General features: G+C 44.1%; 3 protein-coding genes across 5 annotated transcripts; 2 read left to right on the top strand and 1 right to left on the bottom strand.

Moving 5' to 3' along the window:
• Window positions 1–53: 53 nt before the first annotated feature.
• On the top strand, window positions 54–236 carry HRK (harakiri, BCL2 interacting protein; the record flags this gene model as incomplete). Its single annotated transcript, XM_074921555.1, has 1 exon — window positions 54–236. A coding segment is annotated over exon 1 (183 nt), but the record flags the coding sequence as incomplete, so codon positions are not given.
• Window positions 237–16,724: 16,488 nt separating this feature from the next.
• Window positions 16,725–49,244, bottom strand: RNFT2 (ring finger protein, transmembrane 2). Its single transcript, XM_074921596.1, has 11 exons — window positions 49,204–49,244; window positions 48,499–48,686; window positions 45,559–46,042; window positions 42,333–42,811; window positions 41,144–41,220; window positions 39,475–39,575; window positions 36,714–36,867; window positions 24,661–24,810; window positions 19,905–19,970; window positions 18,759–18,860; window positions 16,725–17,080 (listed from the first exon to the last, which is right to left on the bottom strand). The coding sequence occupies exons 3-11, from the start codon at window positions 45,639–45,641 to the stop codon at window positions 16,946–16,948; spliced, it is 1,347 nt and encodes a 448-aa protein (XP_074777697.1). The 5' UTR covers window positions 45,642–46,042; window positions 48,499–48,686; window positions 49,204–49,244; the 3' UTR covers window positions 16,725–16,945.
• Window positions 49,245–49,262: 18 nt separating this feature from the next.
• On the top strand, window positions 49,263–55,685 carry SPRING1 (SREBF pathway regulator in golgi 1). 3 transcript variants are annotated; one of them, XM_074921597.1, is made up of 5 exons: window positions 49,298–49,605; window positions 50,205–50,361; window positions 51,619–51,770; window positions 52,265–52,378; window positions 53,355–55,685. In XM_074921597.1, exons 1-5 carry the CDS (start codon window positions 49,495–49,497, stop codon window positions 53,436–53,438), a joined length of 618 nt encoding a protein of 205 aa, XP_074777698.1. In that variant the 5' UTR covers window positions 49,298–49,494; the 3' UTR covers window positions 53,439–55,685. The 3 variants fall into 3 exon arrangements, with proteins under 3 accessions (XP_074777700.1, XP_074777699.1, XP_074777698.1); XM_074921598.1 differs by lacking the exons at window positions 50,205–50,361; window positions 51,619–51,770 and having other exon boundaries at window positions 49,284–49,605; XM_074921599.1 differs by lacking the exons at window positions 50,205–50,361; window positions 51,619–51,770; window positions 52,265–52,378 and having other exon boundaries at window positions 49,263–49,605.
• The last annotated feature ends 15,289 nt before the right edge of the window (window positions 55,686–70,974 follow it).

The raw sequence follows: 70,974 nt of genomic DNA, 5'->3' as shown, positions 1-70,974 counted from the left end.
TCCCGCCCTCCCGCACACGCCGCGGCACTCGGGCGGCGAGCGGCGGCGCAGCCATGTGCCCCTGCGCGCTGCACGGCGGCCCCCCCGCGCCCTGCCCCTGCAGCCCCGGCCGCGCCGCCCGGCCCTCGGCCGCCGCCCGCCTGGTCGCCGCCCGCCTGCGCCGCCTGGGCGATGAGCTGGAGCAGCGGGCGGCGCGGCGCAAGGCGCGGGGCCGCGGCCCCTCGGCCGGCCGGCGCCTGGCCGCCGTGGTGTGCCTGCTGTGCGCCCTCACGCCCGCGGCCGCGCTGGCCTGGCTGATCCGCAGGAGGAGCCTCTAGGCGAGAGGGGCGCTGGCCGGAGCGGGGAGCAGGCGGGACGCGCAACAGGTCGGCACCGCGCCGGGAGGGGGGACGGACGGGGACGGGGACGGCGGGGCGGTCGGCGGGGCTCGGCTCGGCACGGGGCGGGACGGGACGGCCCGGTGCGCTGGGGCCCGGCCCGGGGCCGGCGGGGGGGCCCGGCCCGGCGGAGCGCGCTGTCCGCGGTACCCGGCGCCTCGCCCGGCGGCGGCGGCTGATCGCGGCCGCGCACGGAGCCTCGGGCTGCCGGTACCGGCGCCGCCAGATCCCACCGTCCTGTCCTGTCCTGTCCTGTCCTGTCCTGTCCTCTCCTGTCCTGTCCTCTCCTCTCCTCTCCTCTCCTCTAACTTCCCCTTTCCCAGGACTCCCCAAACGCCCCCTTTCTCGTTCCCCAAACTTCGACGGCTTCCAGCCCTGTGCCTCCCCTCCGCCCGGGCCATCCGTGCTCTCATGGGACAGTTGCAGCTCCGTGCCCGCACTGGGTGAGCCCGTGGCCCCCGTGGGCCAGCGGCAGCAGCACAGGGTGGCTTGGGGGGATCAGAGTAGGTCCCGCGTCGCCCCGACTGCCGGCCCCGTGCCTGCCAAGCCTCCAGCCCTCTTGTGAGGGGAGGAACTTCCCCTGTGTCCTGCCATCCCCCGGTGGGCTTTAGACCCACGGGTGCTGCAGGGCACCCATCACCAGGGTCCCTGGGTGGTGGGGTGTCCTCACATAACCACCCAGCGGGCCAGCCTAGGACTTTGGCTGAATGTGCCTGGCTCTGTGTTTTGGATAATGACTTGCCCAGTGCTGGAGGCTTTCCCCAGGGGGAATCCCAAGCCACCAGCCAGGGAAAAGCGTCCAAGCCCAGTTACTGCTGGTTCCTAGAGCCCCCACTGTGCTCCAGGAGCACCAAGCAAACCAGCAGCAGGGAGATGGGACACCTGGTCCTGTAACCCTTGTTGTCATCCTGGTGACGCTGCCTGGACTGGTGGGGACAGCTCTGCACCCTCAGCCCTGGGAGCTTGCAGGGATTCTGAGCATACGTGGGGTCACCTCAGGGATTTTGGGTGGTCTGAAGTGCTCTTTGGGACATGGATTTCTCCGCACAGGCATGAGGAGCAAGGGCTCCTAATTTTTGTGCTTTAAATTATGTTTCTGAATGTCACCCAATGTCTGTCAGTGTTCAGGAAAGACCTTAAGTGCACGTCTAACTTTCAGTGTGCACTCATATCCCACCAGATCAGATAGGGTTTAGACAAGAGCTTAAAATTAGTTGAAAAATGCCACCAATACTGGGCTGACCTTGTACAATTTCAGCTTAGCAGAGCTGTTTGCAACTTTTGGGCCAGACCTTGGCTGTCAGGAATCAGGTCTTACGTTGCAAAATGTCTTGCATGCTTTTCAGGTGCATGATACACCATTAAATACATATGTATAGTGTGGAGAAAAAGTATGGTTATTAAGAGTGTTTAAAAATATGGTTTTCCAGCAGATACGTGTGTTTGCAGCATGCGTGTGTGTGTATGCACTGGTGATGGGGGTGGGCATTGTTGTCATCTGTCTGTCTGAGCCACAGCTGCTCCGTCTGTCAAGAGGTTCAGCTGGTTACCTTTGGAAGGCTTTCTTTGAAAACAGAACTGTTTTTTTGTTGAATCAGAGCCTCAATTTCTGTAAAATCATCAGCTCAGAGGCATAAGGCTCTGGGATGGTGTCTGCAGAGCTGTGCCCAGCAAAGCCCTTGGAGAGGTGGTGTCAGTGGTGTGGGGCAGCAGTTTGAGATGTGGTGCTGTGGTCAGGAGCAGAGCTTAGAGATCTTCTTTCCCTCCCCATCAGTTTGTGGCAAGTTTGATTCTAGTGTCTGGAAGCAAACCCAAACCCACCCGTCTGACTTGCTTGCCCCTCTGAGCTCAAAAGAAGTAAAAATCCAAGGGGCAACTGTGGTGATCTCCCTTGTCTAGTGTCTCAAGTGTCCTTTTCTTTCTAACAAGCCCGGGGATTTCCTTCCTGCCCAGTCTGGGTCTTCATCCTGTGTAGAGAAGAAGGTGGCAGGTGAGAAGGGCTGGCAGAGAGAGCCCGTTTGCTGGCCCCGTGGATCCTTGCGCACACTCAGCCCAGATTTCCTGGTGATCCCACCAGGCCAAAGCTTGTTTTTTAGCTTTTGTGAAGGTTTGCGTAGCTTTGGTTAGGCAGATATTTATTTTTTTTTCCCAGTCTCTTCTACTGTTGACTCTGTGGAGCCCTCACTTCCGTCTGGCTTTCTGCACTTCAGGCCCAACAATAACCAGTTGCTTATAAATTGCTTTGATAAGGACACTATAGAAAAGCAGAGCATCATCCTCAACAGAACCGAGGTGAGCTCCTTCAGCACGCACAGTCCTTCCTCGCAGCTTCAAAGGCTGCTGCAGACATGATGTGCTGAGCTGCCTCCAAATGCTCTGGGGCTTCGTGGACACAAATACAAATGTAAGTCTCTGAAAAGAAGATCCTTGTGGCTGATGGGAAGCAGTTTCAGGGATAAAGAGGCCAGATGTGGGAGAAGAACAAGCTGGTAACAGTCCCTTGGTTGCCCCTACGCACAGCGGACTCACCTGTCCAACTCCTGGCAAGCTCCTAAGGCACAACTGACCAAGCTGCAGGTGAAAATACAGTGCTACCCCAGAATAATTAAATCTAGCATGTACACTCAGTTTCTGAGTTATATTTGCCATTAAGAATCTTTTCTATTCATCCTGAAGAGTAATTTGCTCGCACCAGTGGAGGTATCTGATTGATTATCTGCAGTGTCTCAGAGCACAACTGACAGTGCAGTAAACTGGGTTAGACTCAGAGATGTGGTAAGACAGCAGTGTTTTATCAACTCAGCAGAGTATTTCTGAACAAACTATTTTTCTGCCATCCTCAGAGACACTCTGCAGTGATAATAACATTGTTCTGCAACAAGATGGGAAGTCCAGGCCTGAGCGCCTGTGATTTTGGGATTTCATGGAACGGCTCTTAAGAGGAGAGTAACTTGTACACTTAATAAATGCGCTGCAAAGTCAGCACTGTCTTGTGATCTGGTGGTTGCAGAAGGAATAGAGAAGTTAGAGGGAAAGGCCAGTTTCAGCTTGGCTTACTACTTGAGTTCCCCTCCTGCTTTTTCAAGCGGTGATAGCATTCGGCATTGGCTGCCATGAGTGTACGTATTGTTTCTGAGGAGAAGTTTGGTAGTTGTTCCCTCGGGTCCTTGTGGCTTTACACAACGGTGCAGCTCAGGGAATAATCCTGTGTACCGGGGAACTTCTGTTCTCAGGGCCCCTGGTGATGCCAGTGAGAGCAGGACTGCTGCATGGGACCAACTGGTATCTGTGGACCATGCTTGGGATTTGGGGACAAATGCTTTGCAAATGGCAGTTTTATAATATATAATCTGACATCACCTTGAAATATCCAGCCAGGGCATGAAGTATAGTTGTCATGTGCCAGTTTGGCATACAATGTCACTTGTATTTCGCTCTATTAGTTCAGAAGTGGCAGTGTATTAAAATCAAACCCTACTTGTCCCTGCCAGCTTCACCAGCCTGGTTCTGTGCCCACTGTGTTGCCAGTAATTCCCCCCACTGTTTGCTGCGAGGTTCATGCAGAGCCACTCTGTCCAAAGTCTCAGTGCAGTTAATTATCTGTATTAAAATTGGGTTGATAAGATTTCTGGAGATGTCACACTGAGCTGAGCAGGAGTGCAAAGTAAATTAAGGACCAGAGGCAGTACAGCTAGTGCAGGACTCAGCCGACTGGCTCAGCAGTGAGCTGCAGTTCTGCACGAGGACAAACATCAGCGTGTTGCACCCTGTAAGCATCCCTGACACAAAGAGGCAGGCGCTGTTGTTTATCCTCCTGGATAAATAAGGAAGAAGGAGCATCCTACTCAAAGATGCCAAAGGTCCCCGCCACCCTTGCCCCAACTTCACAGTTAAATTGCACAAGGAAAACCTTCAGCAACAACTTGCATGATTAACAAGCAGAGTTTTCAAAAATAAACAGCAGTCCAGAAATGCCTCTTTCTGCAGGTGGACTACAGCCAAGCAGGCCACTTCTTCCTGAAAAGATTGGAGTCCCAGCATATTTCTTTACCCTGTCTGGGTTCCTTGATCTTCCAGTGCTAAGATCTCCTGGATGCACCATTCTTCCGAGTTCTTCCCTAATAGTTCTACTTTTCTTTCATCTTACCTCTTGAACCCCCTCCTAATTGTTTTTTGGTCTTCCAAGTTGCCCTTCCGTCTCCTGCAGAGATGCTAATGAAGTGTGAGTGTACATGGATGCAGGCTGTTTGGGAATTTGACAGGGCTCTCGCCCAGCCCTTGTTTTCTCATTAACCTGCTGCTGCGTGAGGAAGAAAGCGAGAGCGCCTCGTTTTGTCCCTGTCTCGAGCTTTCCCTTAGCAATCCGAGCCCTTGATTTTTTTTTTTTTTGTGTAAATATATCAATAACTGTTATTTTGTTTATTAGGAGTGGAACATGTGCCAACTGAATTGCATGTGCAATCCATTTAAGTCAAGAAGTTACATGCTGACACGTTAGCCGTGAGCACAACTCCTTTTGCCAACTGCTTTAGGGGACGTGAGCTCAGATTCTCCTATGGCTTTATGCAGGTGGTACCCAAGCACGGCTTTGCATCCTGTCTCTGAATAAAGATTAGTCAAAGAAATGCTGAGGTGAGACTAGAAACCTCCTACCTGAGTCATTTCCTAGCATCCTACTCAGCATCCCAGAAAAGAGCAGCTTGCTTTTTTTTTTTTTTTTGGTAAACAGCAGCTTAGCAAGCTGTGTGATAAAACTGTAGGATTTGAGGCTGGAGAGTTCAAAGTAATTGAGAAGTCAAGATGCCCGTATCTATTAAAAGCAATGGGATGTGTCAAGGCTGGCTGAGATGGTTTTGCAAATATCAGCCAACACGATTTGTCGTCTCACAACCTTATTGCTTAATAAGTGCAATGAATAAGGCAACATTCTGAGCAAAATCTGCATCTCTCTAAATGACCAGGAAGAGAGGGATACATCACCAAAAGGAATGTTGGTTCCCATGAAAAATTTCAAAGCAAATGATTTTTTTTCTTTATCACTTCAATTCATGTTTTCAACAGACACCACATTTTTCATATAGGAACTCAGCTATAATTTCTTATTTTTATAAGTACACGAAAAATTTTGATAATAGTGGACAATTCCCCCTCAAGGTTTCAATGTTAGAAGAATGACACATAAAATAAACAATATTTCAGCAGCTCTACAGAGGGGATATGCACTCTTTCCAACTTACTGTCCACCCCAGTATTACAAACAGGATGTTTGTAACAGCCTTTTTCAGACATGAAATACTAAATTTTGATCTATCTGCTGAGTGCGTATTGTGGGAAATTTGGAGTAACTCCACTGAAGTCAATTGGGTTGCCCTGGATTTACAGTGCTGTAAATGAGATCAGAATTTGGCTCAAAGTATATTCCATTAATGAGTCAGATACTGGCAATGCAGCCAATACGCACCCAGAAATGGCTTTAACACAGCCTAGGATATTCAAAATTGTTTTATTGAAAGATGGGCTGAAGGCCAGGATTCTGGGGTTCTCTTTTATTCTTTCCATGAAATTCACCTTTATGCAGAAGGCCAGCACGAGGCTGATGCAGAACCTAAGAGCCATTTAAGCTCTTAGAAGAGGGCTTGGGAGACGCATAAACATTGTGCTGAGCTCTTTGCCTGCCCCAGAGCAGATTTATCACTCGGAGTTCAAGGCGATCTAGGATTTATCAACTTTTACAGGTTTTTAAAGATTTTCTATACGTTAAGTGACACAGAGAGACAGTTTGTAAAATATAATGACACTGAGGATGATCTGTTGCAGGCCGCAGCTGGCACAGTAGGACAAGAGTTCATAGCTGGCATTTGGAAGTGTTACTACAGGAGAAATAATAAATAAGGATTAAATGTTTTTGCTCTGGAGGAAATCCTTTCATCAGCTCCTGAAGTCTTTATTCTTGGGTAACTTGAGTAAATACCTCAGCTCTTCGAGCCTAAGCAGCCGCGTCCCAGGCTCTTCCTCCGTGTGGCCAGCCCTGCTTCTCAGTACCCCACGCTCAGCTCAGGCTGTGCCCTGCTTTCCCACCCCGGGGATGCTGGTGCAGGTAATTTTGAAGACCTCTCTCTAAAGACATCTTGTCTGAGAAGTGCAGCAGATGCCCAGAGTCTCCTCCTTGTGAGGTTTCCCACATCTAGAGAAGTCCGTGGCGCTGTGTGTCTGCTGGGCGCGGGGCTGGGCCTGAGCGGGCGGCTGTGGGAGCGCGGGCGGCTGTGGGAGCGCGGGCTGTGGCGCCGGGAGGGGTGTCCGGGAGCGCGGGGCTGCAGGAAGGGCTGTCCCCGTGCGTGAGGCCGGGAGGCCCAGCGGGCACGCGTTTCGGCCTCTGGGCTACTTACTGACAGCTGGTTACTGACAGTCAGTGCTCTGGTGGCTGGTTTTGTGTAGCCAGTATTATCGTGTTCAGGTAGCGAACGCCTTTCTATTTACCTTCTGCCCAAAAAGCGAAGTAGCTCTGCAAAAAAACATTTTCAATACCTCCAGTACTTCCAGAGAGCGGGTGAGCATGTGGAAGTCTGCGTGCATGCAGCTACAGAAGCCACAGAAACTGTGTGGCTAGCTGCTAGCCTTGATCACAGTGAGACAAATGAAACTGTGCTTTGAGTCTAGACGATTCATTCTGGCTTAAGTCCTTCAAGCTATTTTCACTGTTGCTTCAGATTCCTCCAAACTAGAAAGCAAAACTGTAAACTGAGGGAGGGAGAGTTTGTAATTGCCACATCCTGTGCGCAGCGGCAGCCTGGGCAGCTGAAGGTAGCCGGGTTAAAGCAGATATGGTTAAATCTTTTGAGGCTCAGAGACGTTCTAGGTTACTTAGAGTCCGTCGTAGCACCAGAGTTTCCTCACTTTCCTCACAGTGGAGGTTTCAGTTCATCTCAGAGGCGGTGCCGCTGAGTTGTGATAACCTTCACGCTGGCCTAACCAGGGCAGTGCTACAGAAAGAAGGGAAACGATTCTGGGTTTACACCAGAGTAATGCCGACCAGAATCTGCCCCAAAGCTGTTTGCCAACCCTAATTACACTCTGACTTCATAGCTGATGCGGTTGCATAGTCAGCTACTCCCCCCTCCTTTCTCCCACCCGGGTGAAATCACCTCATCCAGAAGGCCAGCAGAGATTTCTCCACTGAGGTTTTTATAAGATCACTCATTGTCACAGTCTCTGCAAACTAGACAACGCAGTCTGAAAGATGGGATCTATCCCAGCAAATGCTGGTATCAACAAACCTAGGTATAAATGTGGGAAATGGGAATTTCATAGTAGATGCCCCTTGGGCACCTCTCCTGCTAATTTGCACTTAGATAGGTGCCTTTCTCTGAGCACTTTATTAATTAAGGCTTGCAGCCCACCTCTGAGGCAAATAAGTTATTACTGCCCTCATTTTACAGCAGCGACTGAAAGAAGTGGTTTGCCCAGGGCCACAAATCTAATCAGTGGCAGAACTAGGAATGAGCGAGTTCTTCCAGTCTCCCGTGATACTCAATGCACCCCATTGCCTACCTGGAACAAAATTAATGGCTTCCCTAAAAGTTAGCATTTTTGTTAACGTGATGTAAATGAAGATGGAGCACCCAAAAGAACGAGCCCCGCAAAACGAGAGCTCACCAGAAATCCTGTAGCAGCACAGGGATAAAGGCATAATCTCTTGTGTTGAACCACAAAACCATCCTCCCCATAAATTATATACCCCTTCTTGTCAGTAAATTTAGCAGGAGGGTTCAAGCATAAATTTAAAAGAAGCTTTTATTGTAACCAATGCATCAATATAATTAAAACCAAACACAATTCTTTTGCTTTCTTAGGCTGGAGAAAACCCTGTGCCCTTGGAGAAAATTGTTTCCCCTTTTCCTCCAGGGAATCCAGAGCCTGAGCAGCAGCTGTGAAGAGTGGAGATAAAGAAAGAAGTGGAAGATGTTGGAAGTGCTTTGGGCAACGTGAAGAAGGATTTGCACGGAAGGAGCTGTTCAAGGGCCCAGCAGCGAAACAGAGACACTTACATGCTTATATATAGAAGAATGTAAACCCTCCTGTATGCATACGTTAAAACGTGCATGCCTTGTTGAGAACGTAAGCAACATTCCTTGTAGATGATGGTGGTCTGAGCATTCATGCTCCTGCAGTCTGAGTCAAAAGATTAGTGAAGTCCTTGCTGTAACGCGAGCATTTTCTCCACTGCACCTTGTTTATGGCAACAGAAACGTTCCTTTCAATGCAGCAGGATGAAAAATAATCCGTACATCCAGAGTTAAGTAATATCTCGAGAGACCAAACTTGCTGCAAAATGGGCATGTCCTAGCCGTGGTGGGGGGGAACAAACAGGTGCTTAGCAGCTCGGACGACAGACAGTTTGTGTGTGTATATATTAAGCGCTATAGCACCAGGTGAGATAAGCTTTTCTTATGACTTTAGTTTCTCTGGTGCTACATTTAATATTTGTCTGGGGCTAAACTGCCTCTCTGTGGTGCTACAGTTTCCCCAAGAGAATGTTCTGAAACATGGGACGAGGAGAAATCTATTTTGGTTATTAATATTTATACACAAGATAGCAAAAAATAATACTTGTTGAGAAGGTGCTATTTTTTTTTTCTTTCTTTCAAACTCTGCAGAAATTAAGACAAAACAAATAATTTAACCCAGAACTTTATAAAAACTAATTTTCTTTGGGCATTTCTTTTTCTTTGGAGGGTTCAGAGCTTGGGAAGCAGCGTTCACTGAGGTGGCAAAGACACGCCAGCTCTTTTCACTGCAGTGTACATGTCAGAGTCTGCTAGTGCAGAATCTCCCACAGCTCCAGAGCTGGGTACTCTCCCGGGGGGTGATTTAAGTAGTCTCAAACCCTGTGAACCAGGGAAGAGAACTACATCAAGACTAATCAATAGACTAGGGGATAACAGGAGAACTTGTCCCAAGAAGTCAAAGGGCTTTTTTCAGTCTAGTACTGAGCACTTTTTTTCTTGCAGCCAAAACTACCTGTCAGATTCAGGATACCTTCCAGATGCTATTTACAGTTACCATTACGCACATTTTTTGAGAAACATTTTTCCCAGCTTCAGATATTTACACCAGAAAATTGACCCTCCCGTGACAGGGGGGAATTTTTAAAGGGATGAAGGAATGTTAAGAACCCAATTTCCAACATAAGTTTGGCTCCTTGTCTTTTAAAAATACTTCTAACCCTCACCCAGTCCAGGAACAAGCCGAGTGGCTACTGTGTCCCAGTCAAACCTGCCATTTTTCGTGACTGCAGGCAAAGTGTTTCTAAGCAATCTAAAAGCTACATTCTCCCTTTATCAAATATTCACCGATGTGTTTTGGGCCCCAGCACACATATTTGCAGGTATTATTGATCCAAGTCAGTTCACAAACAGCAGAAAGGGCTGTGCTGAAAGAGCAAATTGTTCCTAATGAATAACCTTGCCCTACTTTATATTGTGTGCAGTGTTGGGAGGGATCATGTAGCTAAGTGTAGTTTGTCTGTTGGTAGAGTGTGGATGCTCTCAGAGCCACAGGGACCGATAAAACATTTTTCTACCATTTTTGGCCTGATGCTCAGTAGTACTCGGCATCCTGTACTCCTTCCCGGCTCAGTCTCCTGCTGAAGTAAATAAGAATTCTTCTAGCAAAAGGAGGAGCCTCATCTGATTTCAGCAGTGTGGCAAGTGCTGGATTAGGGACTGCTGGATCGGGCACAGTCTTAAAGATACAACTTTCTGCAAATCCCTCAAATGAGGAAGTGAAATTGTGTGCACGGTATTGCACAAGTCAGAGATTAACAGAAAATAACTGATTGGGAAGACTGGATGCTTTGCTGTAGGGGACACGCAGCCTGCAGGAGGTCTTCCCTCTGCCACCTTCCCTCACCCTGTGTGTGTCCCCCCCGGCTGGCCCATCCGGCGTGGGAGCTGGCTTTCATTTCTCAGTGCCAGAGAGAGGGCTCTCCTGCATATTCCTCACTGTTAACAATTATTAGCTCCTGAGCTCTGAATGTTTAATAAACTTCTCACCTGGAATGTGCATTAGTCCATTTTCCCCTGCATCTTCTGTGCATAAAGTCTGCCCTGCCATTACTCTTCCTGCCATGCTGGCTCTTTGGGGCTGCAGCCTTGAGACTTCTTGCAGCATTTTTCCCAAAGAAGCAATTCCCCTGAAACGTGACAGCACAGCCAAGGGAAAGGAAAGAAAGTTCTGTCCTTACCATAGCATCCTCACCTTGGGAAAGCCCTCTGAATCGATGATCAGCCTCAGCAGCAGCATGATTGGCTAATATCCCTCAGTCCTAACCCTCCATGGGCAGGCTTTTCTGTAAAAAAAACCCCAAAAACTCAGAACTCCCAGGGGAGCAGTTTCCTCCTTGGTGGTTCCCAACATTCAGCAAAAAACAGTAGAAGACACGTGCTGCCTGTTATTCTCGTCAAACAACAACCAACTTTACGATGCTTCCCAAGTGTGAACAAGAGCAGGTCTAGTACCCCAAAACCTGCTTTAATCCTGATTTGCTTCACTTTTGTACTTCTAAATTGGATGTTTAGTGTGAAACGAGGGTTAAGTTTTGGAGACTTTCATCTATTAGTTGCTGGGTCAAGCAAGTTTTACTAGAGAAACAGCTTCCCAGGACTTTACAGCCAGCATTCACTGTACATAAATTGAATTACTTACTAGAGGGTATGTATTTGTCAAAGCCTTACATTTTCTGGTATAATTGCTATTCTTGAATGCCTCCAGTTTTTGACAAGGGGTGTTTTTATCCTTTTTAAAATATCTCATTTAACCCTGGTTGATGTTTGTATTGGAAAAGAAAGCATGCTGCATACTCCCCTAGTGCTGTTCTTAATGTATTGCAACAGCTGTGTGAGATGGTGGGGGGGTTCTGTACCGTACTAATGGGTAGGAAACCAGCACAGTTCCTCTCTCTTGCTCCTCTGGTTTTTGTTTGTTTTGTTGTTTTGTTTTGTTTTGTTTTTTTTTTTTACAGCAGCCAAGAAGTCATTGATTTTGATTAGCTTCGCAGTTGCGCCTCTGTGAAGGCTGGGTAGTGCTCTCTAAATGAAAAAAAAAGACCTCATCTTAGGTTTCAGCAGACGGTGCGTGTGCAAGCCAGAGGAGGAGGTTATGAGATCATAGTCTATATAGAACGCCGCATAATGTGGCTGTGAGGAAAGTCTTTATTAATTTTTAAAGCAGCACTCCACCAAGATAGCTCCCATCACATATTGAAACTTCATATTTCAAGTTAAAAAAGCAGTCTAGTGTGGACTACTAATCAGCTTCTCTCCCCCTGCTTGTTAAAATAAGTCCTTTGGCCAAATTAATTCTAGGATAGCACTGCTGTCTGCTTGCAGACAGCTGGGTTACACCCAGGACAGAATTTAGCCCATTAATTCCAGATTCCTTCCTCTTCAGTCTTAATTTTCAGTAGGTAAAAAAAAAAATGGAATGGGACCAGGCCTCCTGTCATACACTTCCATGTGCCCAGGAGAGGCGTCACCCAATAAAAACATACAGCAAATCACCAAAATCAGTGTGTTGCCAGTGGTGAGGAATGAGAAACCCATCACACTTCTGGTTTCGAGCATGTAGGCATGCAGAAATTACCCTCATTTAGCTAAGCCCATTACTAAAGCAATTTACTTTGATCAGAAACACTTGTTAAATCAGTGTAATCTGATTTGTGAATTTGCTTTGTTTCTATATCATGCTAAAATCGTAAGGGTCTTAAATCCACTGCAGAAGCAGGAACAGAACCTTTGAGTGAAACAGATCACAGATTCGGTTAAAGCGGTGCAGTTTCCATGTCCACGTAGGTGGTGGAACATGGCACTTCTCCCTGCTGCCTCATGAGACCAGACAGTTGGGTTAAATGCTGCTGTCACCGTAGCCCTGGTGGACTGGGCAGGCAGAGGAGAACTCACTGAGGGGGGGAGCAGTGGAGAATAGGGAAACAAAAGTGAAGATCTTCTGAAAAACTGCACTACCGTGTGCAAAATGGTGATGAGGACAGAATAGTACATCTACCTCAATAGTTAATCTTCCTACAAATGGTTTTAAAACACCTGTCCATGACGTTGGCAGAAGTCTGAGAGATAAAACAGACTACCTGTGGCTCTAAATTAAATCCTGGACCCCCCATTTTTTGTCCATGTCAAAACCTCCTGGCTATATTCTACCTCCACAACAGGGGAGCAGTATCTTCACAGCTTTTCTTAGGGTACACTTGGCTTAGTGCAAATTTGATTTTGAATCCCAGCTTCAAAATCGGCCTCATTCTTGTGTAACACTTGGCAAGGCACTGCTTGCTGTACGCTGAGCTGAACGTGTTCGTCTCTCTCAGCGCAGTCAGGAGACACTGGCCATGTTCATTCAAAATCCGCATGCCTAGGGAGGTCTGAGCAACACGGGGCTTGATCTTCCTTAGGAAAACACCAGATTATCGGCCAGTCTGCGTGGCGGAGAGGAACAATCCCCACGTGCTGCCCTTACCTGGGTTTTCCTGTTCCAGCCTGGCCTGGCTGCCAAGCCCTCCTCACCCGGAGGCTCTCTGCTCACAGCACAGGTGTATCCCTGTCCCCGCCTCGGGCGCTCGCCTGCTGCTCCCTCTGCCACTCCGGGTTGAACCACGCGCCGTCTGCCGAACGAGAACCTCCAGAGGCCCCCAACACGCTCCCACACGTGGGTCCTCCCGACTGCGGCCCTGCCCTCGGCAGCTGTGGGAGAAAGCTGACTGCTCCAGTCAAAGCTGCAGAATTTCTGTTCCCCATCCGCAAGGGAAATTTAAAACTCAAAAAAAGTGAATATTTTTTCCTGACAATATTTATTTGAATACAATAGTGAATTTTCATGTGACTCTGATCAGACTTGGGTGTTCACTCTGCATGAATACTTGAGTAACAGAATTTCATAAGTTTTTTAATACTTACAGAAAGTGACTTTGGAACTTGACAAATATTCACTGAAAGCATCTGGGTGTTGAACTGCCATGATTAGTTCCATCCAGTATTAGTTATAGATGCCACCTAAATAGAGGTACAATGGGATTTAGTTTCCATGGGCATTCACAGCATAACCTTTCCAGCCCATTTGAAGACCACAGTTTGTCACAAGAAAAAATTTCCATCTTTAGTCCTTCGGATGTTATTTCCCAGCCTGCTCCCAGATTGCTGGCAGAATAAACCAGATGAAATGCAGTGAATACACAATTCCTTGCACGTCACTTGGTACTCTTTGGATGTAAACTCTTGCAGAGTCACTGTGCAAGTTTCCACCCTCACCAAAGCAAGAGCAAAGCATTTGCTCACTGCTGATAGGAGCTCATGAAGGCTCCCGTATAAGGTTGGATGTGGCTTCTCTCTTTTGTAAAAGGATTTTCATACACTGAGACTCTTTGTACATATTTATAATGACTTTAATAAAAAAAAAAAAGAAAAACAACTGTTCAGTGGCAAAAAAAGGCTCCAGTTTTTATTTCCTCTCTGAAATGAGAGTAATTTCTTCCCACAACCCTTGCTTTCCCATGGAAATCCATGAAGTTTCTCATCAGTTGTCACTAGAACTGTAGTTTCCCCTGCATGTTTTGTGGTCCAAATGCCATGTTCTAGGAGAGGCATCACCAAACCACCACCACAACCTACCCGAGGAGGGAGGGTCTGACAGACCACTAACAGCACAGAGCTCGCCCTTCCACCACGTCCAGGCCAGAGAACAGGCACTGAAGGATGTTGGTTTAATTTAACAGCTATATAATCGTGGCCTGTAGTAAATCCTGTATCTTGCAGGAATTAAGATGATCTTTGTTATGCTTCCAGGAGAATAAATATCCACAGCATAACATTTCACCCTCTGTTTAGCACCAGTTGATGGGTGGATGCCCGCTACATCACAGGCCCAGGGCTGTGCCCTCGCCACAGGCCCTCCCGTAAGGGACGGGGGCAGCTGAACAGCAACAGAGCTGCTGTCTCGGAGGCCACGCAGGCAGCAGCCTCCCTGGAGCTCTGCTGAGACTAAGAATACAGCGGGTGGATGCCTTGGCAGCACAACACCCAAGCAGCCAGGCTTCCACAGAGCGACCTGAGTGCTGCCTTGGAATAGGGAGGGAAAGCAAAAATCAAGAAGGAATCACTGAGATGAAACAAAAGAAAAATGAATCGTCGTGAGTTCTTTAGAAAATTCTGATGCTGGCGCAGGTGTTCTTACACGGGTACCAGAAGCACCCGAGGTCCATGGCAGTTCTACTGGGTGCTGCTATAGGGCCTTGCCCTGTCATCCTTCCCGGTCCTTGGGCTTCAGCAAGGTGTTTCAAGTATATGATGATGAGTCCCCTCTCTCTTACACTGACAACTGGGAAAGATCATTTAATAAAGAAAAAAAATAAAGAAAAAGGACTATAAGAATGGCAAAAAATATTCCCCGTAGTTTCGCTCTGATTGCCTTCCTTCCTTATCTCCAAATAAAAAATAGTAATTTTGAAACAGTGTACCAGGTGCTATCTGTAGTGTTAGGCTCATATTGACCTTTTCATACACTTCTCCAAACACATTTTCCAGGACCATGTAGAAAAAAAATCAGAAGTGGCTTTTCAAACATTTTGAAAGCAGGTATCACCAACCTTTTAATTAATTGGCACTGCACTGAAAACTGATGCTGAAACCTTTCATAAATTGCCTTCCTACAGAATCGGTAATTTTCCCTTTTCCTGGTGAATACACCAGACTGTCATACATAACAGTATCTTTATGCTCACTGAAAACCTGGCTCCCTTCCTTACTGAACTCTCTTTCCCCATCCCCAAAAGGCCACTGTCTCCCATTGGAGATAGCCACTGGATTCCTTGGCTTAGTTCTCTACTTCCATGGGATCCATTTGACAGGAATCAAATCACTTTGTTTGGGAAAGTGAAGCTTTTCCTCCTCTACTTCCCGGTATCTCCCAAGATTTGGACGATCTTCCCTGCTCAGGCTCTGCCTCTCATCATTTCTCCTCTAGCCATACTGAACTATTATCCCAAAGAAACGTTGAACCTTAATGCTGTTCCCATTAGCTCCTGTTTGCTTTAATTCTTCTCCCTGTGGAGTTTCCCAGCAAGAGGGGAAGGCAGCAGTCAGTACATACACACAGGCTCATTTACCCCAGGTACAGTTCTTCCTGATTTTCCGCTCAAGTGGGATTGTAACCTTATGGCCATTTCCATAGTAATGAGCGTGGAAGATGCCACAGTTGCCTAATGAGGCACTTTCTCTGGGCGTGCAGCAAAAAGCAGAGGTTGTTTAGTATAAAAACAATATCCGCGAACAAACAGCAACGCCACTCGCACGCAAGTGCCCCTGCAGCACCCTCAGCAGAGAAGGAAATTGCAGCAGTATGAAGTATGTTAATTCCTCCGTTAACAACAGAAGGAACCTCCTCGAAGGGCTTTTCCTGAAGCGGCGGTGTTACAATCCCGTCCCCACCATCACGGGTGGATTAGCCAGCTGTGTGTAACCCAGGCAGCTCCCGCGGCAGCGCAGCTGCTTCTGCACGATTCTGCCCTCAAGCTGGTGGCTCCGGCCCAACCCTGCCTGTCCCCGGGCTGTGTCTGGTGTCGGCGGTGCTGAACCGGCTCAGTGCTCCTGGTTTCAGGGCCGGGCAGGCTCTGGATGCTGAGTGGTGCTGGTTTTAAGGCCAGCAAGCCTTGCCTCAAGCGGCTGCACTGGGGAGCACGTTGCAGAGTACCTGAATTTGTGAGATGCTCTTGGTTAGGACCTCAACTTTTCACCTAGACAAATCAAACTTGACTTTAACATCTCCCGGCCTTCCGCTGTCCCCATACCCTAGGAAATCACAAAGTCCGATTGTGAAAATTAAAGAGGAAAGACATTCCCAAGAAAAGCAAGTGTTATTTCCACCTTCACTAGCAGAGTCTTTTCCGAGTTCCTTGAGATTTTATTAAGAAGACAACACTCACAATTTGTGGAATCAATCGCAAAAACACAGGTGCTGGGAAATTATGTTTCTCCAACTGCAAATAAACTTTGGGCATGAGGTTCTGAAGCACTGTTTTGGAGTTCTCAAAGGTAATATAACAGAACACTGTAATGCTGTTAAGTTGCAAATTCAGGGAAGCTAGTGCCATTTAATGTGGAAGATCTCACCAGCGGTCTGAGCCAGAGGAGGACAGCTTTTTTCCAGTACACCAGGTTATACACACGCAGTTCACAGTACGCTTGCCTGATACACACAATATTTAACTATACTAAAAGGACAGAAAAAAGGGAAACATCCCAAGCAGTTTATAACCATGTAAGTTCAAGAAAAAATCTTGGCTGTAGCTTAGCCATGGGGTTTGCCATAACACAAAACACATCTTCCTTGCCTTTGAAGATAAAGTTTCTGGCTAGTAACAATCGTTCTTTTGGCTCTTGGAGAAACAGAGCTGGAAGAAAGACTAAGACAAAAAAATCCACAGGCAACTAAATAGGGGTAAGGGATCACAGGGTTTTCCAGCTTCTGCTCCCTGGACATGTTACTCCATCTGTCAGTATGTGTTTGTTTTAATACACCTGGAAATGAGCAGAGGTGGTGCCATCTTTCCAGCAACGCAGGGTTTCTACTGTGACAGAACGACACAGAGGACAGGTCTTCTCCCTGTCAAACCAGAGGCAGAGGCATTCTTCACAAAACACATGCTGTGGAGACAAAAGAGGATCATGACGGTGAGGGCAGAGGCCCAGTCTTGTCACTAAGTGTGCACACTCAACAGGACAGTGATGGCAAAAAGGAACGACTCAAGTTCAGGTGGGCAGTGCAGCTGATGAGCAGTACTCATGTGATATGAAAAATAAATCCCAGTGTTAACATCAGTTTGCCAAAGCTAATGATATATTACTCTGTTTCTTAATATAGCAATAGAAAGAAACATTAAAAAGGTCTAGGACACTGCAAGGGTTTTCTCTACCCTGTTTCTATCCTCAGATCCCTGGTTATTTTACAAGTCTTTACTTAGCCCGAACAACCTCGTTTCTTCCCCTGACTCCCTGTTGCATTTGTTTTTTTCCGTTCACACCACCCAGTCCTAGTCAGGAGCTTTGCAATCCCAGTTTCTCCTCTATAAATGTCAGTTTTCACCCCTGGTCTTCTCCTTTCACCCCTACACTGAGCCTCAACAGGATTACAGGGATCAGGAGGGATGGCTCTCCAGCACACAGCCCCACCTACCCCAGCCTGGAAGAGCAGGAACAGGGCAAGAGGGAGTATTAGAAGCTGTAAGAAGCTAAGACCTCCTCAACACACGCAGAGTCAGCAGAAAAGTTACTCATCAAAATCTTGACTGATAAGCACATACAAAGACAGCTTCTCTGGGGCTTGCAGCTTGGTAACAGCTGCACAGCATTCACAGGAACAGCACATTTGATGCTCAGGGGATCTACTTGCTTTAGTTTGATAACCCTGTGACAAAGCACAGGAATGTTAAAGGTCTTCAGAAAAAGACTCTTGAGCTTTATTTTGGTATCACAAGAGATCATATATCTCACCAAGTCCATTCCCAGAAATGGCTGAATCACTCTGCCTACAGTTTTCCTGCACGCACCCACACATCAGCCAGAGACAGCCTCCAGGAGGCAGAATTTCCATCTCAACAGACAAAGCTTGTCTGAGTTACAAGCAAAGGAGAAGAAGATCTTGGGGAAGCATCACCAGTCTGGCCAGGAGGCAATGCCTTCAGCTGGCCTCTGAGACATTAACAGAACCCATGGCAGCGTGCTGTGTTCGAAGGGTTTTACCCACACCAGATTAGGGCTCTTGCATTGCTCAGAGCATGCAGTTCTTAAGCTCTAGGTTTTGCCAGTGTTTACCAAATGAGAAGCAGGATAATTCTCCATTACTGGCAGTGGTGACCAACTTTGCTATGCAGAACTACTTTTACTCCTGGCCAGGTGTTCAGGAGCCGGACCGCGATTACACGGTGCTGCACCAGCCTTGCAGCACCCTATCAGGCTCATTCTGGATTGCTGCCCCACTCACAGCACTTGCTTGCCATTCGGTCGGCCTGTTGACCAGCCAGTCTCCCCAAGGATCAGATTAAAATGTCTTGCATTCTGGATCCAAGATCTGGACTGCCAACTGGCAGTCCCTGATCTACAAGGCTGGTCTTTTCCATCTCAGTAGCTATGATCGGCCCCTAAAGAGTGGTTCAGCTACCACTGGCTATCTGAAAGAGGGCAATAAATATTCACCAGGACCTAGATCAAGACCCAGCAAATTATTTCAGAAGTACTTAGGCTAACCATGCCCCTCCCAAGCTGCAGACGTTAAGCGAAATGAATGCCAATGGAGGAGCCTGACGTGGGAAGCTTGGGGTCTTACCTGGCACATAAGGATCAAAGGTTCCCTGAATTCTGCTTGGCAAATAGCACAGATGTCACCTGCCTCACTGCACTGCTGGCTGGTAGCACGAACTCCATAGGTCTGTTAGAGAGAGGGGGAAAAAAATCCCAACGTCAAAGGGTTTGAAGATCATCCGGTGTGTGGCTAAGCATATACATAAGACGCTGTTTTTCACAGGCAGATTCCCTGTATGGCCTGGGAAGGACACTGGTGTTATGTCACTGTGTATGGGGAAGGGAGATTTGGGCACCAGCACACAGAACAGAGGGAGTCTGGACCTCTGTGTTCTCTGTTTTGTTTTCCCCTCGAGCTGACTCCATCTTTAGTGCCTCCACTTGTGGAGCAATGATAATGAAATTTAATGAGCTCAACAGGGAGCTGAAAGGATTAATTCAGCATCATTTGCAGAGGTGTTTAGATAGTGGGAGGTATCATTATTAGCAAGTTAGACAATAGAAGAAAGAATAACAGCAGCAGCACCCACAGGCTTCCCACTTTTCTTTTTAAATATGTGGAAGGTAAATGTTGCTTCTCCTATTGTAACAGTGATAGGGGAAATGGAAACATGCTGAGGAAAAATGACCAGCCCAAGCCTGCAGAATAAGCAAGGCAAGCTCTAACAAACTTCTATGATATTATGTTCCTTTCCTCTACAGTCTTTGATTTTACCATTTTAAAATATAAGTCACAGTATTTCAGTGCAACAGATCTAAATATCAGCACTGTATAATGCAATGCCTGGGATAATTTCTGTGCACTGTAGGATCTCTTAATGTCACTGCACATCAAGCACTACATACTTCTATTTAAAGTCTTTCTCACACTCTGCACCAGAGTTTTGTCACCTTCTTGCAGTTTTGGCCTCAGTGGATTAATCCATATGACACAAGGTTTCCAATCAGACAAAACAGGCCAGACTAGCAACAATTTCTTACCACAGCTGGGACGGGGCAGATAGCACAAAAGGTTCCTAACATCCCTGACAAGAGATACCAGCTTATCCAGTCATGGGGCAACAAATTATTTTATTCTATGATCATGATACATTGAGCAATTTTGAACTCCATCATTCAACAGTATCAAGGTTCCACCTATGAAACTGCTCTAATACATATGACTACTCACCTGTGGGGTGCAAAGGACCTTCAGTGCCTTCCGGACGCTTCCCACACGACCACAGATGTCAAAAGACTGCAATAAAGACATTCTGGTTTAGATACTTTTCACAAAATGTGTGTGTGTGTGTGTGTGTGTGTGTGTGTGCATACAGCCCAGAAAATCAGGAAACAGTGTGTCCAAATGGATACTCAAAGGGTACGAAGATCCTAAGTATCAATGGTGCCAAAAAAGATTTCATGGTGATCATGAAGTATGTAATAAATGTGAATTGACAGTGGAGAAGGGTAGCCAAAAAAGCTCTGGTAACAATGGACTGCAAATCAGGGTCTTTACAGGACAGAAAGAGAAGCAGACATCAGGGGGTTGCATGAGGGTAAATTGCCCAGCCCCACTAAGCAGGAAAGGGCTAAAATTGACCCATTCCCACCCTGAGAACGGAGTGCCTGAGAAGCCCAGAAGTAAGGCTAGAAAACACTGTGGCTTGCTTCAGAAAGAGTGAAGGAAGGGCAGTCTTTTCACATGGAAGAGGCAGAAAACGGCTTTCCTCAGCCTCTGGGGAAAAGGGATTTCCAGGGCTGTGTGGCTCTGCCACACTGCTTGACACTTCAGGGCCCAGATGACATTATGAAAGAAAGAGTGGGAATTGCCTGTCCTGCTGCGGAGAGTGATTTAGCAGAGTGCAGTGATTAAATGCTACCAAGAGAAGAATGGCCTGAGGAATGAGAAGCAGGACTGAGGCCGAGTTGCTCCCATCCATCTAAAATGTGAGAAACTTCAAATGCCAGGAAGGCAGCAAGTTTCCAGCACCTTGGTACTTTTCAGACACCCAAAGATGGCCAACAGCAGGGGCAACGCCAGGTCCTTCTCTTCCCCCCTCCCTCCATTGCCCAGCAAACATGATGTAACTGCATCTGGAGAGCAGCACTCATTCTGGGCTCCTCATTAAAGACTAAAAGCAGTTCAGAGAAGGGCAGAAAATGAGCCTGCAGAAAATGATTTCCGAAAAGAGACTAAAAGACATAAATATTTACAGCTTGGCTGAGCAGTACAAAAGTGGGGGGAAAAGATGATAAACTGCCTACAAATATCAAGGGGCCGAGCAAGAGAGGAGACAGTCAGTGTTCTTAAAGTGAAGTCAGGGTACTACTAATAGGAGGGAAACCAACTTGAAAACCTAATCCAGTGTGCCAGCTTCATCTTCCCTATCTGCTGGCAGAACACAGAGAAAAAGACACTGTAAACTACACAAGGTATGAAGAAATGATTGTGCAAAGAACAGCCCTGCATTAGCTGGGAGAAGGGCCAGATGACATAACAGGACCTTCCCATTTCTACCCTGTGTCTGAGTGAGAAGCAGCTAGGAGGGCAGGGGCAGATGTGAGGCAGAATATGCAGAGCCGTAGCGGACTAGCAGTACAAAGACACCAGAATGCCCGGAGTTGGCTTTCTATTTTTTTTTTGGTTAGCATGATTAAGTGGGCTCACTGCAGGGAATGCCAATGAGATCATCATGCAGTAGAGGTGGAATCAAATGAAGGCACCCGTAATGCTTCCAGTCAACACGTAAAAAGGCTCCCAGGGTCCTTCCAGTAATGCTTCCAGTCAGCAACCAGCACTTGAGGCTGCCGACTACTACAGACTTTTAAATCTTCTAACAAGGATAGTGATCAGTTCTTCTCCACAGTCCAATTCACAGCTTTTGCTGGTTGCTTTGACTATAGCATTATTTCTAATGACTTTGCCCTGGCTCTGATGTCTCCTCTTCTCCCAGTCCATTTCCCCCCTTCAGTTTTTTTTTTCCTCTGCAGCTTCCTGTACCCCCAACAGATGCATGTTTCAGTAGTTTAACATCCATTTATCACCCATGCACTGAAGTCTATGTTGCATCAGTCATCTCTCCAGCAGTATGATTGCAACAATTGGGTTCACAGACAGTGGATGCTTCTGTTCAGGACAGGGGAAAAATAAAGACCTGGATACCCTTACTGATGAACATCTGGGATTTTTTCACCAAAATCAGAGGTTCATGTTTACACAGTCCAGACAGAGACACCAAGACAGCTCCCATCAGCCGCACTGCATACAACCTTCTGAAAGTCGAGCCTGCCCTTTGTGTAGGGAAGGGGATGCAGCCCTAGCTGAGCCCTGGATTTTTGCCAGGAGCACAGAAGGTCTGAGTGCCAAATTGGCTTCTGTGGTTTTTCTAATGTGGTTTGTGGCTTTGCTAATGTGGACTCCTTTGGGTATATTTTCAGTGTCTCAGGCAAGGAATTAGACCTGCAACACTTGTGATTGTAAATGGGATGCACGTACCTAGTATTTCATGATCTGTATTGGAAGAGTGTGCTCCCACTTTTCTTACGCTTCCATGAAAAGTCTCTGGAGTGCAGAGGTCTAATCCTAACCTGGACACCTCTGTGGTACTAAGTAGTTGCCACACAATGACCTGGGACATGTTCCTGGACCTATCACCCTTCAGCTGGCCTATCCCTCCATTTACATCTCTGATGAACTGGATGCATTAAAGGAAGAAATATGCACAGCAAAGGCACAGGCTGTAGCCAAGGCACCTTCACAAAAGTGTGCCCCACAGTCCTGGTCCTAAGTTATAGTCAAGGCCGGTAAATAGCTGTCCTCTCCTCATGGACCTTCTAAATAACAGATCAGCAGAACTTTTCAAAATTAAGTTGCTTTTCCAATCCAGATCATGACATCACTACCTATAAAGGCTTCATAGTACAGAAACATCAAGGTAACCCATAAAGAACTGCCTGCCATGTGTCAGGGCCCTGATTGCATGAATAGGCCTTGCTGGCCCCAAGGAGACTCAGCAGGAGTCTCCACCCACAGTCCCTGCCCATGGGACCAGGAGCAATATATTAGCTCAGCTCTGGAGGCCTCAGTTCATGTCTGAGCTGTGCTATGCAAGTGTTGGGTTCCAGTTCAGTCACAGCCATGCCTGTGCCTCACTACAGACTCCACTGATCTGCACACCCCAGTGCATGGAGTGAGTTCCCACCCTCACCTTGAGCCTGTCTCATCACTAGGGCTGTGCCCTGCAATTGCTGGGCTGTGTCTGACCCTGGCTGCCTTCACCAGACTGATCCTGTTCTGTGGATTGATGTTCTGGCTTTGTCTTGGACCTGCATCCCCATCTGAAGATCTGGACTCTTTGAACCTGGCTATCACCTCCTGACCTGCCCTGCTTGCCCTGTCTGGGTGCTGCAAGGGCTGGGCCCTGGCTGGTGAGGCCCTTGCCCTTCCAGTTGTGTTTTTGTGCTTGGTTCCCCTTCATCCAAGAAGCAGATGGCCCCCACTGCTTCTTCATGCTATGAGGACTTCTCCAGATGTAAGAAATGGCATGTAGAGCTGCAGGCAAGCATCCCTTTTCCAGGTGTTGAGCAAGTTTTGCAAGAAGGGACACCAGAAAGATCACTTGAAATCTGTCCCTGAAATTGTGATCTGTATACCTGCCAAGTCAGAAGGGTGTGGAAAGCTTGGACACTGCTGACTAGAGCAGATCCAGGCAATGACACCTCTGGAAGGGGCAACAATCCTCTCCCACAGCATGGAGTGAAGAGCAGGAAACACAGAGCTGAGAGAATGGATGGCTGTGCAGGGAATGACACCGGTCTCATGCGCCTTCTATTCTAGCACTGGTTGCTCTGTTTCTGGCTTGATCACAAACCTGCTGTGATCAAGTCACTTCACTTCCCATGACCTCCTCTGCCTGTTGTGCTTACAAAAACGGTACATTCCTTGGCAGCAGGGGTTGCATTGCCCCATTCCTACACAGCATATAGCTGCAACTGCAGCCACATCTCACAGAGAGCTATAGCATTATTTAGTATTGCTCAGCAATCCATTAGCCCCTTTGAGCTGTTTTCAGGTTGGATATATTCTTTTCTTCTCTGTTCTTCAGTCTGCTTTTGCAAAGCCATAGCCCCTTTCTCCTAGGCAGAGACAAGTATCAGGGCTGCAGCAAGCCTGACTCACTTGGCCTTTCTCAGAGGTTTGGATAACACAGGTATATCATTGTTTGCTTCGGCTAGGGCTCTGCCCCTAGGCAGGGTTCAACATGCAATTAGAAATGCAACTATTTCTAGTCCTCAGACTTGGGACTCTTCTAAATAAGTCATACCTATCCATTTACAATAGTACAGGCAGACTTTGTGCTCTGACCATTATTATTTTTGATGAAACATTAATTACTCTCGTCCATCACTGAGATCCTGGACCTGTATCGGCTAGACCAGGACCTAGAATGGGGTTGGAACTACCTGTTTTACCTAGGCAGGACTCAGATGACCCTCTCTCTCCCTGCTGCATTCAGTACCTACCCTGCCTTGAAAGACAGAGGAAGGCTTAGAGAGAAACATTTAACTGTCTGCAACCTTCCTTTCAGCTTTACATCTAGAAGCCTAGAGACAACCAACATCTCTTCCAGTTCTGGTCCCCCAAGACTCCACTCCCTTTCTCCTCTAGCCTTTACAGAAAGATATTAGAAAGCAGCAATGACTTCATAAGCCTGATGCAACACTACATGAGCAGTCAGAGATCTTTCTCTAGCTCACCAACGCTCACATGCTGGTGAAGGAAAATGCCTTTGGCAACGAAAGCACATGGTGCCCCCAGCTGCTGCAGCTTCCCTTCCTGGGTAGCAATAGTAACGATCAAAAGGTGTATTTGTTCCCTTCAGCTGTGCTTCTTTCTCTGCTCTTGCTACAGCTCCCATAGAGGTTATTAATGAGGTGGTACTCGCCTTGCAGAGGCTATACAGGATGATCAGGATCCCACCTAGGAAGTAGCTGCTGGATGGATCATCTCCCATGATGTATTTATACCATAGTTGGATGGGGACAAGGGAGCGAAACAGCTGGCTCAGCTCCTCAATAACCAGATAAAACTTTCCCTGTAAAACAACCAAAGAAGTGATACATGATTACTGTCAGGAAGTCAAAATAAGAGCACTTAACAGTTGCAGGGCTTGAAGCTTACAAGACTTGTGTTCACTGTCCACCTGTGGACTGTTAAACGGTGCAAAGACCCATATTCCTGAGGTGCAGCTTTCTTTGCAGCCATTTAACTCGGTGCCTAGAAAGGATAACCATCACTTCATTGTTTCAAGCATTCCTCTTGCTCTGTCACTTATCCAGCTATTCCATGCTTTTGAATCTTGAACGTTTGGAGCAGGATACGGATATATACCTTATTGCATATCTGGACAATGCCACAGAACACTAGCAGCAGAGGTTAAGACTTACAGGGACTAATATGCATAAACTGTAGATACTATTACTAATGAGAAAAGGAATGCAAGGTAGGCCTTTTTGATTTTATACCCCTTCTGAAGGTATGGGGATTAAATGTAAGGTGATAACGGGCTTTTTGACAACTTTCTACATAATTCCAAAGAGTCAAATTAATTATCTATTTGCCAGCATCCTTCCCCTTCCACTCAGGTGTGTTGGCTCTTGTACAGTAAACAAACAGAAAGGCTGGCGCTGAAAAAGAAAACCCTCAAGGCATTTTACACTCAAAAAATATCAAACCTTCCTGAGGACCTTAAAGGAGAAAAGGTGGGGAGGGGGGAAGCATGCTGGTTGAAACACTTCTCTCTCAAAAGAGATACAAAGAATTGGCAATATCCTTTGTAAACCTTCATCAAAGCTGTCCTTGCCATTCTGGTGTTTACTCCAATTAGAAAGCCTTCCTTCCTCGAAGGACACCTGCAAGGTAACATAAACTCCCTCCTGGTTTACTACAACCATGAGGTGCAACAACTGAAACAGATTTTTCTTACCACAGCATTTCTATTTTAAAGCACCCGAAGCTGGCTAAATAAGGCTATCTAATTTAGGGCCCCCCAGTCTTAACGAGGACCTGTTTATGTTCTGTCCCACACAGTTCAAAAGGGAGAACTGGTCACAGGGCACTAGGTCAGCGCAAGCTGTGAGCCCAGAACTATGCTTAATCTGCAGTGACATTATTTGGACTGAAAGATTTTGTTTTGACATGTCAAAATTCTTTTGTTTGATAAGATCATGGAGAAGGGGAAATTCCCCTGGAATTTTGCTGTGTTGTCCCAGTTAGCTTTGTCATCAGTGATGTCGTCACAGGTCAATCGTTAATTGGTGAGATTTGGAGCGGGGATTAAGTTCTCTGCAGTCCACGAGGCTAGCAGCAGCTCGCGCCCTTCCCTAGGGTCTCAGAGATGAGATCACTCGGCAGGCCATCCTGCTGTACCGAACAAATCGAATCCTTCAGAGAGCTCTGGCATTCTCATGATCTCATATGCCCCCTGGGACAAGGAGTGAGGTCACACCAGCGGTTGCTAACGGACCTGGGCTGCTTTCTTCCTCTCCCCCCATCCCCTCCTCCTTGTTAATCCCAGGTGGCATCACATAGCAAAAATGTAACAGCAACAATCTGGGGTCCTAAATGCAAGCAATTTATTAAATTAGCACAGAGGTCTCTATCCAGCCTCGTGCTTCAATACAATCATCGTTTATTTCAGGAGCCCCTGTGACAGAGGGTCACAGTCTGTTAATGACTACGCTGTCACTTCCTTCCCTTCACACAGGCAGTTCTCCGCCTCCCTCTCCTCAGCCGGCTCTGATGAAAGCTACCAGCAAGCTAAAAGCAGCAAACTGTTTGCTTTCTCTGACTTGTTCCTCCCACCAGACTCACACTCATCTTCTTTTCTTTAGCCTTGCCTCCCTAGCAGGCTGGGCTGGGACAGGTCACTGCTTACTTTCTCATTGCATCAGATGGAACTTCTGAATCCAGCATTTGGGGCATCAGCTGAAATTCTACAAGAGTAGCTTTTGAGGCACTAGAACACTAGAGCCCAAGACGTAAGCCAAGATGGGTCCAGACAGGCTGCAGAATTGGAAGTGGCAGAGTGTGGCTCTAAAATGAACATGCAGCAAGTGACAAATTTCAATTTTCTAACCACAATCTCCACCCTTTACAAAGCTTTCATAATTCCTCTATCTAATGCAAACCTCCAGTTTTCAGTGGTAACTGCAGGGTATTGGGACTTCTAAGCAGCTAGATACTTGTCAACACCCTCACGAGAGTGAAGCTAAGTTTTAAATGGATGCACCTCTCCATCCAGCCCATTAATGCCACCCACTTGACCATTTAAGAGAGGCCTGTTAATAAGCTTAGAGTGATTATGGCTAGAAGGAAGCAATACAAGGACAGCTAGCTGAGCATCATTCAGAAGAGAATTAGTGCTACAGTAAATGCTTACAGAAACGTTAAGTCTTGTCAGGCTTCTCAATTCAACACAACAGTCTTTTTTTGAACTAGGAAAAGTGCCTAGAAAATCAGAAGTAATTCTACAAAGAGCTGCAGCAGAAGTGGGGTCTTCCTTCTGAGCCAGAAAAACCCTTAGAAAACAAGCGCTGTTCCCTAAAATTTCAGCAGCAAAATTCGACCTTCTGATAGCAGTAACTTAATGCAGACAGCACCCATCACTTGAAAGAGCACTCAATATATCATTCTGTCTTCTGCTTTCTAGCTTTATTATATCTTGGCTATCTAGGCTGAAGTTTTCAAAGCCAAATATTTGTCTCAAGCTGTATTTTATTTGAAAACTTCAGCTAAAGTATTTCAGCTATTTCTCATCAAGATTAGGAAGAACTGTGAGTCATATTAAGCACAAATACAATTATTTCTCCTGTGCATGACTTGGAACAACAACTTAAAATAAGGCAAGGCCTGCCTCTGTGAAGTGGCTTTTCCTATTTCATAAAAACCCATGTAAATCTGGGAATCTTCTCTTGAATATGCTCTGTAGAGACTGAACAGCTCTCTAAGATCAGCAAAAGCTGGTTTTGGTGATCCTGTGAGCTAGCCCCAGTGCATGACTGGACTGTGCAGGAGCCAGCCCTCCAGAGCAAGCCTATCTGCCTTGTTGGACTGCCAAGATTTAGTAGGATATTACCTGCAACTGCAGCTCCTGGTTAGGGGTGAGTCAGACACCAGAAAAGAAGCTCTGCTGTGCTCTCAAGCCCTTGCAACAGGCTGGAGTTAAGCCTGACTAAAAAGTAAGAAGTATGCTGCTTCCCCTGCTTCCTCCATAGGGTCAGTTACTGTAAAAGCTGACAGTTCACTACTACTGTTATCAAACACTTCATTAGCACAAGTGGTAAAGGAGTGAGCTGTGGATCTAATTATAGCAACTCTGCTGATGAGCCCTGTGATACCACATGATGAAATTTTGATTCCTTTCTTTTTCCAGAATGCTTTGTTAAAAACAAAGCGAATGACTCATGTATAACCCTCAATTTTCCTCCACCTCCTTCAACACACAGAAAGACCATTTTTTTACTTTCAATCAAGCACTTATTTTGAAAGAACAGAATTCAGGATTTTCATACAAATGCAATATCCCTTCTGTACATGCAGTATTATACAGTCTGTCATGATGTGAACACAAACTATTCACAGAGGGTGAGTGGTACTCATTAAGCATGTAACTTCTTAGTATTTTGCTATATCCTCATTACTTGATGGCAGATCTCCATCCTATCACTTCATGCTATTTGAGCTCTGCTCAGAGTAGCAAATTACTAAAATTTCTTCAGTCTCTTTATGACATCACCACTTCAGTAAAAGATTTTTTTTTAAAAAAACAACCCTATTTTCACATTGCTGGCTGCCAGAAGGGACAGCTATTCTCTGCATTTTATAAGTGAAAACTTGAGATGCGGGAAGACTACGGTTAAGGTAAAGTTGTTTTGGGGTCCAAGCTGAGATGTCTGGGATTAGACTTTTTACAAAGCACTTTATTTTATAGATCACATTACCATTAAAAGCTGAACCACTGACTTCAGTTTGCAGCTGTACATGAATTTTCTAGAATCACATAGGAATTACTTGGCAAAGTAAAGGATGGAATTTAATTCTCTAGTGTAGCATTCAACTTTAACTTGCAGAACATTATTCTTCTTCCAATGGTCTCTTTGTTCTTTATGCACTTTCCAGTTTCTACAACAGCTTCTTTCAATACCGCACCTTGCTTCATCTGTGGGGCACAGTATACACTGGTGATGGATGGAAGAAGTCTTAGAGAAAAATAACAAGGAATCACATAATTAAAAATTGAATCACAATATATACACACCAAAGGGGGCAAATTACAGCTGCAGAAGCAATGCTAATTCCCACATAGCCTAAGAGAGCATTGACTCTGTAGTCTCTTTTGACATAAGGCTTTGTGTAAATGTGCATGTGTGCTTCCACAGAAGGAAACAGAAAGGCATGCTAAGGTTTTACACAGTGGAATTAAAATGCGATGTAAGAGAAGTGAGAGAAGTTGCAATGAGGCAACTGTAAGTTGTGATTAGCACTCAAGGGAAGTTCCAAGTCTCACTTGTTCTGTTGCCAGCAGCATTAGGACATATTCTGAAACAGGAAGATGTGAGAAAAAACTTTTGAGACCTGCTGGCAATTTGGATCAGAGGAGAGCAAGCTCTGCTGAGATTTCAGGTCATATTGCCAATATAAGTAAGTGTTGGGTAGGAGCAGTAAACAGGACTGTGGCACAGAGGATGCTGGTGAAAATCCATGCAAGACTAATGAGGACTAATTCAAAGGTGGAACTAGAGGGGAAAATGAGATTTTTAGTTAATGCATAGCACTTCTCAAAGTCACATCTTGGATATCTTAAACCAGAAAGTTAAACTTGGAAGGCATTGACTCCTTTGGAAAGCAATGATTCCTCTAAAAAGTTTAGTAGCAGTGACTTTCAAAGTGTGTTAGGGATAGGGACAGAAAAGAGTCCCAGTACCTCAGTACCTAGTGCCCAGTCCCTCAGTGTCCTCAGTACCTAGGTCTTATGGTTTAGTTAGTCTTCTTCTTTCATAAGTAACAAATCCCACACTTCTGATTCTGGGACACAACATCTGTCCCAGGGTGCAATAGGGAAAAGTCTTTGCAGAACCATCACCTAGTTCCTGTGGCTCTAGAGGATCAAAGCTCAGATTGTTGTCCAAGAAGAGTGAATCTATTTCTGAGTGAGTTCCCCCAAACAGCATCCAAGATCATGAAGGAGAGCGTAATGAGAGGACAGGCTATCACCTATCTGGAAACACCACTTTAGCCTCACTACCAGAGATGACTAGGATTAACTTGCATATCATGCAGTACAAGAGAGCCCAGAAAAGGCACAGAAGATCTTTATCTTGTAGTTTTTGTAACACATCATCTAAGTGCCCGCTCCTAGTGCTTGTTTTAATGCTTTCATATTTTTTGATCAGCATCTAGAGGACTCAAAATAGTCCAAGAGACCTTGTTTTTCTCTGGATGAAAAAAATTTATGTTAAATGATTGATAAATATCTGATGAAAGAGAGATTGCAGGGACATTAGAAGGCCTGTTACCATCACATCACAATTAACATAACTTCCCTCTGTCACCTCTCTCTCCATCTTCTGGATGAGGCTGTGGCCTAGAGAAAATGCTTTGGCAGGAGCAAACTGCTCCAACTTGCCCTCTTTCCCCCAGTGCAGAAGAATGGACTCTGTTTTGCATCACAAGTTGTTCTACATGAATACCTAGTGCAAGAAGAGCTTGTTTCTCAAGGAGCATAAAACTGCACATGCAAGACATCTGTGCAACTAGTCCTGTGATGGAGAAAGGTTCAATCTGCCCAGTGAGAAAGACTGGGCACCTGGATTTTGGACTATGGTATCCCAGCACCAGGATTTTGGCCCATGGTACCCCATGCAGTTGAGCTCTGAGATAAGATGGAGGTAAGCTGCAGAACAATTCTAATCATTGTAAGGTAAGTGCTCATTTTCCTTACAATAACTGTTCAATTACACATGGCTGTGCACAAAGACAGAAACAGGTGGTGGTATGATAACCAAAGTAACTGTGGATATGCTTGTGCTCCATTAGAACATGGAAGAGCACTGGGGCTACTCAAAATTAAGTCTTACTAACTTTAGACTCACAGAATACAGTTATCACAGATCAGCTGACACTGTAATACATTGCCTTTCAACAGTTTGCTTCAGGTGAATGATCTAAATCATACTACTTCGTGCAAAAAACATCCTCATATTTCTTTCATGTCCAAGGTGCAGCTTCAGAAGGAATAAGAACAGCTTAACATGCCAGTTTACATGGCAGAGCTGCAATCATCTATGCTAGGAAACACGGTATGCACCTGAAAAAGTCCAAATGCAAAACTATGTAAAGAATGGCTGTCACATACGGGCCAGGTTTTCTGCAACCAGATTTGATGAGATGGTACTTTCAAAAAGAAAAAAAAGCACCAAAAGACCCAATCGATTGAAAAAATCACCAAGAAAATATTTTCCAAGATGCAGTGAGGAGTCCACAGTGTTAGTGTGGACTAGTATTTGTACACTTGCCACTGACACCATCTAAACAGCATACAGAAAAAACTTCACGAGTAATGCCAGTCTTGCAGCAAAAAACCTGATTTGCAGCATCTAAACCCAGCTTTCAAACAAAACTGACAAGTATTTATTCAGTAATAATTTCATGCTATGTTTTCAACAAATAAATGTGATTTCCTTTTAAATTTTTGGTATTTTGAATTTTGGAATTTTCTGGAAACACAGCCCTTTGTAACTTGGCTGCACATCTGTATTGAGCATGTAAAGAAAATTTTTACTTAGGGCCTTTCTTATATACCAGCCATTAAGACCACTGGAAAAAACCATGTGTTTGGTATCTTCCTCCCCTACAGAGATAGGGATATATATATATATAAAAGCATCTGGGATACCAGTTTCTTACAGTTCTTTTGGTTTGTTTTTCTTTCTCCCCTGCCATGCTTCACTCCCTTCTCCAGGATACCAGCTTCGATTGCTGATAACAGCATGAGGAGGGGATGGGAGACTTGCAAGCACCTGGGATTTCCCAAACGAAATCTTTGGCAACTGCGTCTTATTATTTATTTCCTTATTTTTAATTCCACCCCCCTCAAGCTGTCATTCCTTAGCAGTGAAAATGAAAAGCTGCCATTTATGTGTGTACAACAATGGAGGCCTCTGCAGGCCACATGGCTCCTGCAGTTTAATTTACTTTAATTCATTTTATATTGAACTAAATGATCTTATTTGCCTTTTTTAATGGAGAGCCTTCAGCATGCAGGGTGGGAGCCAAACCCCCCTTCCAAAGAAATTATGAGCCCAGCTGCTATTAAAACTTGTACTCAGCTTGATGTGCCCATCGCAGCTGATGGGGGAGGAAGGGACATCTTTAGCCACAGGTACGACCTTTCCCACAAACTCCCCCTGACTGCAGAGGTGTGAGACTGGAGTCTGATGTTGGAGTTACCTTCCTTTTTCTGCTTTTCTCTCCTACTCACAAGCTCTTTTTTCCCTGCCTTCCAGCCTGATTGTAGTCTCACAGCTTCTCTTGGCACCTCAGTTTTCCAGGCTGGTTTGGAACACAGAAAAATCAGGGATTATCATAGACTACCAGGCTGGAAGGGACCTCAAGGATTATCTGGTCCAACATATCTTGGCAAAAGCACAGCCTAGACAAGATGGCCCAGCACCCTGCCCAGCTGAATCTTGACAGTGTCTGATGTTGGGGAATCCACCACTTCCCTGGGGAGATTATTCCAGTGGCTGATTGTTCTCCTTGAGAAAAATCTTCCTCTTGTGTCCAGCCGGAATCTCCCCAGGAGTAACTTGTACCCATTACCCCTTGTCTTTTCCATGTGTCTCCTTGCAAAAAGGGAGTGTCCATCTTCTTTGTAGCCACCCTTTAAATACTGGAACATGGTGATAAGGTCTGCTCTAAGCCTTCCCTTCTCAAGGCTGAACAAACCCAATTCTCTCAGCCTTTCCTCACAGGGAAGGCTTCCCATCCCTTGACCATCTTTGTGGCCCTTCTCTGGGCCCTCTCCAGCCTGGGCACAGTTTTTGTACAGCAGGGACCAAAACTGAACACACCATTCCAGGTGTGGCCTGGCAAGCGCTGAGTGCAGTGGGATAATGACTCTTTACCTCTGCTGGGGATGCCCTTGGCGATGCAGCCCAGCACCCCGCTGGCTTTCCTTGCTGCTGCAGCTCACTGCTCACTCCTCTTGAGCTTGTTGTCCACGAGGACCCCCAGGTCCCTTTCCACAGCTTCTCCCCAGCCAGGTGGATCCCAGCCTCTGCTGCACTCCTGGATTAAGTTTTCCCAGGTGCAAGACCTTACACTTGGCTTTGTTGAGCTTCACAAGGTTCTTGTTAGCCCCCTCTTCCAGCCTATCCAGGTCTTCCTGCAGGGTGGCTCTCCCCTCCGCAGTGTCCCCTTCCCCACTCAGCTTGGCATCGTCAGCAAACGCCATCAGGGCACACTCGATCCATCACCCAGATCACTTATGAAGATACTGAACAGCGTTGGGCCCGATATCGATCCCTGGGGGACCTCACTTGTGACGGGTTGCCTGTTTGACAAGGAGCCATTTCCAGCACCCTCTGGGTGGGGCCTGTCAGCCAGTTCCCCACCCACCCACAGACCCCTTGTCTGGGCCGTAACACATCAGACTCTCCAGGAGGAGGCTGTGGGGAACCGTATCGAAAGTCTTGGAGAAATCCAGGCAGACGGTGCCCACTGCTCGCCCCAACACCTGCTTTGTTGTAGAAGGTGATCACGTTTGTCAAGTACAATTTGCCCTTGGTAAATCCCTGCTGGCTTTTCCCAGTCACGTCCTTCATTTGACTTGTAACAACCCCCAGGAGGCTGTGTTCCATAACTTTCCCAGGGACTGAAGTAAGACTGATGGGCCTATAACTCCCTGATTATTTTGTCAAATTTTTAATCTCCCCTCATTCTTTGGAGGGGTTTCTTGCAGGGATATTCCATTTCTGAGTTATTTAAGCTTGACGAACTCTGGCTAGCTGTATGCTGATAATACAGCAGTCCTCATGCTTCACACTTCAAGCACTCATGATCATGTTTACTGCCCTCTGTATTCTGATTGCAAAGACAAACTTCTTTTTCTGCCTCTTAATTTGAGTTTGTTTTTTCTCAGTTAAAGCATAAACTGATGCTATAAATCCAAGATGGTTCTTGATGTCATCTTAAAACAAACATTGCCCTTCCTGGGATAGGGCCATACTAGGAATACATAACCCAGGTACTTTAGTGAACTGAGTGTTCTAGCTGAAATTTTTAATGTGTTCACTAATAAAATGAAAACATGCATCTAACTGGGGTAAACAGAGTTTAGTACTCTTCACTATTTTCACTAGTGATCTTGATGGAACAGAGTAGGCTTACCAAATGTGCAGCTGACACTAAACTGGGAAAGGCTGTAACCACACTGGAAAGAAGGATTCTAATCCAAACTCATCTTGACAGACTGGAGAAATAGTCTGGAAAACAGGAGGGAGTGAAGACAGTCCAGAAGAGAATAATAAGATCTAGAATGAATGATCCTTGACAAAAAGGCTCAAAAAATTGCTGTTGTTCAGTTTACAGAGAAGATTTTGATGTGTAAAAGAAAGAAAAGAATCTGATCTTGCTCCAATCACAACGGACACAGAAAGGTAAGAGACTTAAAAGAAGGACATTCAGAGGAGATGCCTCGTACTAGAAAGGCTATGCAAGCATCAGTGAAAACCACAGAGTATTCAGAGAAGACGAGAATCTCAAGGAGCAGTATGAAAAGCCAGACTAGCTTTGGAAGTGCCTTAACTTCCAAAATGAGGAAAATCTGAAGAGCCTGCTCAGAGGTTGAGTGCAGAACGATCAAAGTCCCTGATGTCCCACTCATGGGCAAGTTTTATCATCTATTACTGACTGTCTGCAGGAAGGTACTGCAAGGAAGCTCAAGATTAAATACCTCTATCCCATTCACAGCTGTGCTGAACTCCATCCATCACAGCGCAGCAATCTCCACTTCAGGCCCTGTATTATGGGGAGCTAGAGGCTGCTGTTCTGACTAGTTATATCAGCAGAAAAATTCTCAGTATATATATATATCTATCTTGAAAAAAATCTTCTAGTTCTATCCAGTGAGTTTAATTTGTATTTCTCCAGCAGCTTGCTACTTGCTACTATTAAGTGACAGCTGTCCAGATGTTCATAAACAACAAGCTAGGACTCAAACAGAAACACTACTACAAGCATATGGGGAGGAAAAGAATAACTTTGTATCTGGCCAGTGTTAAGACAGCAGATAAGATAGCAGATTAAGATAAGAATTTAGTCAAAGTTAATGTGCCTGAAGTGCAATAGAACTGTTCTAATTCTGAAAAAGCTTTCATTTGCAAAAACTCATCTGAAAAAGAAGATGTGTAGCATTGTGCTGGCCTGTAAAAGTAAGCTGGATCATCAGGCTCAGGAACAGAGCTCAGCTATGTGGTTACCAATTACAATTTCTATGGCATCCTGGGGCTCTCTTGGAGCTCTCCCATCCCAGTTTGATCTTGCTTAATTTGTTACACCAGATCTCATCCCTGGTTGGCTTAATGGATGCAGTGTAGAGAGGGGGATAAAAATAAATCCAGATCCATAGTGGTAGGTAACAGCAGTCTCAGATGTCAAGGGACAGTGAGACCATCAACAACATCCTAAGACAAAAAGGGACTTAAAAAAAGTGAGAAATATTGCTATCCAGAAAAAGGTATTAAAAATGAAGCATCTGTGCTCTGAGTCATTATAGGCCCTTGACAGATGTGATCCTACCAGCCTCCCACTGTAGCTGCAAATAAAGACCCCTTCTCTTTCTTCTCTCCCGACAAGGATTAATGAGTACTTGGGATAGCTCTCAGACAAGCAAGCAAAGGCTGTGAACCTTTTCCAACACTGCAATTTATCTTGGGAAGACTATTCACATCACTTTTCCCTCCCTCCCCAGGCTGGATTATGCTCTGACCTAGCACATTAATCTCTCAAAATAAAATAATAATAATAGAAGAAGAAGGAAAAAAAGAGCTGGACAATTGCCAGAAATAAATTAATAACCATCTCAAATAGCCCTGCTGTGCAGGAACAAACTGCTCAACTCCCCTGCCACCCATGTTATTTGTAAGCAAAACTATTCCCAGTTTAGATATCCCCTTAAGTGCCCTGCCTGAGACTTCCAGCAATTAATGATAATACCTTGCATCTATATAGTGCCTTTCATCCCAACAGCTGCCAGAAAGTTTCTTTACCGAATGCAAATAAAACACATTGCTACATTTGCCACTGAAGTACAGACACTACTAAGTGGAGGAAGAGGCAGCATGACAGATCTGTAAGAGTAAAAAAATATGAAAAGGTGTTTCAAGAGAGAAAATCTAGTGAGAAAGTTTCAAAAGTTAGGCCTAGTCTACATATGATTTTATAAACATTTAAGTGTGTTAACCATTTAATTAAAATACTTCTCTACCTGTGGTTAGAACTGGTGCTGTCTTGCGGCATCGGTAGCTTCAATTTAATACTGATACATTTTTGACCAAAGTGGAAAGCCAAGGAGACAAGTACTTGCAATTTCTTTCCATTAAATTAAAAGATTTGGGATTCTTAAATATCTATTTACAGAGATTACTCAGAACAAAGTCAACCAGAAAAGACGTTATCTCACTGCTAGTACCTATTCCTTCTCAAGCAATGCTTACCTCTCTCTCTGGACTTTAATTACTTGGTGGTATTACTAAACCTTTGCTCAGGTCTGCGATGATTCAAAAACCAAAACTCACTACCCAGGTGACTTTCTGTCAAAGTTTTATAGATTTTATTATTTTTATTCTTCCACCCATATTTCACGATGCAAACATACTGTAAAGGTATCAGATTATCAAAGACAAATATCTGTACATCAAGGAAAGAGACTCTTACCTTTGACTTGACAGCTAGGATGATCTTAGGCAGGGCAACAACTAGGCATTTCAGTGCAATGGTGAGGTACTTCAGTACAAAGTCTGCGATCCCCACAATCCACATCAGGTCGAAGAAGTCCAGCCTCTCAAGGTTGGGTTTCAGAAATATAAGGCTGAAAGGCATGACACCAAGGCTCAAGTACCAAATGAGGAGAAGCTCACTTAAGCTTCTTGATACCAGCTGTATCCACTCCTGGCTAGAGATAGCCTAGAAACTCCACTGAACTTCAGCGAAGTTCTCAAGGGCAACAGGAATAAGACATGCAAATTAGTCTTGTGGTTCCTGTGGACCTCTTGACTCAGCCTGTTCTTGCCCATTTCTACTGAGGTCCCACTCTCAGAAAACAGGACACAAACATGTACAAACTCTGTTTTGGAAGCCTGCAATCTCCATAACCTGCAGTTCACACTGTGAAAGAGCCTTTGGCCTAATGACAGTGCCTTTAGCCCACAGGCTTGCTCGATCAGATCCGATTGGAAAAGCTTATCCTTTGAAGTCCAAGTCAGCAGTAGTTATGATTCCTTGGGGAAGTTGTGGTCAGGTCAAGACCACTAAGCTCCGAGGCGGGCTTGCCACGGGGGCAGCAGTATCTAAAGCTACTCGTGCCTGTGAAACAAACTGGTGACAAAGGAAGCACTGTATTCAAGACATGGCAGAAAGGTCAGAATTTCAGGTGTGTCATGCTCTGACAGCGGCCTGCCACTGTCTGAAGCAGAACAAGTGCTGGGCTGTGTTAATTAGCAACTCTTACCTGAACCAAAGATCCAAAAAGGTAGTGCCCCTTATGCAAGGCTACTGATTGGGCCGAACATTTGCTCTTTAAAGAAGGGGAGTTCATGACAGCAGAACTTCATATAGCAATGGTCAGGAGCTACTGCCCTGAGTGGCAATGAGCACTGGACCCTACTCAGACTGAAAAACCAGGATTTGTCTTCAGGATATTCACCTACTAAAGCCTCATGGTAGAAAGCAAAAACTTAACCAAAAAAATAAACCAACCAAACGTAAAATAACCAACCCAGAATGAAAAGCCTGAACATGAATTTAAAATACTCACAACACTGGCACAGCACAACAGGTAAAATTACACCCTAAAAACAGAAACAGAATCAGAGACTTTACTACTATTCATGCACTAGAAACAAGCAAATAGTAAATAAATCAGGAAATTAAATATAAGCCAGAAAGAAACAAAACCGAAGAAGCTATTCCTAATTTCACAAGCCTGCCTTGTGAATAGCCACAGGTCCCCACACAGCAAGCAGCAGATACACTAGCCCAAGCATGACGCAGCAGGCACCACTTCAACACTCACAGGAATGGGGCTTTTCAGTGAAGCTGCTGCCCAGTCTGTTCAGTGTTAATAAAAAACCATGCCCTAAACAGTCTGTAGGATGGCCCCAGTCTGCTGAAACCCCTTTATTTTAGATGATCTAGCTCTTATTTTAAACCAGTCCTATTCACGCTTTTAACCTTAACCACCTCCTTAGAGACACATTGTTTCCCCGTGGTACAAACACATTTCTTCTTAATGCTTTCACTCCTTTCTGACATACCTGTTTCTTCTCTTCCATTTTCTCCCACAAGCCCTACATGGAGTATCCCATGGCTTGCCATCTCACATTTGGACCCACACATACAAGCCTTCTCATCTCTCCCCCTTTCTAGAAGCATTTACAGACACAGCTTGCCACTGATCAAACCTAAATACATTAGGGGGAGTTCCAAAGGATACCAGGGTTGTGGGCAGACCTCGACTCTTCCACTGTATAGACAGTATTGGTGGGAAGAAGTGGGAAACAATTAAATAAATGACAGAAAAAACATACTCGAGCCATCTAGCCATAACCTCACTGATGCACTATGTATTTTCAGTCTGAAGTTTTAAGTCTCATTCAGTGGGACAAATAAAATTTTCATTGGGAAGATAATTTACACAGTTTTAGCTAATAATATAAAAACTACTTTCTCAAGTAACTAGGTTTGATATTGCTCCATTTCTTCCTGTTTATTCTATGAACATCCCCTTGCTTAAGTTCAGTATCTTTGGTTCCTATCTGTCATTTAATCTTTGCTTTATAATAAGCAGGGATAGTACTGAACCAAATCCATGGGTACTAACTCTTCCGTATTTGAGAATCAATTTAGTCAGAATTTGAAAGTGAAACCTGTCTTAATTACCTCACATACAAATGTTTCCAAGCCCTGAGGACACTGAAGTAAAACACTACTATTTCCTCGCCAGTTTATCTCCTGTAATAGACTTCAAGCTTGATAGACTGAGAAGAAAAAATAGCAAGAGCAAAATCAGTGGGTCAATTTCTTATCTACTTCCACCACCTGTTCTTTATGTTCAGTCACAGAAGTCAGGATGGAAATTCTCAAATCCCACTAGAAAAAAGTATCCACCCTGCATTGATACATAAGAAAATTGCAAGTGTACATGTTTCAAGCAGCAACACTATAGTATATCACCACACTCCGGCCCATTTAGACCCTGGTTATGTCATTTATTGATAGCAGCACAGCCAGCTGGTAGATGAGACACACACATACTTTTCCTCCACTGAAAGGCATTACGAAGATGTAACAAAGTCAACAGATACCTGAAGTATGCACACTTCCTCCACAAGTGTGGGGAAAAGAGGGCTTCCCTCTTTTTTCCCCTGCAATTATCACCTGCTTCCATCACATATTATACAATGTAAATTTTGCTCACCTGTTGTACAGCTGCTGAGAGCTGAATGTGTAAAGCAAGTACAAGGTGTTTCCAGTAAGAAAGGCCAGGATCCAGAAGACAACCAACACTGATCTCTTCTCCTGAGTAAGAAAAAGAAGCAGAGAAGATAAATTCAAAGTCTCAGGTGTTGCACTGAGCTTTCGACTGCTGAAAAATGCAAGATGAACCCAAGGGACACAAATACATAACTAAGTGTTCTGTAATTAGTTTATTTACATAGGACTAAGACTCAGATATAGGCTCTTAGGTAAAGACATATATAAACACAAGCAGAAATGGCTCTCACTCAGCCAACCTTTTCAAATAAAGTGACTTCGGGGAAATTAATTGAAATACACTTGTGACGATGACAGCCTTACTTGCAGAACTCAGTTTTCAAAACTGGGATCTTTCTTGGGACATCCGAATTCTCCCGATATTTAAAACACAGACTGACAAGCAGATTAAAAAAAAAAAGTTAGTTCCATATGTTGTCCTATAATTCTGAGCTGTCACCTGTTTGGAATGACACTTCATCAAAGGGGTGTTTTACAGATAGATCCACAGCCACTTAGAAGAAGGCTTATCTAAATCAAATATAACATAACCCATCACTACATGCAGCACATATGAATGTTATCTGAATGCATGGAGGTTCTAGAACATGCATTTTTGATTGAAGAAATAATTAAAGGTCAAAGAAGTGCAAATTTTGCATTTCAGAAGACATGGAACACTATAGATGGAAGCTGGATGGCAGAAGGTCTTGCCCTGGGTCTTGGCCCAGTGTAATTTTGGAGAGTAAATTTTACTCCTGGGAGGAAAAAAGCCAGCATTTTTCTTTGAGCTGATTTATTAAGAAATCAGCTCTTTGTAGCTATTCAACAGCCAGGGATGTAAGGTTGAGATTTAAAGCAGTTGGATTAAGGGGCACACTGCTGGAAAGACAGAGGTGCAAAGTGCAAGGCAGTAGCAATCTATTACATGATTGTGCAATTTATCTGTTCATTCAGCACTGTATCGCATTTATTACACTGCTGGTTGATATAAGTACACACTTGTGCCACCCATGTAAATGTTAAGAAAAAGCAATTCTACTCTTGTGCTTTTAGTGCTACTGAAGTATTGTGCTGACACTGAAGATCATAAGACCTGAAAAGATCTGCTGGTTTCTTTATATTCTAAGCATAATATCAACAGAGCATTATAAAGATGCTAACATGCAATATATCTACAGAATCCTTCAGCCGAACATCTCAAAACATTATCTAAATGCTAATAAATTAAAATCTCATCATTAACTAGTGAAATGGGTTTCAGCACCTCTGGTGTGCATAATAGGAAACTAAGGCGCAGAGAAGTGCTTGAAGACGCACTGCCCGTGAGTGGCAGAGCCAGAAGCAGATTACAATATCCCTGACCTTTCCTCTCTTTGTTTTATTATGCCACACTTTCACAAAAGAGCAGGATAGAAACTGTGGGAGAGCATCAGTGGGGAGAAGTAGGAAGAGGAAGTGAGGATTATGGAACGGTACTTTATTCTGACAGATCTGTATGCATATAATGGCATTCAGCCCTACACTGTAAAAGGAAGTTCAACACAGACACTGCTTTGTACACAAAGAGCGATGCTGCCTGGGAACATAAAAGAGTCAGATGCTGTACTCACCTTCAGAGCAACCTGCTCTCGGAGCGCTGAGTTGGCGTATGCGAATGTGCTGGCCATACCAATGCACACGGCAATCCCTGCAGGGAAAGACACTCACAGTGTGTAAGGCTTCAGTCCTAAGCCATCTGATGTCACCATCACAAGCTTAGAAAAAAACTGAGTGGGTGATATTCTGGATGCACTGGGAATTAAAATATACAGGTGACTAAGGGAGATCTTGACTCATATAAAGTTCAAAATCAAGCTAAATTAAAATGAAGCTACTGCAGTGAGCACTGGCCACTCAGCCCAATACAGACACTCTGTCCTAATGCCAGGTTCTGTGCTAAAGGAGAATGAAGTGCTGCAAGCTGTGGCTGCATTGTGCAAACAGAACTCAGCTAGATGACAATATAATAGCAGTTCAGAAGCTCATGGAGGACAGGCACACTGTCAAAGCCACACAGAATATCAGGTCCAAAGAGAGAGATGTTGCAGACATGAATCAATACCTGGTTTTGGGAATACTGGCAGAGCTGTAAGCGGACTAAACTCAAGCATTATTGGCTTCCCTGTGATGATGACTGCAGTATACTACTCCCAGAATGAGTAAGGGTCCTCAGACATGCCACACATACAATTAGTAAGAGGAGGATTACATGAATAGGTTTTACATGACCACTGAGGGCCTGAAATACCCAGGTACCATTAAAGAACCCTGAATAGACATATTCTTTAGGGAACTTTGAAGATCTTGACAGTAAGACACAACTGCTGACACTGTTTGGCTTGATTTCACAACTACCATCCCTCCAGCTATCCCCTGAACCCTTCTGTGCTACACAGAAGCCTTTGCTGGTCACTAGTCTAAGCTCTCCCCATTTCTCCTAGAGAGAGGTCTGAGGGAGAAGCCTTGGAAACATCCTCATCCCCTACAGAAATGTCAAGGACAGATTAGGAAAAGGAACAGAACTGGTCTCCCACAGGTCAGGAGAGGAAACAGATGGGACTGACACAGATGAAAACAGCTTGGACTGAACAGTGGGCTGAATTTATCAGATGCATTATCCCATGCATTTGAATATGTCCCCTTCATGCTAGACTACCTCTAGACACTGTCATGCAGATAAATCTACCAGACACCACAGCATGATAAAGCTTCCTAACCACTCTCTAACACACTTACAATCTAAAAAGGATAGATGCTTACCAAGCTTGTGCTGGAAACAAACTTTAGCCAGGAGGATCAAGATGAAGGGAAGTCCCTTCTGCAGCCAACCTATCACAGCTTTTAACTCTGAAAGAGCTGGGGCTGCAGTTCCAGCTTGGTCGTCACTGCCTTCCTCAGCATGCCCGTGGCGGTCGCCTCCTGCCATATGCAGAAGAGATGAACCCCTGTGATGGCCATGGTGGAAATGATGGGATGACTGCCGGTGGTGAAATGGGGCTCCTTCTGTGCGGCTGGTCCCTTCCTCCCGTGGAGCTGGCATCTGAATGAATACTTCCCCACCTCCTGCTGAAGAGCCCAGAACCAAACCAGACTGGAACGGCGTGGCTGTGATGGTGCCCGATGGGATACCTGCCAGGCCTGAGAACAGCTGTTGTGGCGAGGAAGCTTCAGCCTTCAGACTTTCAAAAACTCCGCTTTCATCCACGCTGGTTTCAGAACTGACTGTTTGGCTCCGGTTTCTGCAGTGGACAGAGAACAGAGAAAGGTGATTAAACAAAAATGAGTGCCACAGAACTTCTCAGTCTTTTAGCCCAATCCTGACTGTAGTCATTTAAGAGTTCTCACACACAATCAGAATACCTAGGTCTTCAGATGACAGATGCTCTTCCCTCTATTTACTCTTGGAAAGTCACAGTTTCAGAACTAGAGGCCAGTAACCAGACTCCTGAGATAAGATCAGAGTACTTCTACAGAACTGATCAAAATTCACCAGCTCCTTCATCTAAGGAACAGAGTTCCCAAACACGCCCTTGACTTTTGGAGGAACCAACAAAATAACACATCCAATACCAAATTCAATGTCTTCTATAATGATTTTAATATTTAAAGAAAAACATACAAAACCTCATGTAACTTGACACAGCACAACCAAGACAGGTCACGCAGATTAATCAAGCTAACTCAAAGAAATGTCCTACCCCCAAAATTTTTTATTTAGGGATGATCACTACCTGATAATGCCAAGAGACAGAGTCAACTGGGAAGAGAAGCGTTAAGAGATGCTTGCGTGTCCCTAACCCAACACATATTATAAGTGAAGGATGATCTCATGGGTCAAGAGAAATTGTTTTATATTGATATTCTCAGCAAGTTGGACACGGATGTACCCAAATTACCGGGCACTGGACAGAATTAGATCTGGCACTGATTCTTTCCTGAGCCTGTTGGATTATAGCCAGATTCCAAAAAGAAACTCTTAAATATCTTCATCCTAATACCAAAAGAAAATAGGATTTCTTCACCTGAACTCAGTAGTGTGTACTGAAACAAATACATGTAAAGTTTAGATGATGGTAACAAGTAGAACAATCATCAGGCAGTAAACACCTGGCAGACAGCAAATACCTCTCTAACTTGCAAAAGGAGAGTAAAGAATAAATAAAGCTCAGCAAGAGGCAAAGCCCACAAATAAAGCATGTTGCAGAGCTTCAGTCTCTCTTGATTTTAATCCTTGGAGATCTCCAACTTTAGAAATAGTGGTCACAAGCTGAGACAGCACACACAGGAACACACAGGGCCCTTAACCCTCTCTCTCCCATGGGTTCACAAGCCTCCCCAGGCATCTTACAGGGCGCAGAGCACTGTCTTTCATCTCACTCTGGAGAGAGCTTCAAACCTCGCTGGGCATACCTTGCCACTAAGTAAACTCCTAATAAGGCTTTTTATAGCTACACCCCATTCCCAATGTCTCTCCACAGGCTCCAGCAAGGAATCAAGTCAACAAGACACTGCACACCTCTTTTTGGTTCAAAATATTTGTCAACCAGGTCTTGGATTTTACACCTAACATTACAATTCAGGGATGTATACACAAGACTGGGACATAATGTGACAGTACTTACGTCTGGGAACATAACAAACAAATTGGGTGGAACCCAGTGTTGCAGATAAAGACACAACTATTGTTTGGAACAATACTACCAGGATACATGACCATGCTTTCAGCAGGAAGGAATTAATCAGAGACATATTTAAAAACAAATGAACAAGGATGAAATTGTGAGTCTGCTGAAGTTAACAAAGTGAAGACCAGTGGCAACAGCATTTCATTCTACAGTTAGAAAACCCTCAGCCTATGTTACTGAGAGTATGTACTTACCCTGTTAAAAACCAGAAGCATATATAAAAACCAACTGACATTACTCTGCTTATCTTTTGCACTCAATAATAGACACCTATCATGAACATATTTTAACCATTCAAGCAGATCCTGAAGCACCTTACAAGTTTGCACAGACTGAGAGAGCTCTACATTGCAGATGAGAGGGCCTATACAACATCTTGTGTGCCTCTCAAGCTCCAGCCTTGCCTGCTGATATAAAACCCACAGACTGTGCTGAGGCTTGGGCAGCAACATGCAGAAAAAGTTGAAGATGGCTTTCTTTTCCCCGGAAACTAAGGATGGTACCATGCTAGAAGTGGTCACGACATCAAGGTCCACCTCTATTTGCAAAACTACTAAGAAATATTTAGTAACGATCTTTTACTTACAATCTCAGTTCAGCCAGAACAATGAAAGTTGTTAGTTCCATCTTTGTCTGAGAGTAATTAGATTAGTTTCTTTAGAAAAAAAAAAAAAAAGTCAAGCTCTAACCCTGGGAAAGCACAAGGGAACGTTTAGTACCAGAACAACAACAGCAGCAAGCCTCCCTTGCTGATGTTATAATTAAGAAATGAATTAAGAGCTATTCTGCTTCTAAATATTCACATACATGAAGCTAGATACAGATTCTGGGATGATGTAAAGATCACCCAAACTCTTTATAAAATACTAAGTCATTGCAGTTGGGAGCTTCAGACCAGCAGACTTTTTAAACACTTTAATATCAGAAGTATAAAGGGCCCCCGTTCGTACAGATTGATCCTTTCAGATTGATAGCACTCAGCATCCCCACGGGGCTCTGCCACGAATTGCTCTTCTAGAGCTCCAAAACACCCTGCCTATGCTAAGCCAACTGTCTCCATATGCGCCATACCACATCATGAACCCTCAAACACTGTAGCTGGTTGCTGTCAGTAACTGACATGAAGGGGAGAAGTAAATCTGTCTCCATACTCTCTAATCCTGAGCAGAAAGCCTGGCCACACTACCTGCACAGGAAATACTCGCTTTTCTCAATTTTGAGCTTTCATCTTGTAAAACACACCATACCCTTAAGTCAGAATATTCCCCTCTGGAGAGGAAAAAAGAAGGAAAAAGATTTACCTTTCAGGAGGAACGTTGTCAGTGTTGCTGCTATGCCGTCTCTGCATTTTCCTCAAAACCTTAAAACACAACACGCTCAACATTAACGTTGTAGATCAACAGATCCCAGTGTGACTACTAACAAAAGCCCACAGAGTCAGAGGGTTGTGAAACCCATTCAGCTAGTGACATGGCTGGCATAAATCATTTGCTTCTCTGAAAGAGCACCTCAGGCTTTCCTTCCTGTCTTCTTGCGAAGAAACAACTTTCAACTGGCAAATGGAAGCACACGTACACAGGTCTCCAAGCAGGGCAGGAACTAGTGAGCTCCTCTTTGGCAGTGTGTGGCAGTCACATAGAGCCTACAGCTGTGAGACGACATGTTCTGATAAAGAACATCAGGACAACGAAGAGAGGAGCTCTTGATGTGACATGTGAGTCGGCATATGCTCTCTGGACATGAAATGCAGCCTTCTTCTGAAGAAAATTGCTTTGTAAAGCAAAACTGAGAGAGAGGGAAAAAAGAAAATGTATAAACATCTGTTGTGAAAAAATACAATCAGATTCTTTTAAATAAGTAAACTGTTCCTTTTAGACCACAAAAACGCCATGAGCAAACTCTGCACAGTGGTCATAAATAATATGCATGTATGCAAAAGGTCACATGTTCCTGCTCCACTCATTCTGGAATTGTCAGCATAAATAAAGTAAGGTCTGGAGCAGGAAATGAAAAGTCATTGAAACTGTATTACAAAATAATCTCGGTTGGAAAAGCCCTTGAAGCTCCTCCAGTCCAACCATGAACCTCACCCTGACCGTTCCCAACCCCACCAGATCCCTCAGCGCTGGCTCAGCCCGACTCTTCAACCCCTCCAGGGATGGGGACTCCCCCCCTGCCCTGGGCAGCCCATTCCAACGCCCAACAGCCCCTTCTGCACAGAAATCCTTCCTCAGAGCCAGTATATTTTCAGGACCTTTGTCTAGAAAAAGGAGAGAAGTTCTTCAGTTACTTAAATCTCTGTTTCCAAGTGCCTAATTTTAAGGGAACAACCTCAAACACATTACACCTTTTCAAAATAAAGTTAATTCAAAAGTAAAGAAGAACACATAATCATCACCATCATCAAGGCACAGCACAGAGTACCTGGCAAACAGATGTACACTGCTTAATGTTATATTAGTTATATAAACCTGTGGAATGGGTTATTTTAACAAGTGATTTGTCCAGGTTCCCACAGGCATTTCACAGAAGATTTAGAGAGATATCCTTCAAATACAGAAGTCTGATCCTACTCAGCCCTAGACTCCAATAGCTATATAATAAATAATGGATATAAATTTATAAATGTATATACATTTATACATAAATGTATATAACAAAATGTAAAAGGCTCTAAATACTTTTGAGCACCTAAAGTTAACTTCATATTGCATGAATATATGTAAATAAATGTGTAGCCCTACACATACAGAATATATGTAAATAAATGTGTGCCTTCTGTAAAGGCACAATGGCTCTGAGAACATTTCCCAGCTGTCTGTAGGCAAAGATATGGTACCTGAGAAGTAGAAAATACAGAATTTTTTTTCCCCCTATATTTTCACCTTTTCATTCATATTCTATACTTTCAGTGACTCACTAGCCCATGCAGAAGTGCATTAAATTCAAATGTTATCCCTTAATAAAGCCCAAATCATGCAGTTCACAGTGCATAAACAGACAGTTGTGTTTACCACATACATCTGCCCAGAAGACAAGTTACAAAACAATGAAAGCAGAAAGGGTATTTCAGTTAAATCACACAGGTAACTGTACTGAACGTGTAACAAGATGAGATTAAAAAAAGTTAACATTTACAAAAAAGAGAAAGACTCTTGGTTTGTAACATCCTGCCTTGAAGAACCCCATCAAGTTGGCTGAACTGAGACAACACTGGATTTGAGTCATCACTGACAGAGAACACGGAGGTTTTAATATGAGATGCCAACATCCCCTTGACAGTTAATATAAATACACAAATATCTATCTAAATTAATTTTGAAATAATCATATATGTCAGGAAAAACACAGCTTTTAACACATTTTATAGAGAGGATGCAGAAAGCCATCATAAGTACCAGAAATCTAATTCTAACCAAAATTTTCTGTTACCTTAAATTACCAACAGTCTCTTAACTACAAATTTAGTCTTGTTACTCCCAGCAGGTTTTTGATCTCTAGCTACACATTTCAATCTGTGTTGGGTTTTACAGGAATTAGTTTTATAAGGATGTGTAAGTTTTATACATTAAAAAAGATGTATTAGTTTGTTGTTTGTTTTTTTTTTTTTTTCCCCAGATTCTTAAAGCTGCATTTGTAGTAACAACACTTAATACTCCAGGAATCTTTTACACTTTCCCTGCAGTAAATGTTATTGAATTCTAACCTGACAGTATCTCTGTTAACTTAATAGATAACATTATTCTCTTTTTAACGAAAACAGTAATTATGACATGATGAAAAGGCCAAGACAGGCTGACCTATGTAGGCAGAGCTGTCCTACCTGAACAACTTTGGGATCACGGCTTATAAAGAAACCTGTCCATCTTCCCATACTACAAGCTGAGCGCTAGAGTCAGTGTGGAGATAACTTTGACACTTGGAAAAACCTCTACTCTCTTCTAGACCACTAGAAGTCTACTAGATTGCAATGGGGTGAAATCATGTTTCCAAAATGATGTATGGGGAGATGCTTTTTCTTTCGGCATCAACCATGAAGGGGACAGTGACATGAGTGCCAAGTACTAAAGATGCGGGACTTCATGAGATATAATCATCTGTTGTGCACAGAGTCCTAAAGATTTAAGATAAATTTAAGTGGACTTTGTTCCAAAAGACACCTGGCTTCAATACCAATTGGTTCTGCCTTTTCCAGATTAGGGCTTTTCCTCTTGCAACGCTTGGACATTTTTTATCAGTACCTGAACAAAAGGTTTAATCAGAGGTGCAAGGTGCCACGATGGCAGAGAGAGAAGCTCAAGAAGGTGGAGACATCTCATACACGGAGTCCTTCAGATAATCCAAGGTGCTCCAAAATTCAAACTCATCACAGGTCCTTCAAGCTGAATGATTGCAAAGCGCCTGGACCACAGTGCTGAGACCAGCGCATCTGTAAGAAGCACACGCACAGAGTCATTTTCATCACAGCACAGCGAGTTTCACCTCCTCATCTCCTTGGGAAAGACAGAGAGAAGCAGGAACCCTTGGGGCTTGAGCCCCCGCACGCGTGCACGATCCAACGAGGCCGTTTTCCTCCGGGATTGGCACCTGCAGCCCTGCTCAGGGCACGGGCACTCCCTGGGCGCCTGCTGGGCTGTACTCTGCCTTCGCCTGTACACACGCCCTCACCCGCACGGGCGTGCGTTATAAGTAAATACCTGCATCAGTGTATTTCTATACAGGCGCACACATATGCAGCTATACATCTATAAATACAGCTACAGACACATATATACATATACACACAGTCATAGGTGGGGCATTTTTTTTTCCCATTAGGTCGGGGAAGGAGATTCCCGCCGGACGCCCCGGAGAGGGCGGGAGCAAACGGGGCCTAAGGAGCAAGCCGGGCCTGGGGAGCCGCCCGCCCGGCCCGGCCCGGCCCCGCCGCGGCCCCCGGTACCTACCCGTGCGGCCGCGGAGCTGAGCGCCGCCCCCGGCCGCCCCCCGCGCACGCACCGCCGCGGCTTCCGCCTCCCCCGCCCCGCGGCCGGCGGAAGCGGTTGGGCCGCGCTCCCTGCGCGGGAGGCCGGGCCCGGGGGCAGCGCGCCCGCCCGCCCATCCTCCGCCGGGGCCGGTGATGCCGGTGCTGGGGCAGCGCTGCCCCCGCCGTTCCTCTCGCTCCCTGCGGCGGGCGAGCGCGGCGGCGGCGGCGGCGGCGGCGGGGGGCTGAGGGCCCAGCCCGGGGCCGCGCCGCCATGGTGCCCTGGGGAGCGGTGCTGTGGCGGCGGCTGCTGAGGAAGCGCTGGGTGCTCGGCGTCGTCTTCGGGCTCTCCCTCGTCTACTTCCTCACCAGCACCTTCAAGCAGGTCAGTGCCCGCCCCGGAGCCCCGTCCCGCCGGCGGGAGGTGCGGGCCGGGTTAGATCATGCCTTATCCCCGGGTAACTGCTGGCCTTCAGGTGCTGTTGCTGAGCTCCTGGGATACGTTGCCGTAAGAATTACCTCGTAATTATTAAATGAAGACGGGAGTTAAAAAAAAGTCACGTCAGGTACTCTGTGACAGCAGTGGTGTTTTGAACCAAGACTGGAAAAAAAGGCTCGAAGGGACTGTTGTAACAGCTCTTGTGGACTATAATTCTGCTAGCAAAGGATTTACAAAAGAGAAATATTGCGCCTATAGTTGTTTAATATAATATACGCTACTTCTGTGGTTGTAGTGACCGAGTTTGGGTGTGTTAGTTGATCCCTCAGTGCATACCCCCGTTTTACTGGGTTATGTTGCTTTCCTGCCGTGTGTAGCAAAAAGTAAGTTACCGCATGTAGTGTGTTGCTTACGCCGTTGCCACTGGAGTTTCCTGTGCTGTGTAGTTCACAACTACCAGGCGTTTTTAATTGTGGGGAAAGCGCATGGGCTGGAATGGCAGAAGGAACTTGTATGTTTAGTTGCATAACTGTCTTTCCTTGCAGGAAGAGAGGACAGTGAGAGATCGAAATCTCCTCCAAGTGCAAGAGCACGAGCAGCCGATCATGTGGAAGGTGAAGTTCAGTTCGGGAAACAGCAGTCAGCTGAGTAACCAGTGCAGGAATTCTGTGCAGGGGAAGCTCCTCATTACAGATGAACTGGGTATACTTGATACTAAGAATTTACTCCGCGTATTGCAGTGCTGAATGCTGCTTTGCCTGTCTGGTTGTTGATGGCACTTCTACGTAACAACTGCTCCTTATTGAAGTGTTCTTACTGCACAACCTCAGCAGCTGGTGCTTCATCCCAGGCTGGGTTCATTTTGCCGTGGCTGCAGACACAGCTGATGTGATCTGTGCACAGCAGGCTTGGGTCCAGCTAGGCTTGGCTCAGGCACAGGACCTTAGCACAGCTGTACTATTTCTAGGGCTACCAAGGCTTCTAGTTACCTTTGCACCGAGCTCAGACGTTCGGTCCTGCTCAGTTTAGTGAGGTCCCTGCTGAGCTGTCTCCCTGCAGTGTGTTCCTACTGTCAGGCACGTTAGGGAGAGTAATCAGGGACACCTGACGGGCCTTGTGTGGAGGCAGCTCAGGACGGGCACAACTGCTGCGCTGTCACAGTTAACAACCTCAGCTGACCCTTGTAGACCCAAGGACGTTTCTTGTAGATTCTCAGATAAACCACTTGTTTAAGCATATGGAGCCTCTCCTGCCCTGCACGTATGCTTCCCCAGTGTGTGTGTTGCACAGGTACTAGACCTTCCTTGACCAGAGACCAAGGCTGTAGAAAACCCACCATGCCTTCTGTGATTAGCATCAGTGTTAAATTTAGCCCTGCCTGAATTATGCTTACTGCTGATTCACTGAGGTATCTCAAATCACAGAGATTTTTCCCAGTCTGACACTGTGATGGTACAGTTTACATAAGGACATATGCTGTGATTCTATACTACTAAGGATTCTGCCTAACAATTAATATTACAGCTATCCTACGGGGATACATCTAAGACTCTTTATACTGTACTGTAAAGAGAGTTATCCATAGACCAAAGAAAATGTCATACTTTTTCCAGTCTAATCATCACCAGCTGCTTTTCCACTTCCAATCACAACAATGAATTATGCCAAAAAGAAATCAGAACTTAAATATTCTGCATTTTAAATACTCGTACTGTATATACAGCATATTAGAGTAGGTACATAATAGTTGTGCAGATAACACCAGGCTCTTATGCAACTCATCTCTATGTCCAAGTGTTATTTCAAAGAATTGCTAGTTAGGGCTTAAATTAGAGGGATCATCATGTACCAAATAATAAATAAACCTGTTCTTAAGTAATGTGATTCTTACCATGGATTTCTATGGAACCTACAACCAAGTACGTCTTGCAAGTTGTTACTACTCTTTCTGTTTTTCAGGCTACATCTGTGAGAGGAAGGACCTCCTGGTGAATGGCTGTTGTAACGTCAATGTGGCCAGTACAAAGCTGTACAGCTGCGACAGCTGCCTTCCCAATGGCTGCTGCAGTGTGTATGAGTACTGCGTTTCCTGTTGCCTGCAGCCCAGCAAGGTGTGTAGACTTTCTCCTGCTTTTCAGGTGTTCTGAGCTGCTCAGGCTCCTCTGTGGCTAAAAGTACTTGTTTGTGAGGAGCTTTTTTCTTAGAGGGACAGTTGTGTTTCCTGGAAGGACGAGGAAAGCCTGCAAGGACCATATGGCAAGCTCTAAATAAGGTTTTAAAAAAATCTCACCTTTGAGAGGAAATGCTGGGAGCCTTGCAGAATGTTTCAGCTACAGGGAAGTTGCATTTGCTGAAGGGAGATGACTGCAGAAGAGCTAATCCAGCCAGAAGCAGTTTTGTATTCTGTTGGCTTCTCTAGATGCTCTTGCTACTGCTGGGGTTCTGTGATGTGTTAACCTTTCAGTGCTTGCTAGAAATTCTAAGTGGAGTTGCTTGCTATTCCTCTGATACTTGAGCTGTGTGGGTTAAGGTGGACTTTGATCGCTCCTTGTTGATGTATGATGTTGTTTTTTTGTTTCGTCTTCATTTTTGCTAACCATTTTAGCAACATCTTCTGGAACGCTTCTTGAACCGGGCAGCTATTGCTTTCCAAAACCTCTTCATGGCAGTGGAAGATCACTTTGAGTTGTGTCTGGCAAAATGTAGGACTTCATCACAGGTAAGAAAGCGCTCTTGGAAAATGGGACTTAGGTCCCATGTATGGCTGGTCTGTTGTGCTTGCACACACAGAGGCATCTTCATAAATGCTAAGATACGTCTGAGAGCTAATCTGAAGGTCATCCTCTGATTTGTAAGGTGAAATAGTAACATCAGCAGTAAATGAAGGGCAAAGTGCATATTTAGGGCAAGATGAGTTGTATACTCTCTTTAGAAAAGAGGTACTTAACTAAAAAGAGACTAGCTGAGTTCAGTGACTAGTGAAGATCTCATAAGGATGAAAACAGTGAGAGTTGTTGTAGTAGCTTCACAATGCTACTTATTTTATGGTATGTTTTCAGACTTGCCATATGCTGACAATCATCTGCACAGTAACTCAAAAAGTATGTTTGCTTTTTAAGAACAGAGGTGAAATTCTGTTACCCATGTGGTTTTATTAGAAGTTTTTGTCTAAGCAAGCATTGGCCCTCTTAGAAAGTGCTGTTGGAGATGTCATGCAGCTTGAGTATTTAATATAGCAATAGGGATGGATTGCAAAAAAAGGACATAGTTCCAAATGTCTCCAAAGTTGGGGTTTTTTTTTTGACCCATGGTATCTGAACTCTAGCTTTATCAAGAAAAATGCACACATCTCAAGTATCAACTTTATTGTGCCTTGCTTACTTGGGACATTTGATGATACTGCCTAAGCATACACAACTTTTTTGTTGTATATTGAATCTGTTCGCACCTACTTGGGTAGACTTCTGAAAAGAAGGTTCTGGGTATGGTTCAACATTAAAGAGCTGTAATACAGCAACTGTCTTTTATATGTTGCAAGTGCAGTGTTGTTTGACTCCAGATGATTCGCTAATGTGTAGAAGAATTTGGGAAATGTTTTCCATATCCATAAATGCTCTGGGTTTTGGCCCTCAGCGAAGGGGTGTATTATTTCAATATGTGTGTATTCCTAAAGCTTCTCCTCCTCTTCCTGACAGAGTGTGCAACATGAAAACACCTATAGAGATCCAATTGCAAAATACTGCTATGGCGAATATCCCCCAGAGCTTCTGCCTGTTTGAAAGCTGCATGATCTAAGCAACAAAGGGAAGGAACTGCAGACTAGAATCTAAAAGAGCAAGACAACAGCTGTTGCTTTACAAGAGCCTCGGTGTAAATGGCTGATATTGTTTCTGGGGACAAGCCCAGAGGTGTACAGTGTAAGGGAGGGATGTAAATTCTCTGGGATTGAATCTTGCTTTCTTCAGTTTGTTACGCGCCTGCTTTAGAGTACTAGTACATTCTTTGAGTACTTTCTCTAAATTTTAGGATGCACAGAGTCAATCTAGGCTATAAAACATTGTAGGAAAAATATCTAATGTAGCTTTGCAGCTATACATGGAGGTTCGATTGTGTCTCTGTAGTCCAGAGGCTTTCCAGAGTGATAGTAATAATTGGAGGATTTTTGCTTTTAAAGAGTAAAGCATGCCTGTTGTGCTTCTCTCTCTGGAGCACTTCTTGACATGCATGGTGTACACTACATATGTAATTATGAATTATTTATTCATTTTATATGGATTACTAGCTGAAAGTATTGATGCTTTGCATAGCTAGTTGTTGATGCCTTTCAGTTCCTGTTTTATTATGTCAGGTAGAAAGGATGTTTTAGATCCTGACTAAAATTGGTTGGTTTTTTTCCTCCTTGGTCTAAAGGAATTGTATTTGGATTCATCACTATAGTGCTTAGTGAGTTTAAAGCATTCAGAACTCCAATGGAGTTGTTATTCTGTCAAAAGTCCCATAACATGTAAGAAGAGCAGGGATCTGCCTAGGATGGGATGTTTTTTGTCTGTAGGCGCTTTCCTTGTTACTCTGCGACAGTTTCCTCGAAGAGGAGTCTTGTAAACAGCTCTCTGCTAGTCCACTTTCTGACAGGGAGCACTGAAGACTTATTTGCTTGAACTTGTTCAGGCCATGGTAATTCAAATGTACTTCACTCCTGGTTGTGCAAAAGGTGGGAGTTGTTTTAGGATTTCAGTTTAATGATGTCCTTGTACATGAAGTAATTAAAATGTCAGAACATGGCGCAAGCCCTCCTCTGAGGACAACTGTGTTGCATGAGTTCAGTTAAACAGTCATGATGATTTTGATTTGCTGTTTGACATACTCATTACTCTGGAATTTTGGTCTGATCAGAATGGTACTAGAACAGGGTTGGTTATCCCACCATTTCTCCTAGCTCTCAAATTTGCAATTTAAACTGTGTCCCTCTTAAGGCCTCACAACACAGAAAAGATGGGTAGAGAACCTGTAAAATGCTGGCTAAATCTGTACTTCCCCTGCAAGTCGCTGGACGAAGTCCAAGCACTAGTTCTTTTCTATATGCAGAGACTCATTTCTCTTGATTTTACCTCATCCGCTTGCTCCATGAATCTGACTTTGTATACGTTTGTTTAAACTGATACTTCCTATTCCCTGACTGAAATAAAACAATCTACAGAGGCTTTAAAAAAACCCCACCAAACAACAAAAATCCCAAGGACAGTGGTGGAGTATCTTAGTGCAAAAGATCTGTAGAATGCTATTGCAATTACTTACGATATAAACAAGAAGTAGTGTTTACCAGCCAGCTGATAAAATCTACTTGCAGTGTTTTCATTCTTCTTTCCCAGAAGTCATCAAGTGAGATAATGATTCCGTCAGCAGATTCTCTTGAAAATCTTGTTTTTCCAAAAGCCTAAAAGCTTTAGCATTAGTAGTTTATCCACTTGAAAATCTTGTCTCCCCTCTGCTGCCATCCTATGGCAACTTGCTGCAGCAGACATGACACAGTGTAAAGATGCAGTGTGAAATGCCGTCTTCAGAGGGTAGCAGAGGTTACTTCTCTTTTCAGTGTTAAACAGATTCGTCACCCCTGTTCCAGCACTTCATAACTGTTTTCCTCAGGGAAGGCCATCAGGTTGGTCTATGATCATTCCTGCTGAGATATATTCCAGCACTTTATGTTTTTGCACCATGACTGGTGAGATCAAGATACTGATGGCTTGCTCTTGCTTTCTTTTCCAACTTGATATTAATTCCTTAGCAGGTGATAGCACTGCTTGAAGCACTGATTAAGAAAATATAAGAACCAACCTAATTTGGACAACATTAGTGGGAATTCCTGGCCCCTTTCTCTCCTAGAAAAACAGGATGTGATCAGAAGTGCGTTGTGACCTCGGTCCATTCAGTGGGATGGAAACTGCATCCTCCCTCCCTGGTTGTTAAGATGTTCAACTAATGTCTATACTGTATGTTAAATCATTAAAAATTTATCTGTGTTCAAGATGCTACCTGTTTTCATGTCTTTCCTTGAACTACAAGGCAACTCTAACAAAATACAAGTTTGAAAAATGCAGTGGAGCAGAGAGACACTGTCTTGCATGCATGTAATAAAGGCAAGCAAGTAGAGGCAAACAGGAAATCTATTTCATTTCAAGAAAAGAGCATGTCTCTCAGTGGTGTACAGAAAGATCTGACCCTTTGCAAAAGCAGGGAAAGGAATGCAAATGATTGTTCCATGTTGTGAAGGTAGATCAGATCTGTGCTTCCTGGTACTACTCCGGTGTGGTTTAAGTGATGTCCATCCCTCTTTCAGAAAAGGCTGGCGATTCTGTGGTTGTCAGTGCCTGTCTTACGTCTCCTTTCTATTTGTCGGCTGTGAGACTCAGGTTGTTGACTTGTGTTTGGCAGCAGATTTAATGAGAGCACTTGATGGAGCGACCTGCTCTGCTTATCTGCACTGAGGTCAGTGCTGGGGATAATTGAATGGGTTGTGTACTCCTTGATTTCTGTAGTTTACAAGAATATTAATGCTAGTGAAAAATGGTAGCAGCTGACATCTAGTGAGGAACAGATACAGTATTTAGCTGTACCAAGCTGGAAGTGTTAATCTATGGTAGAAGGGCAAAGCAGTAACTGCCATCTTTGCTGAATTTAAACATGAGCCATTGGCCTTGAAAGAACCTGCTGTACTGCTCCATTGGGATGGTACATGGAGAACTGGATAAAAATTCTTATTGTGATGGGCTGGAGTTCTGAAAAGGCAAAAGCAGACTTTGGGCTTGAGGACAACACTAAACAGCTGATCATGGTTTGTGCATTCTCAGAATCTCACTCATCGTAGTGGGAATTCTTCACTGTCTCCTGTATGTGCTCAGGTTCTAATTGCTTGGAGAACTTTCTAATAAACTATATTAGGAGTCCATATCTGAATCTAAAGCACTAAGCACAGCAAATCCTAAACGTGTCATTGTTCTGATATGCTTTTAAAAAGTAAATTTTTTTTCTACTTCCCTTGTCATTTAGTTGGACAGGTTTAAGCTTTAGAATTTGTTCTGTCTTGTGCGAGTCACATAAACTGCAAACACACTGGATCCTTTTACCTACCCCCATAATGTGATATTTGTTCTTTAGTTTTTCTAGTAAAGGAGAGGTGGGGGAGGAGGTGAAAAGGAATTTTGTAGCTCAGCAAGTTCCACAAAAGATGGAGTTCAGCAAATTATTGGTGCTTTAATAACAGCCCTCTGCATTTCTTTACAACCCGAGGCAAACAACTAACTATATGCGGGGGGGGGGGGGGGGGGGGGGAATGCCAACTTCAAAACCTGCAGGGAATGATGGAAAAGTACTTAGTTCTTCATTTTTTGATCCGTGTCTAATTAAACCGACAGTTCTATCTACTATTTTTGGTCAAATACGGTCTGACTTGTAGCCACATGCATATTGTCTACATGATGTTTTCCATTTTTGAGGTAGTCATGTGGCCACAGATTTTTCTTAGAAATCATGGTTCCTAGTAGATTAGAAGTACAGGTCTTAAGCAAGAATTCTCAGGATACCTTCAGACTGAAGCATGTTTGTTGCTTTGGTCTGCTGTTTTGCCTATGGTAAAATAACACAAAGTTGCAGAGTAGAGAAAATGAAGAAATTAATTCTGGCTGGAAAACTTGCCTTGTAGAAGCTTTTCTAGTGTGTATTTCAATTAAGGGGATAGAAGACCGCAAGCTAGAATTGCAAATGGAGTGGGAGGCGAGTGTTAGGTTTTCCATAGATGAGATTACAATTAATCTGTTTCTGCTATTAATGGTTGAAATGAGGACTAGCACCTGATTTCTTGCCAATTTAATGGAAGCTTCCACTAACATCCAGCTCTCACTTTTCCTGTATGTTTTCTGTCTCTGCATGCACCTACAGAGTAAGGCACACTAACAGGAATCAAGTTGATTGGGAATCATAGGTCAATTGTCTTCATTCTGTTCCTGCCCTGCACAAAATCTGTTTAGATTTAAACTCCTCAGAACAAAAAGACAACTCCACATTTGTGGTTCCTATGACTTCTGACCATGGCCTCAACGTGGAGCCTTCAGTGTTGAAGTGAATAATACCTGTTTTATGCAGATATGAAATAACACCATTTGAAGAAGTGGGATACGGTTGAGTATGTCACAGGTGTGACATGTTCATTTTAACGCATAAAAAAAGTAGCATCCTGAGCTAGTGACATTACCATATGTATAAAAATGCATCCATCAGCTGCGTAAGATGACACTGGGTGTGCTGTATCTGCATCTTCAAACTGAAAAGTGTAGATTATTTTCAAACTACACTTTACAGACTGCTTAGTAATAAAAGTTGTGCTATCTGAGGAAATAAACACGTTCACACACAGATGAGCAGGGTCCTGATTTACCTAAATCGTTAGTGCCTTAAAAATGCACATTAAAAGCATCTCTGTGGTAGCAAATGCATACAAAAGTATGAGAAACAAATGTAATAGACCTCTTTTGCTGTCTTCGTTCAATTCGTTGTGTCAGCCTACCAGTTTACTTCTCGCAGCGTGTCTGAGGCGGTGTAACAGCGAGGATCAGCCAGCAGAGGTTACCCCAGCCCTTGGAGAAGAGCCGGTCTGCTCCCCGCGGAGCCCGGCTGGCAGATGGCCCTTGGAGCTGGGTTTCACTTGGCGAAAGGCAGGCAAACCTACAAGTACAGAACACGAGTCATTACGTTGCTCCAGGAAAACGTGTGGAGTGTCTCTCTGGAATTGTTCCTGCACCCTTGGCCTGGCCACCCAAACCCACAAAAATAAATTTACCTTTGAGGGCTGCCTGGGTTTTCAGCCTGTTGGGCAGTTACGGGTGCTAATGTGGGAAAACAGCCACGGTACTGGGGTGGCCTGGTTGACCGCTATTGTACTAAAAATAATACTGTACTAAAAATAATAGTGATGATAATAATAATACAGCCCTGGCCCTCACACCAGGGGGAGGAATCGGAGCGATTTGTCCGGCTGCTGCTGAGCGCTGCTCTGCCACGGCGGCTCCTGACGCCACAGGGAGCGTTGCCGGGAGAGGCTCCTCCCTCCGAGCCGGGCGCAGGAGGTGCGAAGGCCCGGCTCTGCAGTCGAGGCCAGGCCGGGGCTTTTCCAGGGCCGAGGCTCGCAGGGGAGGGCTGGCGCAGGGTGAGTCCCACTGCTGCCTCGCCTCGGCCCCCTTTCCCGCCCTGTTCCCCTCACGCTACCGGCCCCTGCCGCCCAATTCCCGGCCCAGCCCAGGGCGAGGGGAACCATGAGCTGAGGCGGCCGCTGTGGTAAAGAACCGGGCCCCTGGACAGGACGGGGCATCGTGGCCCTCAGGCTGGTTTCCTGCTGTTGGCAAAGCTCCATAACCGTGTCCAGGCCACAGCCTCGGCGGGAGCATCCTCTCCCCGCTGCCGGCAGCTCCTCGGCGGAGACTGACCGAGAAGAAGATGGTAAGGCGGCGTCTCGGCAGCTGGGGTCTCATGGCGGGCACGCCGGCATGGCTCTAACGCCAGTTGATGCCGAGGTGCTGCTTTGTTTCAGCAGTAGTTTTGTTTACACTCGCTTAGAAGCTCCCCCTGACTGACTACAGCCGAACGAGCCTGCTTGGGTTTGGGGGGTTTTTTGTTGTTAAAACAAACATGCACAAGGCCGTGTTCTAATGTACATTTAAGTGTTAACCTCACTGCTGCGCTGTTGTGTCCCCCGTATGTGGAGACTGTGGCTGCTTGCTGTGGGGGGTGTGGGCCAAGTCCACAGCCACCCCTGTGCCATGGGGGACACGGAAGGGTTCAGCCCCCCAGAGCCCTGTTTTCCTTCTCCATTGTCCAGCCTCTCGCTGCAGGGAGCTGTGGTTCTGCTTTTTAACCTCCTGCCACCCTTAAACCTGCTTTCATTTTTCTTCTCTCAGCTCACTGACTGCTCTGGTTTCTCTCTTCACACCGCCCCCCCCCCTTTCCTCTCCTCAAGCCTTTATATCTTTTCTCCTGCCCCTGCTTTGCCTTGGATCTCATAAAAGCATAGAATCATTTAGGTTGCAAAAGACCTTTAAGATCATCAAGCCCAACCATAAACCTAACACTACCAATTCCACCACTAAACCATGTCTGTAAGTCTACATGTCTTTTAAATACCCCCAGGGGTGGTGACTCAAACACTTCCCTGGGCAGCCTCTTCCAATGCTCGATAATGCTTATGGGGAAGAAATTTTTCCTAATATCCAATCTAAACCTCCCCTTCTGCAACTTGAGGGCATTTCTTGTCTCGTCACTTGTTAGTTGGAAGAAGACACCAGTCTCCACCTCATTAAAATCTCCTTTCAAGCAGTTGTAGAGAGCAGCAAGACCTCCCTTCAACCTCCTTTTTTTCCAGGCTAAGCAACCCCAGTTCCCTCAGCTGCTCCTCATAAGATTTGTGCTCTAGAAGTCTCAGTCTCAGTGCTGTCCTTCTCACCACAAATTGATGATTACCAGATCTGTCTCAGCTATAGTCACTGAGTTAATTTTCTAAGTAGGGAGAGGTAGTGTAACACTCCCCTTTGCTTTTGAAACAGGAAGGCACGTCTCTATCCTTTTCTCCCCTCTCAATTTCTTTGCACCCCCACTCTAATATGGTACTAGGTGTAGCTTTCCAGTGTCTCTGTCCACCTTTGCCTTGGAGGTTTGTACAAGATTTCATGCTATCATGGTTGCAGTGTGTGTTAAGAGGCACACCCATCTAAAGTTTTCATGAGAGAAAACTAGCGTCTGTTGGCACCTGTGATGTCAGCTGGGTAGAAAGCAGAGTGAATTTTCTCATTTATGTAGCATTTGTCTCTAAGAACTCAGATCTTGGGCCTGGATCCCACTAGGCAAACGCATCTCAAATGTATGGGTTTATGCTTTGATAAGCATACATTTACTTTTTCAGCAACAAGGATTCTACATCTATTTGAAAGTTACTGAAAATCTCTAGGTTGCCAAAGAAAGCATTTATCCTAATTATGATATCCTAGCTTGCTGCCAACAGCAGGTGAGGCTTCCTTGCAGGAGAAATATGACTTATGAAGAAGAAAGGTGTACATGCTATCTGATCTCAGCCTTTCATTGTGAAAAGTTTATATTTAGAATTTGTTGTAATGCCCAAGTAGTACCAACAGCAGTTAAACTTTTTTTTTTTTTTAATAGTTTCTTAAGTTTTTGTTATTATCTCAAAATGAGCCCAGATGAGTTGTGCTCATGAACCTTCATCTCACTGTATGGAAGCCCAGCCCAATGCTGAAAAGTCATTCTAAAAAAATATGTAAATAATGATCTCTGCCTTGGATAGTGACACCCGGGAAGACTAGTTCTCAGTGTTCAACATGCTTTTTTCCTGTCCTGCTAGTTTGTAAATTCAACCTGAGTTCTATCTGCATCATGCATATTCCTATTTATAAAAGCTTTGCGGTTGGAAGTGAACTGATTTACTGGTGATACATGAACCTAAGCAGCGGTGTTGTCAAGAGTTCTAACTCTAAGTGTTCAGCAATCACAAGCCAGGACCACTCCTAACACCATAAAAAATTTAAAAATAAGTGAGAACTGTGCTTGTCTGTCTTCTGAAGATGGATGTTTGAATGTGAAGTTTCAAAGTTCTGAGTTCCTCTCCACAACTGTAGAGGTTTCATTTTTCTTACTTGTGTAAAAACTGAAGTTTCTACGTGGCCATCTTACTGAAGCAGCTGCAACTGGGAAAAAAGCAACAAACATGAGACCCATAAAAACATTGTGGGAGTTGGCAACTCACAGCCCTTTTATTTCTGCAAGGTGAGTGAAATAAAAATCAAACCTCACCCTATAAAGACTTAGTTGCTTCTGTATATAAAATAGAAATTCATTCAGGGTTTTTTTGGTACAGAAGTGATACTCAGCTACACAAGATCTGTTAAGGAGCTGTGATTTTACAAAGTCAGTTTTTCTGATCCTGAGTCCTACAACTAAAAAAATGGTGGTGCTAGGGGTTGGAATTCCTCTGGAAATTATTAAGTGCTGTAAATTGGGTAAAAACTGAGAGCTTTGGACCTCATCAGGATTCTCCCTGGCTTCCTGCCAGCTGGCTTTCAGGTAGGTTTCCCATAAAGAGCTGATATATTCTGTCCTCAGAACCAGAGTTTGCAGTGGAAATGCTGCAAGGAACCAGGCTATTAAAACAAATTAAGCTATCTATTTGTGAGCATCAGTGAAACATTTTGTGATGTTACACTATATGCACTTGTCACAGTCCTGCTGCAACAAGGTTAGAGTGAGAAGGTGACTGGTTGGCAGTCACTTAATCAAACGGGGATGTTGATTTCTCAGGTAACCCAGGCAGGGTGAGGCTTGCATGCTCCGCTGCTTTTAACAGCCAGATAATGAATATGCTTTCCAGAACTCGTGTTTCTCATAGTGGAAGCAGCAGCTGCATGTGATCTGTGTCGCTGTCAAAGGAAAGTGAGATGTAGTTAATTCAGGTCTACACAACAAAGACATATTGATCAGGGCTCTTCTTGCTATGGTGGGGTATCCGCAATAACAATGGCTAGGACAATGCAGCAAGCCAGGATGGGAAAACCAAATATGCTTTGTCTTAATCCAAAAAGTGAGAGGGCTTAGCACCTAGATTCGCTGCTGAGCATCAGCAATTTCAGAGCAATTCTGCTCCAGTCTTCAAAGGGTCAGTAAGATACTGAAATCAAGTGAAAAGGGCACATCTTGTTCATGTCATTATAAATACACTTCATTTGTAGCTATAAGGTTAAAATCATGGATTCAGTACAAACAGCTTGCAGTGGATCAGTTCCACATGATTTAAAAAACCCCGTGTTTATGGTATCTGGATAAATTTATACTGAGCTGCTTATGGAGGTACTGAATGTTGCAAGAATTATATGGAGTGGATGTATATATTATGTTTCCTCTGTTCCTCCTCTACTAGTAGTACATGGATGTGGATGATTACGTGCTATATATTTAGTAGAGTATTTCAGTGTATTTTTTAGTGCAAAGCTAAAAATCCTAGTATACTGGTTTTGTAATAAAACAATGTAAGTATTATTTTTATTTCTGCAGAGGTACCCAACTCATTGTCTGTCTTCCTGCCAGTTTCCCTTAATAGCAGTGTCTGCTTTTCTTTTGTTCGTGTGTTGTGTAGAAGAAAAATGGGCACTAACAGGTTTGCTAATTACTATAAAATTCTTCCCAGCCTTGTTCTGTTCAGATCGTTCTATTAGCTAAAGTAATGGAGTGCAATGGCATGATGGCTCTCACGCTTTTCATTATATAAGGTCTTGTGTAATGTATTACTGGGATTGTCTTCTGGAGCTGTCACCAATAGCTTTTGATTTTCTTCACGTGCTGTTTTCTTTTATCTCAACATTACTTTTTTGCTACTACTTTAATCCTCCTTATCTTTCCTATCTTAAAAAAGGGCACAGGACAGTTAGCCCACTGCTTCCTCAGTTTTTGCTAGGAGCTCACAGAGCCGAGTACTGACGTGCTCAGTATCTTGCCAGACAGTCCTCTGACCAGTGTCAGTGCATTCACGTCAGTGCAACAGTTCCTGTCAGTTTTAAGTTTTACTACTATACCTAAAGGTAAGGTCTTTACCCTGACTGTGTCATTTTGCTACTGACACCTATTTTTCCCTTACCTATTGGTATTGTTAATGTCATCTTCTTCAGCAGTATTTACAGCAGCAGACTTTTGTCTCATCGCTCTGATTATATTAGCTCCAGTGATTATACTTTCACTCATTACTGAAATAAAGTTAACATTAATGAGAGTCATGCAGCTAAACCTCTGTTCACCTCTCTGGAAATTTATTCTAATGATGAAAAGGAGATGCATGTGGATCTATTTAAAAGCAAGCTAGCTTTTTTCCCCACCCCCACCTAGCTACCTACCAAATTCAGTGTTAAATAAAGTCTTTTGTTATTAAAAGCTGATGATGCAAAAGAATCCAAATACATTATACAACATTAACAAGGACAAATTATATTGGTTAAACACTGATCTATGTATAGGTCTGCTACAGAGTACCTTTATGACCCAAATTTCTGTGTTGCTGCTGCTTCTGGAAAGGGTTTCTCATATCTGACTCTCATAATAAATTAGCAATACAGCACTTGGAGGTCTTAGGGGGTATGCTAGGGAAGTTTGAGATATTATCAAGTGTAACAGTAATCACACCTATAAATGAGATGAAGCACTGAGAGGTGAAAATTGTTTATAGAAGATATATCAAGGCTTTGAGCTGAAAAAAGAAATATAATTTAGATAAGCAAAGTTAATGAGATAAAACAAATGTACATGATGATGTGCCAAGCATGGCAAGATCTCATGAGATCTTTTACTGATTGAAATGTGGATTTACAAGAGCAGATATTTTGCTGCTGGTCACTGCTAGGGAAGCCATATCAGTAGAGGTAGTTTGTTTGTGGATTTTTTTTGTTTGTTAGTAAAAGGTTAGAGAATAAGTATTCTCTTTTTATTAAATCTTTTTACAAGCAGCTACCATGATGTGGCCTCAGTCCTGTCTGAGGCCACTGTCTGCTGTAGCATAACAGGCTAACTAGAAGGATAGTAATATTGACTAAAAGGAATACATTCTCTAAATCAGCCTTATTGTTTGACATTTTCCTTAAATGTTGCCTCGTCACATATGAAACTAGACTGAGCCTGGTGTAGTTTAAGAGGTCCAAAATGATTCTTGATAAAAATTTGCGTATATTTTAAAGAGCTTTTATTAAAAAAAAAAAAAAAATTCATCTCACACAATGTTGTGAGCAAACAAACCTCCTTTGTGTTCAAAAATAAAGATATGTCTTACAAAAAAATACCACTTGCCTGTACGATAAGTGGAATGTTTTAGACTGTAAATGTTCTAAAATACTTGCTTTAGGCTTTCAAAGAAAAAAGTAATCCAAGAATTACCAAAGCATGGTTGACTCAGAAGAGGGAGTGAAATACTATTGTAATGATAATCATGCTTTGATCTATTTCAGATTCTGGGGTGTAGAAGTATTTTCTCCCTTGCACAGGTTTGTGATTTTGACCACAGAGTTCACAAGAAAGACTATGTAGACTTATTACCAAAAGAGAAGCTATCTAATGGGAAGACTGTTTAAGTTAGCCTTTTCAAATGTCAAAATCCTAAACAAAATAGATAAAGTTGGATAAAGGTAACCCTTTACAAAGGTTGGTGAAATAACATTATCGCCCTTTGGCAGAGGGAGAAATTGAAACACAGTGTTTAGGAGATGTCAGTCTTGTCAGATGATGCAGCAGGAGCGGGCTGGGGCATAGCATCTAAAACTGGGCCCTAGATCTCTGTCCTGCTCTGCCTTCTGGAGATCTCTGCCTTCCCTTTCTGAGACTGCTGCTGTTGTGCCTGAAGATAGCACTGATTCATGTCTATAGTCACAAATTGAGTGTGTTAGGTTGAAATGTGCCTTATGAAATAATTTATATTATATTTAATTTGAAAGATTTTTACATGACTATTCTAAAGCAGCTTTTCTTATAGATGCAGACAAAATTAAATAATCTCTGTATAAACAGCGTGAATTAAATCGTTTTCAGCTCATGTTTTGTGGTCATTCCTAATGCTCCTCCAAGCACTGTTTCGAAAATACTCTCTATCAGCTGCAGGTATTTACTTCACAGTTTGTTCCTATTCCTTTATGTGCACATCCCCTCTTGTCCCACCTGCTTCCCAGCTTGGCTTTTCCTCATCTTGGTGCCCAGGAAATGCCAGCGTCTAGTTGAATGAGCTCTGCTATAAATCAAAGTGTCATCACTTAGCTGGTAGAAGTGATTTAATTAATGCGTCATGCCCTCCCCAGAGCCTCTCCCCACCTGACTGCTAATCAACCTTCATCAGCAGGAGGAAAACGTAGCCCTTAGAACTGTGCAGGAGAGACTGAAGGGAAGACAGTTAATTGCAGCTGCAGAGATCAGCCTTGTCACTTGTCTCTAATCTGTTGTCTGTTTCTTGAAATACTGCTGTCCTGGTCTCTTACAAACCATGCTTAACTCCATTCATACAGAGATTATCTGATATCATATCAGCAATCACTTTCTGTCAGAAAACGTATTTGGCAGATGACACGTTTAAAAGTATCCTATTGTGCATATGAGTTATTGTAGCAACTTCTACAGCCTGAGCACTCTTTTAGCTGGAATGAGCAGTTTATACATAAACATTTCTGCATGCTTGTGGATGCACTTCCTAGGTGGTGCTGTGCAGTTAACACTGCAGATCACTGAGCCAAAAATGGTCATGCCAGTGTGAAATTACAGGGCAGATGTTGTTAGCAAGTGGTACCCTTTGTCAGCTGCTGAATAAATAATTGACGATTTTATCTCAGGTATATATGTATCAGAATGATAATTTCTGTGCAAGCCAGAGCACTTGTCCATTTCAGTTCGGTGGTTTCCACCACTTAGGGCAGGAGCTGTGGTAACGGGAGTCTCAGCCTCCATCAGTTGGGTAACATGAGTGTAAGAGGAATTTCATAGAATCAGAGACAGTTTGGGTCGGAAGGGACCTTAAAGATCCTCCAGTTCCAACCTCCTTGCCATGGGTGGGAACACCTTCCACTAGAGCAAAGCCCCGTCCAGCCTGGCCTTGAACCCTTCCAGGGAGGGGGCAGCCACAGCTTCTCTGGGCAACCTGTGCCAGTACTGAGAATTTCTTCCTTATATCTAATCTAAATCTTCCCCTCTTTCAGTTTAAGGCCATTCCCCCTTGTCCTATCCCTACACCCCTAATAGAGTCCCGTCTCAGCTTTCCTGTAGCCCCTTTAAGTGCTGGGAGGCCGCTCTAAGGTCTCTTTGGAGCCTTCACTTCTCCAGACTGAACACCTCCAACTCTCTCAGCCTGTCCTCACAGGGGAGGGGCTCCAGCCCCCCGATCATCTTCGTGGCCTCCTCTGGCCCCGCTCAAGCAGCTCCGTGTCCTTCTGATGATGGTGGCCCCAGAGCTGGACACAGCACTGCAGGGGGTCTCACAAGAGTGGAGTGGAGGGGTAGAATCTCCTCCCTTGCCCTGTTGGTGGATTTAGGGAGTGTTGTATGACTATTTATAGTTATATGGGCAATCGATGGAAATATAGAAAATAGCACTTGTGGAAAGCAGTGTTTTTTCTGGTCACTTGAACAGAAAACTGAGAGGTTCCTGCTTTCTAGGCTTGACAACTCCCAAGTTGCCAGATCACCATGAGCAAGACGCTCAACTAGTTTTTATCTGCGTTTTCCTCAACTATAATGTTTACTAGAGAAGGACATACACTACCTGTGGTAGGACACACTCTGCTTTTTCTTCAAGTATCCAGTGCTACTGGAACAGATGGGCCTGCACCGCCTTCTCTGAGATCCAGGAGACTCGTCAGTAAGACAAACAGCAGTGCACCCGGACTTGCTTACAGGTCTGTTGGCCATTGGGATGACAGAAGTGCAGTAATGATAACTTCAGGCTTAATACTGCAGGTATTAGGGAGTACCTCTCTGCTCAGGGAGCCCAAGATGGTCTTTTTGGTGAGCTCCAGAGGGCCGTGGGAGAAGAACTTGGCCCCCACTAACTCTCAGTGTAGGCTAAAATCTGCCATAAGCTGTAGGATGTGGGAGCTGAGCCACAGCAGGTCACTTCTGATATCCCCCACCACCTTATGATGGTGCCACGTGGCCTGTATCAAGCACACTCAGCCTTTAATCCTTCCTGGGAGGGCCTGCCGAACACACTGCTTCGTCTTGTTCCTCAGCCTTCTTGTGACAAACAATACAGAGGAGTCGGCTACAAGCTCTGTGCAATGACACTAATTCAGTTCCATCCCTGTGTTGCACGAGAAGGGTGCCCTGAGCCGCAGCCTCAAGGCTGGGTGCTCTGCAGTCTGACCAGAGTAATTACCATTATGGTTAAGCAGCTGTTTCCTTTGTAAGTCCATAATTTTGAGGGTTCATTACATGGACATAAAAGTCCTCTCCAGGCAGAGATTTGGCAGACAAAGCCCAGCCAGGGAGCTGTTTAATCATTTGTTAGTTTGTTTATTTTTGCATCTGTTGGGCAATTCTTTTGGTATTTTGTATACAAGGCAGTAAAAGATAAAAGTGCAGTCATTTTCAGTTGCTTACCATGGAGGTCTTCACTGATCTTTATTTTGCTGTTGGTCATTTATGATTTCTTTTAAGAAATAACTGTATATTACTGTATTAAAAGTGTTTACTACACAGTATTCAAATAGCATCTTATTTGGACATTTCACTGATTTCCGTGTGTAATCCATGTGCCTTGTTTTGCTTAATTCCCACAAACTCTGCTGCTCTGTGATTGCTTGTTGCTGGTTCTGTTGTTTTATACTAGGGTGCTCTGTAGAGTAGTAAGTAGACAAAGACAGTGTTTACTGCATAGCTTTGCTACTATTTTTATTCTTTTCCCAGCTTTTTTTGACAGAACTGGAAATCTGGAACCAAGCTGCGTAATTCTCTATCTTTTTGGTGATTTTAAATTGAGAAGAACTTTTAAGGTAGTAGAATTACTGTAATTTTATCCCAATGCAGCTAGTAACAGAATTTCTGCCTACTGAGGAATTCTTTTTTAGGAAATGGTGTTGAATATAACATCTGTAAATTTGATCTCTGAAGGGAACTGTGTCCTCAAGCTTTCTAGAATTCCACAACATCCCCTATTTCTACTGTTGAAACCACACCTGAGCTAATTTAAAAGCAAGATGCACTGATACCCATAGCAACCGATGCCAAATAAAACTGTCTTCCTTTGTAGGATTTTGCTCAGGGCACAAGACTGAATAGCTGGCCTTGTTGTAAGGATTATGCTGCAGGTGAGTGAATGGAGCCATTCTTTAGCGGATAGTTGGATACTAGTGAATCTTGTTGCTGGCACTAGAGCTTGTAAATGCTACACCTGTGGTTTTTTCCTCTTTAAGAAGCCTTGACAGTATCTGATGACTTAAATCTGAGTTGTCATCTGGCCAGTTTTCATCTTGCATTGAAAAATATTTTAATGAACGCCTTCACAGAAGGGAAAGGAGCTGTGAGTATTTTTGTCTCACACTTCTAGTTTGTTTTAGCACTCTAACAGTCCTGTCTGTGCACTGAGCAGGTCACAGAATCAGAAGATATATACTGCATTAACTGTGCCACCCTCTAAACTAGGAGTGTCATCTTTTGTGAGCCTGGACAATGTCATAAGGAATGACTGTACTTTCTGTCCAAGTGCTAGGTGCTAGGAGAAGAAGTTGGTAATTCTTGTACATCGTTACCCGCACTGTCTTTAAAGGGGAACAGCATGACTAGACTTGTGTGACCAGAAGATAGTGTGTGAAGGAGTGCAGAGCTGTGTGCCTCAGCCTTCTGCCTGCTGCCAGACCTCTTCAGCTGTGTCTGGTCCTCCGCTGCTAACACCTCGTGAAAAGTGACTGCTACCCGGGGGAGCAAAGCTTGTGTTTTCAGAACAGACAGACCAAAATTCTGTTACTGCTATCATGACAAATACAGTGTTAACCAGGAAGTTTGTAAGGACTTACTACTCATTTCTTTTATGTAAAAATGTCTCATCAGAAGCTTTCTATCCTTTTTTTTCCAAAGAAAAACATTTTCATTTTGATGAAATGAAAATGCTAAAATGAGAAGTCAGTTTTGGTTTAAGAATATTAATTTCTGGTCAAAAATATGGTAGCCAGACGTTTCCCTTTCAATGTAATTAACAAAAACCTTTAGAATATTTGGTATTTTTTTCTTAACATTTTGATGTGATACAAATTTTTAAAACTTATTCTGAATAAACAACAAACATAAAAGAATAAGTCCTTTTCAATGAAAAAAATTCAGACGAATGGGTAACGTGCAATTGACAGAGGATTGGACTGGGGGCCTGGTGAGAAAGCTACCTTTTTGTGGGGAATGGAGGAGATGACTGTAATTTCTGAAGGTATCAGAAATGTAGGGGTTTTATTCTCTTCTGTGTTCTGCCTCTCATTCTCATTTTTGTGTGTGTATTAAGTGGCTCTTGCTGAGCTCTGCATTGAGATGTGTCATTGTGATAAATCACTTTTACTGGAGATTATATTTTTCCTCCAAATGAAGCTGCCAGCAAGACACATTTTAACAGTTGCAAGTGACTGCAACATTTTTTGCCACCTTTTCTCTCTCTCTCTCTCTCCCCTCAAAATATTATTCAATAAATTCTGACTAAATTCTGTTGAGGACCATGTTTTCTAGCAGAAGGGAAAAAACCCAGAAGTGGCAATTAACAACTGTCAGCACTAGTCAAAGGTCTTTATACATGTAAGGAAATCTGTTTTTCTCCTACTTTGCTTATTCTCAAGGAGTCCTAGCCTGCTTTTAGTATTACCCAGTGAAGTTCAAGATTTCTATGAAACAGGGAACCATACAAAAGTTAAGTGCGTTGCCTCGGATCAAATGTCACACCCGTGGTGTGGCTGTAAAGAAGAATCATCAGGTGTTTTTTGCTCTAGCTATGTGAACTCATGTCATCAAGTTCAGGGACCTGATGTCAAGGTCATACAGTGTCTTCAGTAAATTTACTGATTTCTTTTAACAGACAGTTGTGCCATTTTATCATCACTGCAGAACTGGAAAGCTGTCAGAAAACCTCATCTGTCTGATGGTTAGGGGAACTTTTCATTATTTCTCTCTAAATCAGTTCCTGGCTGTTTCCCACTTACTTGTAGTTATGCTGATTACCCCCCCGAAAAATAAATATGGGAAATAGCATATCATATTTGTATCAAGAAAGGAGTAAAATAACTTCATTATAATAAAAATCAAATCTAGATCTTTGTTATTTTTAAAGCGCTAGAAACTGAGAGGCAGGTTATCTGTAAAAATTTGACCATAACATTTTCTTGAAAAGTCTTATTAGAGTCATCAAAAGCTTTACTAAATTTGTTTTGGTTTTGGCAAATTGTTAACTGGTTTTGACATTTTTGAGAAAATAATTCTGATGAACTTCAGAGGTGCAAGCTTAAATACAGTCTGAATTACAACACTCTGATAGGTTGTTGGTGTGCTTGACCGTCACTTGGTAGGTTAGAGTTTTATTCCCCAGGAAACAGGTGGTCAAATGCCAGCTGGAACCATAAGGTTAATCAAACAAATGGGAAATAGTTCTTCATAGATATGTAAAGTAAAACATCGTCTCCTTCCAAAGGCACCTGGTTACTCAAGTATAAGATTAAGTCACTCTGTTGGTGGAATGAATGGTCTTACTGCTCAGGCTGCACAAGCAGTATGGGCAAATGGGAT

Source organism: Athene noctua, chromosome 17, assembly GCF_965140245.1.
Source record: "Athene noctua chromosome 17, bAthNoc1.hap1.1, whole genome shotgun sequence".
In the NCBI taxonomy this organism is placed as follows: domain Eukaryota; kingdom Metazoa; phylum Chordata; class Aves; order Strigiformes; family Strigidae; genus Athene; species Athene noctua.
This window is presented reverse-complemented; position numbering and strand designations above follow the sequence as displayed.

Bases quoted from the DNA above. Each gene is read 5' to 3' on its own strand.
- RNFT2 (XM_074921596.1), bottom strand. From the start codon at position 45,641: ATGTTGAGCGTGTTGTGTTTTAAGGTTTTGAGGAAAATGCAGAGACGG. The intron at 36,868-39,474 runs GTGAGCAAAATT...CATGCCTTTCAG, and splicing joins TCTCAGCAGCTGTACAACAG to CCTTATATTTCTGAAACCCA. The intron at 18,861-19,904 runs GTGAGTAGTCAT...TCTCTCTAACAG, and splicing joins AGGTCCTTTGCACCCCACAG to ACCTATGGAGTTCGTGCTAC.
- SPRING1 (XM_074921597.1), top strand. From the start codon at position 49,495: ATGGTGCCCTGGGGAGCGGTGCTGTGGCGGCGGCTGCTGAGGAAGCGC. The intron at 51,771-52,264 runs GTGTGTAGACTT...TAACCATTTTAG, and splicing joins GTTGCCTGCAGCCCAGCAAG to CAACATCTTCTGGAACGCTT. The intron at 52,379-53,354 runs GTAAGAAAGCGC...TCTTCCTGACAG, and splicing joins AATGTAGGACTTCATCACAG to AGTGTGCAACATGAAAACAC.